Source organism: Amblyraja radiata, chromosome 1 (genome assembly GCF_010909765.2).
Source record: "Amblyraja radiata isolate CabotCenter1 chromosome 1, sAmbRad1.1.pri, whole genome shotgun sequence".
Lineage (NCBI taxonomy): Eukaryota > Metazoa > Chordata > Chondrichthyes > Rajiformes > Rajidae > Amblyraja > Amblyraja radiata.
This window is the reverse complement of record NC_045956.1, coordinates 169,979,991-170,047,628: the sequence shown is the minus strand read 5'-3', so window position 1 is coordinate 170,047,628 and position 67,638 is coordinate 169,979,991. Positions and strand designations below refer to the sequence as shown.

At 45.5% G+C, this 67,638-nt stretch overlaps 1 protein-coding gene across 3 annotated transcripts; it reads right to left on the bottom strand.

The window, feature by feature from the left end:
• Positions 1 to 15,271: 15,271 nt before the first annotated feature.
• On the bottom strand, positions 15,272 to 49,399 carry mavs (mitochondrial antiviral signaling protein). 3 transcript variants are annotated; one of them, XM_033035334.1, is made up of 5 exons: positions 49,010 to 49,342; positions 33,517 to 33,653; positions 24,565 to 24,742; positions 19,125 to 19,871; positions 15,272 to 16,840 (listed from the first exon to the last, which is right to left on the bottom strand). In XM_033035334.1, the coding sequence occupies exons 2-4, from the start codon at positions 33,631 to 33,633 to the stop codon at positions 19,240 to 19,242; spliced, it is 927 nt and encodes a 308-aa protein (XP_032891225.1). In that variant the 5' UTR covers positions 33,634 to 33,653; positions 49,010 to 49,342; the 3' UTR covers positions 15,272 to 16,840; positions 19,125 to 19,239. The 3 variants fall into 3 exon arrangements, with proteins under 3 accessions (XP_032891225.1, XP_032891230.1, XP_032891219.1); XM_033035339.1 differs by lacking the exon at positions 49,010 to 49,342 and adding an exon at positions 48,554 to 48,573 and having other exon boundaries at positions 33,517 to 33,651; XM_033035328.1 differs by having other exon boundaries at positions 15,887 to 16,840; positions 33,517 to 33,651; positions 48,998 to 49,399.
• Positions 49,400 to 67,638: the final 18,239 nt, after the last annotated feature.

Below are 67,638 nucleotides of genomic sequence, written 5' to 3'. Positions count from 1 at the left end.
TGCTCTCTCTCTCTCTCCCTCCGACTCCCCCCCCTCTCTCTTTCTCTCCCCTCTCGCTTTCTCTCCCCCTCTCTTTCTCTCTGCCCTCTCTCTCCCCCTCTATCTCTCTCCCACAACCGAATATTGAGGGGATGGGACCCAGGTCTCCCCTCCCTCCACCCCATCTCCCCCTAGCCAACTGCTTCTTCATGCCATTGCCAATTACGTGAAGTCCACTCATGCGTTGCATTTCGACAGTAGGGTCAATTTATCTGACTTACAGTAATTTAGTTTTGCCATTGATGTATTTTCTTACAGTTGATGTGCAGTCAGTGCTGAAACTCATTATGGTTTAGTTCAGAGATACAGCAAGGAAACAGGCCCTTCGGCCCACCGAGCCCGTGCCAACCAACGACCCTGTACACTAGCACTATTTTACACACTAGGGACAATTTAAAATGTTACCAAAGCTAATTATCCTACAAACCTGTCCATCTTTGGAATGTAGGCGGAAACCGGAGCATCCGAGGAATACCCACACGGTCACAAACGTACAAACGCCGTACAGACAGCACCCATAGTCAGGATCAACCCGGGTCTCTGGCGCTGTCAGGCAGCAACTCTACCGCGGTGCCACAGTGCCACCCATGGTTGCAGCACCATAAGGGCCTGAAGACTTAAGGTTCAAATATTCCCTGTCCGCTGGAATACACCTTTGTATACAGAAATGGCGCCCACGTTTGGTGAGAGTCACTGGACTGTGGTCTCTTCCTGCAGGGTTAGAGACCACAAGCAGGGCTGCCAACATTGGGTGAGAGTTGAGAGTGAGAAGTTGTGAGGGCGCGTAGCTCCCGAGGGGGTAGTCTCCCCTCCCACGGTAGGGAGCTTTTACATTTTTAAGCTTAAAATTGTGCAATCTGGTGCATACTGTAGCGAGTCTTTTAACTAACACTTGAATGCAACATTTATGCTTCAAATTGGATCAGGTTTGAATAAGTTAGGCTAAATTACATTCCTAATTACATTCCACATTAGAGCCAGGTTCTGAACAACCGGTGCAGCACATGAATGATCTTAGTATATTCATGTATGGAAATCAGATTATAATTCATGCTGTTATGCATATATATAGAGAAACAAAAACAGAAACAAGGCACGAGGAGTCAGACTTACATTACCCTTCTGCACAAATGAATCAATCAACCTTACTCTTTGACTATAGAAACAAGACAAAAATAATGCCACATATTCAATCGTATATTGTTCAATGAAATTAAGATATATATGTAAAACATATATATGGAAACAGGCCCTTCGGCCCACCAAGTCCACACCAACCTGCAATCTACCATACACCAGTTGTAACCTACACGCCATGGACAATTTACGGAAGCCAATTAACCTACAAACCTGCACTTCTTTCGGATGTGGGAGAAACTGGAATATCCAGAGAAAACCATGTGGTCATAAGGAGAATGTACAAATACTGTACAGAGAGCACCCGTAGTCAGGATCAAATCTGGGTCTGTGGTGCTGCAAGGCAGCAACTCTACCGCTGCGCCACCGTGCCACCCCAATAAATTATTTTTTCTGTAATATATTTATTATGGTGTCACGTCAATAAAGATGAACACATGATTCTGATTTCTGCCCTTAGTTGGATAACACATTGTTTTTGTCATTATGTTTTATGGCTGGTTTTCAACCTCTTCAGTCTGAAGGTCTCGACCCGAAACATCACCTATTCTTTCTCTCCAGAAAAGCTGCCTGTCCTGCTGAGTTATTCCAGCTTTTAGTGTGTATCCTCAGTTTTAACCACCATCTGCAGTTCCTTCCTACACTCTTTGTTAATCAAAACAGGTGCTATTCTCATATTATTCACCTCAACTAAGTTTTTTCTTCACGTCCGTTGCTGCAGAGAATATGCCAGTTATCAAATCTTTCTTCAAATTGAAAAAAAAATGCCAGCCCTGCCAATATGTTTATAACTCGCCCCTTGATCCCCTCTAGAGCAATTACACCCTTTCTACAATGTGTCATAGTCTTACAGCATGGAAATAGGCCCTTCATCCCAACTTGCCCATGCAGATCAAGATGTCCCATCTAAACTAGTCCCATTTGGCCCATATCCCTTTAAACCTTGTGTGTGCCAGTGTGTGTGTAAGGGTGTGTGTGAGAGTGTGTGTCAGTGAAGCGGCGACAACACCCGGAGTGAGCGGAGACTTGGCGATGTCCGGGCAGCATTCCCCTCTCTCCACCCCACCCCTCCCCGGGAATGTGGGCCGGCCCAGGTGCTCTGTGTCCAGCTGGCGTCCGGGGGAGGTGAGGGTCAGTGACCCGGGAGAGGTGAGGGACAGTGACCCGGGGGAGGTGAGGGACAGTGACCTGGGAGTCGGGCATCGGAGCGGAGCCTTAGCCCAAGATTCATCCCCGCGGCTCCGGAGGCGGCACTGACGCCCCCACTCACACGGTCCGCTCCTGGCTCTGGGCCGGGGTTAAAACTCCATGCGGTGTGGACAGAGCGGCTGCCGGACACAGAGAGAGCCGCCGGAGGTGAGGGTAGGAGGCAAAGATCCTATAGCGAGCAAGATAGATCATTCGATGAAAAAGATGTAGTACGGTCATGGGCAGATTCATGGGTAATTTTCGGCCCCATTTCCTTAACCGGCTTCCATCTCCGCACCAAAGATCCCATAGATACTAGTACAGAGACGGAAGCCGGTTACGAAAACATCCTCGCAAAAATAAAAGTTATTTGGTAAAAATCTTCTCCTCACTTTCAGAATTATAATTTATTAACACAAACTGTTCCCCCGCAACGTTGGTTCCACTGCGAGTCGGGTCGGGTTACTGAAATGGATGAAAAAAAGGCCCACATTCCGCTTCGTTGCGTGCTACACGTCAGCCCATTGCATTTAGAAGAAGTGGTCTATCTTGCTCCGCTATAGGATCTTTGATAGGAGGTGTGAGAGGTGCCTCAGGGGGGGGGGGGGGGGGGTCGGTTCTTGGACCACCTCCGTGTGTCACCTGTCACACCATCTGTACGGGAATATGAATGCGGGTGAGGCAGCATCTATAGAGCAGTAGACAAAAATACTGAAGAAATGCTTGAGTCTGAAGAAGGGTCAAACTCAAACATAGATGCTGCCTCATCCGCTGAGTTTCTCCAGCATTTTTGTCTACATTGCCATTTTAAATAGTGTACGATGGGTTTAAGTCAATTAAATTGTTCGTTCTTTACTGGAAACCCACCGACAGAAATCTATTCTCATTGGTGAGTGTGGAGGAGTGTGACTTTATTTATTTATTGGCATATAAAAAAAGAAAATTTGAGCGTGAGAACTTCTGTCATCAGCGTGAGAGCGTGAGAATTTCGTCAAATGTGTGAGTCTCATTTTTCATTGACATTGTCAAGGGTCTCAAGAATTTCATTGTCCTATCAGGGACACATGACAATATACTCTCTTGAATGCGTGAGAGTTGGCAGCCGTGCCACAAGCGAGTAAAAAAATCTGGAGCAGGGCTTGAACTCTTAAAAATAAAAAGTAACCCCAAAATTCAGCCATCTTCATAAGCAGCTTCAAGTAACTTAAGAATCATACAATACAAAAATAGGCCCTTCGGCCCAACTCGTCCATGCCAACCACGATGCTGCATTCCACGTTTGTCCCATTTACCTGCATTTGGTCCACATCCTCTGAAGCTTTCCTGTCCATGCACCTGTTCAAATATCTTTTAAGTGTTGTTATTGCACCCACCTCAACTACTTCCTCTGGAAATGTGTTCCTTACCACCCTCTGTGTGAAAATGTTGCCCCTCAAATTCCTATTAAATCTTTCTCCTCTCACTTTATATTTATGATCTCTAGTTCTTCACTCCCCTACCCTGGGTAAAAGATATCTACTTTCTGCTGGAGTTGGTTGATCAATTCACTTCCTATTTGGTTTTACGTCGAGTTCAATAGTTCAATGGCCCTGTTGTCACATTCTTTTTCTAGGTACAGTGCAGTAAAAATCTTGCTGTACAGAGACTGTCTGCAGCAGCCTGGGGCTTACCTGGATCAGGGGTGCTCCAGTACTTCCAACACATGGACCATACTTTGAACTGTTTTTCCCCCTTATAAACAGTGCCAAAATATGTCAACTGTGCACTTGTGATTGTGCAAATAAATGTCACTGTCCTGTGCATACGTGGCAATAAAGAAGCATTAAATAATCATAGCCAAGTGCAACAGTGTTGGAATAGTTGATTATACTGAGAAAGTATGCAAGAGTTGACACTTTTCCGGTGCCATTTTGTATGATTCAAGTCCAAAGTTGTTAGAAAATGTAGTTTTAACGTAGTAAAGGCCCTATTAGTCCCAATGCAGTAAAAATCATTCTTAACTTGGCCATAACGACCTGTTGCCCTGGCAATGCTCTGGATTCTAGCTACAAATCGCACCAGAACATTGTTAACAGCTCATATGTTACTATAAGAGAAGGGAAGCTCCCAATGCTGCAATATGTGTCTCAATTGTGCCAATATTTCCTTTGTGCAATACAGCTGTGAGAAAACTTTGAACAATTACTGACCAACATGTGTTTGTTCTCTACAAAACCGTGTATCACCACCATGTGAGCAGTTGAGTGGAATTCATGAAATTACTATCTTTAGAGATACAGCAAGGAAACAGGCCCTTCGGCCCACCAAGTCTGTGCCGACCAGCGATCACCTCACACACTAGCACTGTCCTACACACTAGGACAATTTACAGAAGCCAATTAACTTACGAATCTGCACGTCTTTGGAGTGTGGCCGGAAACTGGAGCACACGGAGAAAACCCATGTGGGCACAGGGAGAACGTAACAAACTTCACCCAGACAGCACCCGCAGTCAGGATCGAACCCGGGTATCTCAACAGTATAATAATAATAATAATATATTTTATTGTCATTGCACATAAGTGCAACGAGATTTGGTATGCAGCTTCCATCCGATGTCATAACTTAAATAACTAATAAAATTTAGATTTAGATATCTCGAGAACATGGTTTGTAAAAAGAACATTAAAACAGTAAAACAGTTAAAACAGACTAAAGTGCAAATGTGTCTGTGACGGGTCAATGTGCGACGTGACCATCCGAGGGAGACAGCCCAGGGGGGGTGGGGGGCACTCAGCAGGGCCGGTTCAGAGCCGCTATAGCTCTGGGAATGAAGCTGTTCCTGAGTCTGGAGCTGCGGGTGTAGAAGGCCTTGTAACGTCTGCCCGGAGGAAGTAGTTTGAACAGTCCATTACAAGGGTGTGAGGAGTCTTTATGGATGCTGACTGCCTTCCTGAGGCACCGTGTGTGGTAGATGCCCTCCAAGGCTGGTAGCGGTGTCCCAATAATCTTCTGCACTTTGTGGACGACGCGCTGAAGAGCTCTCCTCTCCGCCCCCGTGCAGCTGAGATACCACACAGAGATGCCATACGTTAATATGCTCTCTGTGGTGCAGCGGTAGAACGTTGTCAGCAGCTGTTGGGGCAGACCAGTCCTTTTCAATGTTCTCAGGAAGAACAGTCGTTGCTGTGCCTTCTTGACCAGCGCGGCGGTGTTGGTGGACCATGTGAGGTCCTCTGAGATGTGAGTGCCCAGAAACATAAAGCTGGACACTCTCTCCACACTGTCCCCGTAGATGGAGATTGGGGCGTATTCTCCATTATGTGACCTCCTGAAGTCGATAATCAGCTCCTTGGTCTTGGAGGTGTTTAGGGACAAGTTGTTACATGACCTCCGCTCTGTATTTTGTTTCATCACCGCTGGTGATCAGCCCGATCACCGTTGTGTCGTCTGCAAACTATCTCAACAGCCACACTCAGGGGGGGGGGGGGGGAGGGGGGAAATCTGCCAATCCTTCTCAGCAAGTAGTGAAACAAGCATTAAAGAACTAGGTACGGTAAATTAAAAATCATTTTAGAGTTGCAGTTATCGTTGAAAAGGGCAACATTTAAAGCCCAAAGTTGTCGGTTTATTTTTAAATACTTCAGGGCCGAGAATCTGCCACTTCTAAAATCCATACAAGTCCCTACTCGCACCCTGCTGGGATTAACATCACGGGTTAGCAATCAATGAGGTTGTGACATCGAGATCCACTGCTGGAATAAAGTGAAACTCCCATCAATCAGAGGCCTGAAACTGGAGCATCGGGCTGGCTTGAACATATTGTCAGCTGACTGAAACAGAAGTTATTTCAATGACTGAATTGTGCCAGTGCTCGATGGTGAACAAGGCAAAATGAGAAGCAACTAGTAATATTTGTGCATAGATCGTGATTTTATTCTTTTGCATGTTTGCAGCAGGCGATAGCTAACAAGTCGTTCCCTCCACAAATCCCTGGTTCACTCATCCCATTCCCACCCAAACCACCTCCTCCCCAGGTACTTTCCCCCACAACCGCAGAAGATGCAACACCTGTCCCTATACCTCCTCCCTCGACTCCGTCCAAAGACCCCGACAGTCCTTTCAGGTAAGGCAGTGGTTCACTTGCACCTCCTCCAATACCATCTATTGTATCCGCTGTTCCAGTTGTGGACAGTGATGTATCGGTGTGACTAAGCGCAGACAGGGTGATCGTTTCGCTGGACACCGACGTTCAGTCCGCCTTGGCTTACGCGATCTCCCGGTTGACAAACATTCTAACGCCTTCCCATTCTGCATGGGCCTCCTCCACTGTCAGAGCGAGGCCACACGTAAATTGGAGGAGCAGCACCTCATATTTTGCTTGGACAGCTCACAACCCAGTGGTATGAATATTGATTTCTCTAATTTCAACTAACTCTTGCATTCGCTTTCTCTCTCTCTCTGTCCCTCCCCCACCCTAGTCGTTATGCTAGTTTCACTGTTCATATCCCTGCATTATCACCTCTTCTACAGCCAACAACGGACCATTGTGGTCCATTAATTGTGTCCTCTCATCCTTCCAAATTCCAGTGACATCTCCAAGTTTGCAGATGACACAAATATCTCCAAGTTTGCGGATGACACAAAGCAGGATGGCAAAGTCAAAGTCAATTTTTATTTGTCACACACACCCGAAGGTGCAGTGAAATGACATAGAAACATAGAAAATAGGTGCAGGAGTAGGCCATTCGGCCCTTCGAGCCTGCACCGCCATTCAATATGATCATGGCTGATCATCCAACTCAGTATCCTGTACCTGCCTTCTCTCCATACCCCCTGATCCCTTTAGCCACAAGGGCCACATCTAACTCCCTCCTAAATATAGCCAATGAACTGGCCTCAACTACCTTCTGCGGGAGAGAATTCCACAGATTCACCACTCTCTGTGTGAAAAAGTTTTCCTCATCTCGGTCCTAAAAGGGGGAGGGGCGCCGTCCTATGGCTGCCTAGCCTGCAGCTGTCTGTTTTTTTGGTCTCTTTTTCTTATTTTTAGTTAGTTTAGTGTTTTGGTTTGAGGAGTTCTAGCTTTTTATGTGTGGGGGAGGGGGAAACTAATTTTCAGGGTCCCTACCTGGTCAGAGATGCAGCTTTTCTCCGGGCTGCGCTTCGACCCGTCCCAGCGGCCTACCAGCGGGCCTGGAGCGGCGTCTCCTGAGGGGACCGCCTGGAGCTTTGGCATCGGCAGCGGCGGCGGCACCGGCTCAGCAGCGGCAGCGGCACCAGCGGCAGCGGTGCCGGCTCGGCATCGGCGGCGGCGGAGCTGCGGGTCGGAGGACGGCGGTGCAGCGCTGGAGCGCCATTGCGGGGCTGGCGGTGACTTCGCTGAAACTCCGGTAACTGGAGCTGGGTCCGTTGCGGAGCTGCGGGCCTGTGGAGTGGCTGCGGGCGGCGGCGCTGAACTTTCCATCGGAAGCCAGGGATCTCTTGATGAGATCGCCAGTTGAGCTGCATTCGGCGCGGCCCTGTCGGCTCCGGAAGCCACGGTCTCGAGTAAGGAGGCCCGACTATGGGTGGACATGGGGATGGGACTGGACTTTGTGCCTTTCCCCACAATGGGAACCATTGTGGGGGGATGTTTTGATGTTGAAACTATCTATTACTGTTATGTTGTATTCTCTTTTTTTATGTGCTGCATGGCAAAAAGAATTTCACTACACCTAGGTGTATGTGATCAAATAAAGTTTGAACTTGAACTTGAACTTGAAAAGATTTCCCCCTTATCCTTAAACTGTGATCCCTTTTTCTGGACTTCCCCAACATCTGGAACAATCTTCCTGCATCTAGCCTGTCCAACCCCTTTAGAATTTTGTAAGTTTCTATAAGATCATCCCTCAATCTTCTAAATTCTAGCGAGTACAAACCGAGTCTATCCAGTCTTTCTTCATATGAAAGTCCTGACATCCCAGTAATCAGTCTGGTGAACCTTCTCTGTACTCCCTCCATGGCAAGAATGTCTTTCCTCAGATTAGGAGACGAAAACTGTACGCAATACTCCAGGTGTGTTTTCACCAAGACCCTGTACAACTGCAGTAGAACCTCCCTGCTCCTATACTCAAATCCTTTTGCTATGAATGCTAACATACCATTTGCCTTCTTCACTGCCAGCTGCACCTGCATGCCTACTTTTAATGACTGGTGTACCATGACACCCAGGTCTCGTTGCATCTCCCCCTTTCCTAATCGATAATAATCTACTTTCCTGTTTTTGCCACCAAAGTGGATAACCTCACATTTATCCACATTATACTGCATCTGCCATGCATTTGCCCACTCACCCAGCCTATCCAAGTCACCTTGCAGCCTCCTAGCATCCTCCTCACAGCTAACACTGCCCCCGAGCTTCGTGTCATCCGCAAACTTGGAGATGTTGCATTCAATTCCCTCGTCCAAATCATTAATATATATCGTAAATAGCTGGGGTCCCAGAACTGAGCCTTGCGGTACCCCACTAGTCACTGCCTGCCATTGTGAAAAGGACCCGTTTACTCCTACTCTTTGCTTCCTGTCTGCCAGCCAGTTCTCTATCCACATCAATACTGGACCCCCAATACCGTGTGCTTTAAGTTTGTATACTAATCTCTCATGTAGGACCTTGTCGAAAGCCTTCTGAAAGTCCAGATATAACACATCCACTGGTTCTCCCATATCCACTCTACTAGTTACATCCTCGAAAAATTCTATAAGATTCGTCAGGCATGATTTACCCTTCATAAATCCATGTTGACTTTGTCCAATGATTTCACCACTTTCCAAATGTGCTGCTATCCCATCTTTAATAACTGATTCTAGCAGTTTCCCCACTACCGACGTTAGACTAACTGGTCTGTAATTCCCCGTTTTCTCTCTCCCTCCCTTTTTAAAAAGTGGTGTTACATTAGCTACCCTCCAATCCTCAGGAACTACTCCAGAATCTAAAGAGTTTTGAAAAATTATCACTAATGCATCCACTATTTCTGGGGCTACTTCCTTAAGTACTCTGGGATGCAGCCTATCTGGCCCTGGGGATTTATCGGCCTTTAATCCATTCAATTTACCTAACACCACTTCCCGGCTAACCTGGATTTTACTCAGTTCCTCCATCTCATTCGACCCCCGGTCCCCTGCTATTTCTGGCAGATTATTTATGTCTTCCTTAGTGAAGACAGAACCAAAGTAGTTATTCAATTGGTCTGCCATGTCAGTGCAGTGTTAGCTGCGAGGAGGATGCCATGAGGCTGCAGGGTGACTTGCATAGATTGAGTGAGTGGGCAGATGCATGGCAGATGCAATACAATGTGGATAAAGGTGAGGTTATCCACTTGGCAAGAACAAGGCAGATTATTATTTGATCCTTTTCACAATGGCAGGCAGTGACTAGTGGGGTACCGCAAGGCTCAGTGCTGGGACCCCAGCTATTTACAATATATATTAATGATCTGGATGAGGGAATTTAAGGTAATATCTCCAAGTTTGCGGATGACACTAAGCTGGGGGGCAGTGTTAGCTGTGAGGAGGATGCTAGGAGACTGCAAGGTGACTTGGATAGGCTGGGTGAGTGGGCAAATGTTTGGCAGATGCAGTATAATGTGGATAAATGTGAGGTTATCCATTTTGGTGGCAAAAACAGGAAAGCAGACTATTATCTAAATGGTGGCCGACTAGGAAAAGGGGAGATGCAGCGAGACCTGGGTGTCATGGTACACCAGTCATTGAAAGTAGGCATGCAAGTGCAGCAGGCAGTGAAGAAAGCGAATGGTATGTTAGCTTTCATAGCAAAAGGATTTGAGTATAGGAGCAGGGAGGTTCTACTGCAGTTGTACAGGGTCTTGGTGAGACCACACCTGGAGTATTGCGTACAGTTTTGGTCTCCAAATCTGAGGAAGGACATTATTGCCATAGAGGGAGTGCAGAGAAGGTTCACCAGACTGATTCCTGGGATGTCAGGACTGTCTTATGAAGAAAGACTGGATAGACTTGGTTTATAATCTCTAGAATTTAGGAGATTGAGAGGGGATCTTATAGAAACATAAAATTCTTAAGGGGTTGGACAGGCTAGATGCAGGAAGATTGCTCCCGATGTTGGGGAAGTCCAGGACAAGGGGTCACAGCTTAAGGATAAGGGGGAAATCCTTTAAAACCGAGATGAGAAGAACTTTTTTCACACAGAGAGTGGTGAATCTCTGGAACTCTCTGCCACAGAGGGTAGTCGAGGCCAGTTCATTGGCTATATTTAAGAGGGAGTTAGATGTGGCCCTTGTGGCTAAGGGGATCAGAGGGTATGGAGAGAAGGCAGGTACGGGATACTGAGTTGGATGATCAGCCATGATCATATTGAATGGCGGTGCAGGCTCGAAGGGCCGAATGGCCTACTCCTGCACCTAATTTCTATGTTTCTATGAATGGTGTCACATTAGGAAAGTGGAGGTGCAACGAGACCGGGGTGTCCTTGTACATTAGTCACTGAAAGTAAACATGCAGGTGCAGCAGGCAGTGAAGAAAGCTAATGGCATGTTGGCCTTCATAGCAAGAGGGATTGAGTATAAGAGCTAGGAGGTCCTACTGCAGTTGTGCTGGGCCCGGGTGAGACCGCACCGGAAGTATTGTGTGCAATTTTGGTGTCCTAGTTTAAGGAAGGACATTCTTGCTATTGAGGCAGTGCAGCGTAGGTTTACCAGGTTAATTCCCGAGATGGCGGGACTGACATATGATGAAAGAATGGATCAACTGGGCTTATATTTACTGGAATTTAAAAGGATGAGAGGGGATCTTATAGAGACATATAACATTCTTAAGGGATTGGACAGGCTAGATGCAGGGACAATGTTCCCGATGTTGGGGGAGTCCAGAACCAGGGGTCACAGTTTAAGTATAAGGACTGAGATGAGGAAAAACGTTTTCACCCAGAGAGTTGTGAATCTGTGGAATTATCTGACACAGAAGGCAGTAGAAACCAATTCACTGGATGTTTTCAAGAGTGAGTTAGATTTAGCTCTTAGAGCTAACGCAATCAAGGGATATGGGGAGAAAGCAGGAACGGCCATGATCATATTGAAAGGCGGTGCTGGCTTGAAGGGCTGAATGGCCTACTCCTGCACCTATTTTCTATGTTTCTATGTCTCTATGTCATCGGTGCTGGCCCATTTCGTTCTGTACCTTTTCATACCTCTAGGTTCCCACTCCCCTGACTCTCAGTCTGAAGAAGGGTCTCGACCGGAAACGTCACCTATTTTGTTTCTCCAAATATGTTGCCCGACCCGCTGAGTTACTCCAGCATTTTGTGTCTATCTTCTACGTCACTTGCATCCCAGGAGTTCCTCAGACAGGTGACATTATCTTCAGTGTTCTCGTCTTTCCTGTCTTTCCACATGTTGTTTGTGCCTTTGCAAATCCTTCTTCCACATACTTAGCTCTGTTTGGCAAATCCTCAGACAAAATTGATCTCCATTCAATGGAGTTGTGCCGGGCAAGATCAACTCAAGGGTCAATAGAATCAATAGTGTTTAATTGTCATGGGCACTATTTACCTCATTGGATTCACTCTCGGACTCTCTTTGATCAGACTTTACTGCACTTCATCTTGGACTAAACATTAATCTCGTTATTCCCTTTATCCTGTATCTATACACTGTGGATGGCTCGATTGTAATCATGTGTTGTCTTTCCGCTGACTGGATAGCACGCGACTAAAGCTTTACACTGTACCTTGGTACACGTGACAATAAACTAAACTGAAAAAAAGAACAATAAAATTCTTATTTACAGCAGCTTAAATGCAATACACAATGTTATGCAATGGCCGCAAATGCAATGCACAATGTTATGACACAGAGGGTAAAACACGCTGCCAGGTGCTGAAAACAGACACAATCGTGGTATTTAGAGGCTGTTCGATCTACACATGAATATGTAGGGAATGGAAGGGTATGGATCATGTGCAGACAAAAGAGATTAATTTAATTTGGAATGCACTAGAGCTCTAAGCTCTAAGCAATACTGCAGTTGTACAGGGTCTTGGTGAGACCACACCTGGAGTATTGCGTACAGTTTTGGTCTCTTAATCTGAGGAAAGACATTCTTGCCATAGAGGGAGGACAGAGAAGGTTCACCAGACTAATTCCTGGGATGGCAGGACTTTCATATGAAGAAAGACTGGATAGACTCGGCTTGTACTCGCTAAAATTTAGAAGATTGAGGGGGGATCTTATAGAAACTTACAAAATTCTTAAGGGGTTGGACAGGCTAGATGCAGGAAGATTGTTCCCGATGTTGGGGGAAGTCCAGAACAAGGGGTCACAATTTAAGGATAAGGGGGAAATCTTTTAGGACCGAGATGAGAAAAACATTTTTCACACAGAGTGGTGAATCTCTGGAATTCTCTGCCACAGAAGGTAGTTGAGGCCAGTTCATTGGCTATATTTAAGAGGGAGTTAGATGTAGCTCTTGTGGCTAAAGGGATCAGGGGGTATGGAGAGAAGGCAGGTATGGGATACTGAGTTGGATGATCAGCCATGATCATATTGAATGGCGGTGCAGGCTCGAAGGGCCGAATGGCCTACTCCTGCACCTATTTTCTATGTTTCTAAGACTGTAAAGTACAACAGGAAATTACAGGGAAAGGAGCATACTCGTAGATGAAAATATGAAACAACAGTTAGCTTAGGTATAGTTTGGGATGTCTTCAATGGAGTGGGGAAGGACTATCAAGAGGAAATACGGTAAATCAATAAATTAAGGTGAAAGTTTAAAGGAGACGAGCAGGGCAAGTTTTTGTTTACACACAGAGTGCTGGGTGCCTGGGAGATTACCCGGGCTACTGCAGTGGCGTTTAAAATATTTTTTGATAGGCACATGAATATGCAGGGAATGGAGAGATATGGTTCATATGGGCGGCAAGGTAGCGCAGCGGTAGAGTTGCTGCCTCACAGCGCCTGAGGCCCGGGTTCGATTCTTACTACGGGTGCTATCTGTATGGAGTTTGTACGTTTTCTCTGTGACCATCTTTGGAGAGTGGGAGGAAATCAGAGCATCCAGAGAAAACCCGAGCGGTTACATGGAAAACATACAAGCTCTGTACAGTAGTCAGGATCGAACCCGGGCCTTCGGCACTGTGAGGCGGCAACTCTACCACTGCGCCACCGTGCGTGCCGCCCCTACTTTCAGTTTCCGGAGGAGGTAATGAATCAGATGCCTATGTTATCTTTTCTCCCAATATTCCTATCCCTGAAGATACTGGAAGTACTCAGGGCAAGCATTGAAAAGGACCTTTCCGCTGGGGTCAAAACTGGCCTCAGAAACAGGACCATCGCAGCTGTGCGAAAGGGTGGGTCTCACGTGGTTAGGCATCAAACAGGAAGGAGAGCTGGGGGATGAGGTCATTCATTTGTAGAGCCAGCTGTCCTGCAAGGCAGCAACAACCAGACTTTGGAAGCAACTTATTGGCTGCAATGTGGGAAAAGGGATTTCCTGAGGTCTTGAAAGTTGCCAAGAAAATGCAACTCTGATTTTTTTCAAAAAATTAGAATAGTTCATCGAGGGGATAACATGTTAAGCAGACTTCACAGAGTTTGCTGCAATGTAAGAAGGAACAAAATGGGCCAACTGAAAGGGAAAAGGGTTATCATTCAAAATAGACACAAGGTGCTGGAGTAAATCGGCAGGTCAGGCAGCATCTTTGGCAGAGGGTCAGGATGATTCTTCAGACTGCATTAGCTGTTCAAGTCAGGTCATTGCTGCAGCACGGTGGTGCAGTGGTAGAGTTGCCATCTTACAGTGTCAGAGACCCGGGTTTGATCCTGACCACAGGTGCTGTCTTTGGATTTTGTATGTTCGCCCCGTGAACGCGCGGGGTTTTCCTTCTGATTTCTGCCCACATTCCAAAGGCGTGCAGGTTTGTAGGTTAATTGGTTTCTGTAAATTGTCCCTAGTGTGTAGGATAATGTTAGTGTATAGAAACATAGAAAATAGGTGCAGGAGGAGGCCATCCGGCCCTTCGAGCCTGCACCGCCATTCGATATGATCACGGCTGATCATCCAACTCAGTATCCTGTACCTGCCTTTTCTCCATACCCCCTGATCCCTTTAGCCACAAGGGCCACATCTTACTCCCTCTTAAATATAGCCAATGAACTGGCCTCAACTACCTTCTGTGGCAGAGAATTCCACAGATTCACCACTCTCTGTGTGAAAAATGATTTTCTCATCTCGGTCCTAAAAGACTAAAAGAAAAGTATGGGGTGTGATCGCTGGTCGGCGCAGACTCGGTGGGCCGAAGGGCCTGCTTCCACGCTGTATCTCTAATGACTAGAGTCTAAGGTTAAAGTAAAGACAGCAGTCAGACTCAAGCCTTGAGGTGAGACTGTGCTGGCAGAGGAACAAGTTGGATTCAGAGGGAGGAATTACCACAGGGTAACGTTCAGTATCCAAATCACGGTGAAAAGAGCACCAAAATAAACCCCTTCACCAAAACTTCATGGATTCAAGCAACTTAAATGAGATTTGGAGAAAGAAAGCAGACTACTCTAAATTTTAATATCTGAATTGCCAAAAATGAATAACATCCCACAAAACTGCGGACTTGCATAAAGATATAACTGTGTAATGATACAATTGGATCAATATTTTCTTTAGAGTAAGATTTTTTTCACTGTTGTGAATTGAGCACCCTTTACTTAGGTGGAGACCTGACTGAAAGACACAACACAGGCATCTGCTTAACTAATTTAGCGTGCAAAATAGTTAGCACGCAACAAAAGTTTTTCACTGTACATGTGACAATAAACGAAACAGAATTATTTTGATGTGAATCATACTCAGATATCTTGAAAGAGATCCAACTGTGATTTTGCAGTGAAAATGCACTGAGCTACAAAATACAGCCAAACACACTTCATCGGGCAGAAAGCAATTTATTTTCACGACTTTAAGTTGAAATCTGGTTTTAAACTTGCCGTGATTTTCTCTTTTACTAACCTCTCAAGCATTACTTATGATAGTGTTTCCATACAAACCCAGCAACAATAGTGAATACCAAAACTATTGTGGAAACAAGTACATGATCTGGCTGCCTTGAATCCCCAGTCGGTTTTTCTGGCAGGTTGGTTTGTGACCTTTGCTGAGAGGTTAAAGGAACATGTTTGTTGGATAAAACATCAGTCGAGACTTCCTCCGCATAATCCCTCGCGTTCCCTGCTTCAAATTCACGAACATTGCCTGCTTCGTTTTCATAGCTTGGTTCCTGATGGATGTGCCCAGTGTACTCCTTGACATCTTGACTGCACGCACTCATGTGGCTGTCTTCAGTGTTAAAGTAATGTTTACCATGGCTCTCTTCATAGTTTGCATGGAATGAATTTACTCCCGCTGAAACATCAACATCTTGGCTCGACTCTTCACCTGAATCCGCCTCTGTAAATCTGCCTGGACGTGAGAGATGACGAGCAACTTCCCCGGTGTACTCCGGTTCATTATCATGCTCAAGAGTTGGATTCTGCCTTAGTCTATTTGCTCCTTCTGTCCACGCTGGGACTTGCACATCAGAGTACAGGAACTCTGGATGGTTCTTCTGCGGGCTGGCGTTCACCGAGTCTTGACTGGCAGCGGCACTTGTCTCGATGTCGGAGTCAGCAGAACTGTTTTGAAAAGAGCTATCGGCACTGGATCCTGAACTGAACATTAGCTCGCTGCTGGAAATTATAGAATTGCTGTCACTGGGCTGCACGTGCTCTATGAACTCAGGTGCAGAGGCAACCTCATTATCTCCAGGATGTGAGCTTGTAACTGCAGGACCCTGTGTGACTTCGCTGCTACTTATCGGATTAGGCTTATTCTTCTGACAAAACTCACCCTCGAGGTTTTGATTCAACATGTCCCCTTGAGCGAGGCCTACATCTTCATTCAAGGCAGCTGCTTTCTTCAGAGCATCAAAATTCCTCTGTATATTCAAGGGATTGTTAACATCGTAAAATTCTTCTTGCGGGTGATCATTCTGGTAACCTTGCAGGGCCCGAATCTTTTGTTCCTTGACGGAGTTTTCATCGTGCGGTTCTTCCGAAATCCGAGTAAGTGTGGAGGTGGGTCCTGGGTAACGGTTGATTGGTGCAGCACCGCCCATTCCATGGTTTCCGGCCGTGCCCATTGTACTGATCTGCAAATCACTTGAATTTATTGAACAGCTACCTTCGGGAAGATTCTCAACATCGCTCCTCAATGCACCAGGTCTGTCCATGGTTTGCAGGTCATCAGCGCTTGCCTCCGGTGGTGGCCAGGGTAGGTGCAATTGTATGCTTGGTGGAGGGACCATGGCAACGGCTTGTTCGGTTATTGTTTCTCCTTTAGCTCGGTCAGTACTGGGTACGTTGCATTTATCACCGGCGTTACCTTGATTTAAAGGCTTGGTCTGATTCAGTTGCAGATTGGAAATATCACTTGGATTTGATTGTGCCGAAGGAACCGTTTTCTCCTTTAAAAGCAAAGTACAGAAAATCTACCAGGCTAATCATACATTCCATTTATAACGAGCAATAAATGATAGAATATTTACATTATAACAGGTCATATCGATGCAATGGCCAAGATTGCACAGCAATGCCTCTGCTTCTCTAAGTTCGGCATGTCCCCAACAACTCTCACCAACTCCTACAGATGCACCAGAGAAAGCATTTTATCGGGATGTATCACCGCATAACGTTTGGGAACATCTACATCCAAGACCGCAAGAAATTGGGGATGATCAGCCATGATCACATTGAATGGTGGTGCTGGCTCGAAGGGCCGAGTGGCATCCATTGTCTATAAATTGAAAGGCATTGTGGAAATCATCACACACACCAACCTCCCTTCCATTGGCTCCATCTACACTTCGCGCTGCCTTGACAAGGCCACCAACATGATCAAGGACGAGTCTCACTCCCTCTTCTCCTCTTCTCCCCTCCCCTCCCCTCCCCTCCCCTCCCCTCCCCTCCCCTCCCCTCCCCCATCAGGCAAGAGCTACAGAGGTGTGAAATAGCACATGTCCAGAATCAGGGAGAGTTTTTTCTCAGCTGTTATCAGGCAACGGAACAATCAACTGCCATCAGCCAACTAGGGAGCGGTCCTGACCCACCATCTACCTCCTTGGAGACCTGGCATGGGGTGGGGGGCTACCGAGAACGAAGGGGAACCCAGCATGAGTTGGGGGGGGTGTGTGCAGAGAATAAAGTGGGCCCCCTCGTGTGTGGGGGGGGGGGGGGGTGGAATGAAGGAGGGATTAGTACTTTTTGTAACTTCACCGGCACCTTAGTGGCAACATGTATGTGTGCTTTGTGTGCAAAAACAAAGAATTTCACTGCACCTCAGTACTAGTGACTATAAAGTATCTTCATCACCTGGAAGAAAATCCCTGGCCATTTATCCTCTTTAGGGGTGAACCGGCATTGCGCGAGTACTTTTGCAAATGACCTACAGGGTTAAAGAATGCAATGGTACACCACCTCCTCTCAAGGGAAATTAGAGATAAGGTACGCCGGTGATGCCAGATTGTAAAAATAAATATATAAAACTAAATTTATTATATGTTTAGGATATTTTATGGCCTATGCGTAAACTTCCAAAGAACCTTATCTCAAAAAACATGCAGTGATAAATTCTACAACATAATTGTAACCCTGGACCTCATTCTATTTCCTTGAAAATTGATGGATATTTTTTATCTTACTTTACATGAACTGTTATCATAATATTTCTTGGCACAATATAGGAGGATCTGGTAGTGTTTAAAGACATCCAGCTGGATTTGGAAAGAGGTCACAAGGGATTATTTGACATTTGTATGCAATTTGGTATCATTTTGTTCGTAACTTACACTGGAATGTTTAATTTGGGGGTGGTTTCCGCATTTGCTTTGCATTCAAACAGAATCTCTGATGGACAAAGACAACACGAGAGCGTGGGGCTCCTGGTCAATCCAGATAGGGTAGTGAACCTCACTCAGGTAAATTGTTTATAAAGAGAGTCTCGACGATGCCCCACCATTTTACTCCTTCTCTCATTCCTGCTCTTCTGCTCCTTGCTTGTTTCCGTGCTGTATCTCTAAACTAAACTAAACAGAGGAGGTTTGTGAGAATGATCCCAGGAATGAACGGGTTAACATATGATGAACGTTTGATGGCGCTGGGCCTCTACTCGTGGAGTTTAGAAGGAGATGGGGGGACCTCATTGAAACGTAACAAATAGTGAAAGGCCAGGATAGAGTGGATGTGGAGAGGATGGTTCCACTAGTGAGATAGTCTCGGACCAGAGGTCAGAGAATAAAAGGATGTTTCTTTAGGAAGGAGATGAGGAAGAATTTATTTAACAGAGGGTGGCGAATCTGTGGAATTCATTGCCACAGAAGGCTGTGGGGGCCAAGTCAATGGATATTTTTAAGGCAGAGATAGATAGATTCTTGATTAGTACAGGTGTCAGGGGTTATGGGGAAAAGGGAGGAAAATGGGGTTGAGGGGGAGAGATAGATCAGTCGTGATTGAATGGCGGAGTGGACTTGATGGGCCGAATGGCCTAATTCTACTCCTGTCACATAAAGTAAACTAAACTGTGTGTTCATTGTGGAAGCGAACTTGGAGGCCATCTTGCCAGTGCAGCCCAGGTGGGAGAGGCTGGGCCACGATGGACTGCTGCTAAAGAAGCCTTGATGAATTACTCTGCTATATTGCCTCAATGCTGGATAACAATCTGTCAACATATTACACATCAAACTGGTACATTACCTGTACAGGCAGCTTGCAATCTGTGCTTTCTTCTCTGTCCAGGAGGTTTCCCAACTCTTGAACTGGCACTCTACACTCTATGGAACGAGAAAGGCGGGAGGACACAGAGGATGATTCACCACAAGCGTTTGAAACAGCAGCTGGCATGTCTGAGCGAGGTGGCGTGGTGGATGCCTGATACTGGGGTGCTGGGTGTGGACTGTGTCCCAGGTGAACGAAGACTGGATGTGCCTGGCACAGTCTGTGGGCAGGGTGTAGACTGTGCTGGTGTGTTAGGTACCTGCATGCCAACTACAGGGGTGGACTGCCCTGGTGTATTAGGCAAGAGTGTGGCAGGCACAGACAGTGGAACAGTGGTAGACTGCACTGGTGCATTCAGCATGGGTGTGCCAGACACAGTCTGCAGCACAACTGTGGATTGCACTGATGCATTCAGCATGGGTGTGTCGGACACTAGCTGCGGTGCAGGTGGGCTTTGTGCAGGTGGGCTTGGTGCAGGTGGGCTGGACACAGAGTACTGATCCTGCACAGTGGGCTGCAGCCCAGTGACATCGGGCTGAAGGTGGGCTGCTGGTGGAATAACATCAGGAAATGCCAGCTGATCGCCAGCGACAACCAGTGTGGGCGAGGGTCCACCTGGGACAACGGACTGAGATCTTGGAGGAGAAGAAACATGCGTCACTGAAGAGTTATCAGCGGTGGCCTGTGTAGGGAATCGTGCAGATGGGCCTCCAGGTGCTGACGGCCCTGCAAAACCACAAGAAAGATGATTAATACAGTTTTTAAAAATAGTCTATTTTGATTACACGTCATCTTGGGTTTTATATAATTGCAGCATTTTGCTCAACATATTAAACTTGTACCACCTCTTTAAATACCGCTGGAGTACAATGGGAGCAGCATTAATCATTTCAATTTGATATTTCGAGACACTGTATGGCATCTCAGAGAGAGGTAGCATTAGGCGCTGGATTTGACTAGGTTTGGGTGTGACCTTTAGCGCTACAGACATTCAGCCACTGAAGTTGGGTCCACTGTCAGAGCGACTTCTGGTCCCTTTAGATTTTAAACTTAGAGACACAGTGTGGGAATAGGCCCTTCAGCCCACAAAGTCCGTGCCGACCCACGATCATCCCACATACTAGCACTCTCCTACACGCCAGGGACAATTTACAATTTACAGAAGCCTACAAACCTGCACGTCTTTGGAATGTGGGAGGAAACTGGAGCACCCGGAGAAAACCCACGTGGTCATGGGGAGAATGTACAAACTCCGTACAGACAGGAGCCGTGGTCAGGATCAAACCCGGGTCTCTGGCGCTGCGCCACACGAAAGGTTTTGTCCGGTGTTACATGAACCTGTATTCAGTATAGACATTGTGGCAGCCATATTGCTCAGGCTTGATGGTGAATTAGAGACACTCTGTTGGGGGTAGTCTGTCACTGATCTTACCCCACAGATGAATCCCATCAGATGTAGCAACTTAACACACAACAACAGCTCAGAAAGCCTGTGTGCGGGCCTGTGCATACCAAACAAGTTGTGGGCAGGTGTTAGGACTTGAATCTGAGTTTGAGTTTAGTTTATTGTCAGACGTACCAAAGTACAGTGGAAATTTTTTGTTGCGTCAACAGGTACATGATCAAGGGAATAACGTGAATAATGTTTAGCGCAAGATAAAGTCCAGTAAAGCCCAATCAAAGTTAGTCCGAGGGTCTCCAATGAGGTAGATAGCCGTTCAGGACTGTTGTTGGTCCATTTAGACTTTAGAGATACAGCGTGGGAACAGGCCATTCGGCCCACCGAGTCCGTGCCGACCAGGGATCACCCCGTGCACCAGAACCATCCCATACATTAGGAACAACCTCACAATTTTTTACCAAAGCCAGTTAATCTACAAACCTGTAACCTGGGCCCTCCCTCAAGACCACGACTGAACCTGGCCTCAAAGTTCAGCAGTAATGCAAGAATTTGATCACTGTTTTTCTTGGGGGCGAATTATCTGTTTGTGCTTCAGGGAGTAAGGGATTGATGCTTTGTAAAACAAGCCCATCCACAAACTGAGAGGAAACTGATACTGGACATGTCAGGTGAATGCTCAGTCTCACTGGCTTTAAAGTGATGATGGCCTTTGCCTCTTGTCTAATGTATGTATTGTTCATAAGTCATAGGAGCAGAGTTAGGCTATTCGATCCATCTACTCCACCATTCAATTATGGTTGATCTATTTTTCCCTCTCAGCCCCATTCTCCTGCCTTCTCCCCGTAATCTTTGACACCCTTACTAATCAAGAACCTGTCAATCTCCGCTTTAAAAATACCCAATGACTTGGCTACCACAGCATTCTATGGCAATGAATTCCACTGATTCACCACCAGTGGGTTAATGAAATTCCTCCACACCCCCTTTCTAAAGGTACATCCTTCTATTCTGAGACTCTGCCCTCTAATCCGAGGGAGTACAGAGAAGGTTCACCAGACTGATTCCTGGGATGTCAGGACTTTCATATGAAGAAAGACTGGATAGACTCGGCTTGTACTCGCTAGAATTTAGAAGATTGAGGGGGGATCTTATAGAAACTTACAACATTCTTAAGGGGTTGGACAGGCTAGATGCAGGAAGATTGTTCCCGATGTTGGGGAAGTCCAGAACAAGGGGTCACAGTTTAAGGATAAGGGGGAAATCTTTTAAGACCGAGATGAGGAAAACATTTTTCACACAGAATCTGTGGAATTCTTTGCCACAGAAGGTAGTTGAGGCCAGTTCATTGGCTACATTTAAGAGGGAGTTAAATGTGGCCCTTGTGGCTAAAGGGATCAGGGGGTATGGAGAGAAGGCAGGTACAGGATACTGAGTTGGATGATCAGCCATGATCATATTGAATGGCGGTGCAGGCTCGAAGGGCCGAATGACCTACTCCTGCACCTATTTTCTATGTTTCTATGGTAGTCCTAGACTCTCCCACTAGTGGAAACATCCTCTCCACATCCATTTTATCCAGGCCTTTCACTATTTGGTAAGTTTCAATGAGTCCCACCTCATCCTGGTCACATTGAGTCCCTAACACCTTGAGAAGAATGAGATGGGTGGAAACGCAGCCCTCTTCTCCCAGCACACCCCAATGAAACACCACTATCAATGGCCAATGTCATCAAAAACTATGTGAAGTAAAAGTACCTCAGTGCTGACATTTCAACCTGCACTGACATCTGAATTTTCTCAGTTACTTCATTGCACGTGGCATGACATGGTTAGAATAAAGCAGTTGCACATCAACTCTTGGTATTTAGCTCACTAACATTTTGGCGAAGGATAGAGGAGGTAAAACAGGAAAGATGTGGTTGACGAACACCACACGGTTAGGGGACAAATGTGTGGAAACATTGAAAATAGCAGGAGTAGGTCATTTGACCTTTCACACCTATTCTGCCATTCAATCTGATCATCCACATTTCATATCTGCTTCATCTTCCTCCCCGTATTTCTCTAGTCATAACAAATCTAAATCCTTCCTGAATATATTTCAGGATTTGACTTCCATGCTTTGGATGGTAGAAAATCATAAGTTCCCCAATCTCTTCAACCCACTCTTAAGAAGAAATATATTTTCATTTTAGTTTTCAGGACAGGGAAAAAAGAATGTTTAAGAGGATGCACACACAGGAGAGATAGAGAGAGAGAGAGGGGGGGAGAGGGAGAGGGAGAGAGAGAGAGAGAGAGAGGGAGAGGGAGAGAGAGAGAGAAGGGGAGAGAGAGAGAGAGAGAGATAGAGAGAAAGAGAGAGAGAGAGAGAGAGAGAGAGAGAGAGAGAGAAAAAGAAAGAAAAAGAGAGAAAGAAAAAGAGTGAGAAAAAGAGAGAGAAAAAGAGAGAGAAAAAGAGAGAGAAAAGAGAAAGAAAGAAAGAGAGAGAAATGGGGTGTAGAGAGTGAACAAGAACACATTTTCAAGAGAGTTAGATTTAGCTCATAGGGCTAAAGGAATCAAGGGATCATATTGAATGGCGGTGTTGGCTCGAAGTGCCGAATGGCCTACTCCTGAATCTATTTTTCCATGTTTCTAAGTAGGCAGAGAGTTTATCAGCAACAGTACGAGCAGGAGATGGAACAGATCGGGTAGATGCACAGACTCTCTTGTCCAGAGTAGGTGAATCGAGGACCAGAGGACATAGGTTTATGGTGAAGGGAAAAGATTTAATAGGAATCTGAGGGATAACCTTTTCACACAAAGGGTGGTGGATGTATGGAAAATGCTGCCAGAGGAGGTAGTTGAGGCTGGGACTATCCCAACGTTTAAAAAACCGTTAGACAGATATATGGATAGGGCAGGTTTGGAAGGATAGGGACCAAATGCAGGCAGGTGGGACTAGTGTAGCTGGGAAATGTTGGTCAGTGTGTGCAAGTTGGGCCGAAGGGCCTGTTTCCACATCGCATCACTCTATGACTCGCTGAGATAGGGTGCTATCACATAGAAATGAAGACTGAGCAAGAGAGAACAAGATACAGTGAGTTCATGGCAGCGAGAGATCACAGCACACAAGCAAACAAAACAATATGTATCTAGTCATTTGGAATTTCTGAAATGGAGATTTAAAATCATAAACAATGCATCAATACTCCAGGTTGTGATCGGAGCTCATCGTGGTGTTACCTACACTAATACTTTGAATTGTAACAACCAAGCATCAGTGGAGGGTAATGGATAGACAAAAGTTTTGTGGTGGAACCCGTCTTCAGACTCTGAAGAACGGTCTTAACCCAAAACATCATCTGTCTATTTCATTCCATGGATGCTCCCTGACCAGCAGTTTATTCCCCCAGCAGGTTATTGTTTGTTTAACAACCAGGCATGATCAATAGAAAGTCATTTAGAGCCAAATATAACTGTGAATGGCTGAATCAATGGCTTTCTGTGTGGCTGGGACAGAATACCTTCCCCCTTGACAGATGTCGCTCCCCCCTCCCCCTACCCCAAAGAATAATGTTGTCGTGCAATAGTTTCTCCGTCGCTCTTTATTAATATAAGGAGGTAACAACTAGAACGTCACGAGAGTCTAGTATGTCTTTAAATATTTTATAAATCAGGCAGGTTCAGTCTAATCCAACCAAGGTATACCTGTGAATCAAAGCCCAGAAGATGTGCCACGTGTCTGAACCTTGTCAGGACTTGTATTTTGTGGAGCTCTGCTCCAACAATATGTATAACACCAAGACTGGGGAACAGAGGGAGCTGGAGACTGATGCCTAATGTTTACTTTAAATTCTTGCCCTGCCCTCCTTGTGGCTATTAAATGGATTGTGTAACTCTGTGAGTTCTCCTCATGCGAATGAAAACCGTGCTTCTTACTTGGTGGGTATCCTTTCTTCAAACCTTTCTGAAAAGGAGATAGATGGCTGCGATTGAAGTAGAAATTTTGATGTAACAAAAAACCGCAATACTTACTCCGTGGAGCGAGAGAGTGAAATTTATTTTCTAAACCAACTGCAAGGTCCTCGTACTCATTCCTGCGCAGTGCGTTTATCAGCTGCCTTTCCCAATTCCGCCTCCGTCTCACAAGATCCAGCAATATGGGGACAGCAGCCTCATTGCCTTCCATTCTGTCTACAGCTCGAACTCGTTCCTGCATTGTTAAAAGAATAGTGAAAGGTCTGAATAGAGAGGATGTTGCCTCCCTGGTGCCAGGGACCGGGACGTCTCGGAGCGGCTGCAGGACATCCTCAAGAGTGAGGAGGAGCAGCAGGAGGTTGTTGTGCATGTTGGCACGAATGATATAGGTCGGAAGAGGAAGGAGGTTCTGCAAGATTTTATGGAACTGAAAAGCAGGACCTGCAGGGTAGTGATCTCAGGATTGCTTCCAGTGCTAGTGAAGGTAAGAATAGGACGATAGAGGATATGAATGTATAGCTGAGGAGTTGGTGCACGGGGCAGGGACTCAGATTTCTGGATCATTGGGATCTCTTCCGGGGCAGGGGTGACCTATAAAAGGGACAGGTTGCACCTAAACTGGAGGGGGACCAACATCCTAGCGGGAAGGTTTGCTAAGGCTACACGGGACGGTTTAAACTAGATTGGCAGGGGGGTGGGATCTAGTGCAGGACAGAGGCACGTGAGAGGCTAGAAGTTGATATGGAGGGTGGTGTGGGGAAGGTTAGTGGACAGAGTAGGCTGGTGAAAGGTGGAGAGCGAGGAAGGAGGGTTGGTTTAAACGACGCGTATTTTAATGCAAGGGGCTTGATGGGTAAGGCAGATGAGCGTAGGGCGTGGATAGGTATGAGCGACTGGGACGTTGTAACCATGACTAAAACCTAGTTGAGGGAGGGGCAGGACTGGCAGCTCAATGTTACGGAAGGTTCGTCTAGTGAGGCTATATGGGTGGAGCTGAGGAACAAGAGAGTGATGATCACCTTGTTGGGGGTCTCCTTGGTGACCCCCAAATAGTCAACGGGAATTAGAAGAACAAATGTGTCGGGAGATTGCAGACAGCTGCAGATCAAATAAGGTTGTTGTAGTAGAGGATTTCAACTTTCCCAATATAGACTGGGAAAATCATAATGTGAAGAGTTTAGATGAGGTGTAATTCCTCAAAAATGTTCAGGAGGGTGGAGGCCCCCACACGTGAGAGGGCAACGCTGGATCAAGTATTTGATAAATTGGGAAGGGCACGTTAATGAAGTGTGCGTGGAGGAGCCTTTTGGGACAAGTGACCACAGTTCGATTAGTTATGGATCCGGATATGGATGGGTACGGAGTGGGTCCACGTTAAAATGCTCAACTGGGGTAAGGCCAACTTTGAGGGTATGAGAGAAGGTCTCGCTCAAGTTGACTGGAGCAGGTTATTTGACGGGAAAGGAACATCGGCAAAGTGGGATGTTTTTAAAAGTGTACTGAAGAAAGCTCTGGATGTGTACGTCCCCGTTAGAGTGAAAGGCACAGCAGGCAAACGTAAGGAAGCTTGGCTGACGAGGGATATAGAGGCATTGGTTAAGAATAAAAAGGATGCATGGGACAGGTACAGAGAGCTGGGATCAAGTGCATCCCTGGAGGAGTTTTGGGAACTAAGGACCAAACTAAATAAGATCAGAAGGGCAAAAAGGGGCCAGGAGATAGCTCTGGCGGGTAGCATAAAAGACAATCCCAAAAGATTTTATAAATACATTGGGGGGGGAAAAGGGTAACTAGAGAGAGAGGAATAAAATCAGTCACCTCTCTGTGGAGCCACAGGAGATGGGCAAAGTCCTCAATGAGTATTTCTCCTCTGTATTTACCGAGGAGAAAGATAGTAGGATGGAGGAAATTGGAGAAGTCACTGGAAGTGTCTTGAGAGCCGTCAGGGTTACTGTCGAAGAAGTACTGAAGGTACTGTCATGTTCGATGGTAGACAACTCTCCGGGGCTTGATCAGATATATCCGAGGACATTGTGGGAAACTAGAGAGGAAATTGCGGGAGCCCTGGTTGAAATTTATGAATCATCCTTAAATACAGAAGAGGTGCCGGAGGATAAGACGGTGGCAAATGTTGTGATTCTTTTCAAGAAGGGCTGCAGGGAAAAGCTGGGAACTAGAGGTCGGTGAGCTTAACATCTGTAGTTGGTCATTTACTGGAGAGTATTCTGAGGGATAGGATATACAGGCATTTGGATGGGCAAGGGCTGATTAGGGATAGACAGCATGGTTTTGTACGTGGGATGTCGTGTCTCACAAATCTGATTGATTTTTTTGAAGACGTGACCAAAAAGATTGATGAGGGCAGAGCTGTAGATGTTGTGTACATGGACTTCAATAAGGCGTTCGACAAGGTGCCGCATGGTAGGCTGCTCTGGAAGGTTAGATCGCATGGGATCCAAGGAAATATAGCTGAATGGATAACAAATTGGCTCCATGGAAGCAGAGGGTACTGGTGGATGTTGCTTCTCAGAGTGGAGGCCTGTGACTGGTGGTGTGCCTCAGGGTTCGGTGCTCGGCCCTTTACTCTTTGTCATCTACTTCAATGATTTGGATGAGAGCATACAGGCCAAGATTAGCAAGTTTGCTGATGATACAAAAGTTAGTGGTTTTGCAGATAGTGAAGATGGTTGTGAAAGATTGCAGCTGGATCTGGATCGATTGGCCAGGTGGGCGGAGGAATGGTTGATGGAATTTAATACAGAGAAATGTGAGGTGTTGCATTTTGGGACGTCGAACAAGGGCAGGACCTACACAGTAAATGGTAGGATTCTGGGTAGTGTTGTAGAGCAGAGGGATCTAGGAGTACAAGTGTATGGTTCCTTGAAGTTCGAGTCGCAGGTAGATAAGGTGATCAAAAAGGCTTTTGGCACTTTGGCCTTCATCAGTCAGAGTATTGAGTAGAGAAGTTGGGAGGTCATGTTGCAGTTGTATAAGACGTTGGTGAGACCGCATTTAGAATATTGTGTTCAGTTCTGGGCACCATGTTATAGGAAATACTAGACCAAGTGCAGACCCGTTGGGTCTGTTCCCCCAACGTGCGGTTGTGGGGGGTGGGGGAGGCGGCATGCAGCGTCACACACACTAACTATCCCCCCCCCCCCCGCACTCATGCTAATTACCCCCCTTGATATTATATTAATATTATTAATTTGCTCCTTTTACCCCATAACCACCCTATCTACTGACGCATAGCCCCCAACTTGCAGTCACATCTAGAGAGGGGGTGGGGGGGGGGGGGGGGGCAGGGGTAGAGAGTGAGGGCAGAGAAAGAAGGGGCAGAGACACAGAGAGAGGGGAGGAGAGAGAGAGGGGGTGCTGAGAGGGGGGTGAGGGGGAGAGGTGGGGAGCAGGGAGGGCGAGGGAGGGGGGAGGGTGGAGGGAAGAGGGTAGGGGGTGTGGAGGGGAGGGAGTTTAGGGGAGGGAGGGTGGGGGAGGGGATGGAGGAGAGGAGGGGAGGAGGGGAGAGAGAGGAGGAGAGGAGAGGAGAGGGGGTGGAGAGGAGAGGGGTGAGGGGAGGGGGTGTGAGGAGAGGGGGGGAAGAGGAGAGGGGGGAAGAGGAGAGGGGGGGAAGAGGAGGGGGAAGTGGAGGGGGGGAAGAGGAGGGGGGGAGAGAGGAGAGGGGGGGAGAGGAGAGGGGGGGAGAGGAGAGGGGGGGGAGAGAGGAGGGGGGGGGAGAGGAGAGAGGGGGAGAGGAGAGAGGGGGGAGAGGAGAGAGGGGGGAAGAGAGGAGAGGGGAGAGAGGAGAGGGGGGGAGAGAGGAGAGGGGGGGAGAGGAGGGGGGGGGAGAGAGGAGGGGGGGGGGGAGAGAGGAGAGGGGGGGGAGGAGAGAGAGAGAACCCAAACCCCCCAAACAACCATTTGCAGGCAGTGCTTTTTTCCTTCAAACTAACCATAACCATATTTTCATTTTCAAACCAAATTAAGGGTACTTACTCACAGCTGTGTAGACATTTGTTCAGTCATTCAGAGCTCAGACCTCCATGTTGTAGAGACTGATTGGGGCACACCATTTCCTGGTTTTATAGTCCCTCCCCCATCCCACCAGCAGGAGCAGCAGAGAGAATGGGGTATTTTGTAAAAACATTAATATCTCTGTCATATTTCATCGACGGGAAAAATCCTCCACACACATGCGGCGGAGGGGGGCTCTGAGCGAGATGGCCAAAAATGACAGCCGTAGGTGGTGGCGTTCTCTCGGAAATCGCAGCACAGATCGCCAAAAGCGGTCAAGAACAGAGTTTTAGTAATATAGATATTGTCAAGCTTGAAAGTGTTCAGAAAAGATTTACGAGGATGTTGCCAGGACTAGAGGGTGTGAGCTATAGGGAGAGGTTGAGTCGGCTGGGTCTCTATTCCATGGAGCGTAGGAGGATGAGGGGAGATCTTATAGAAGTGTATAAAAGCATGAGAGGAATAGATCCGGTAGATGTACAGAGTCTTATACCCAGAGTAGGGGAATCGAGGACCAGAGGACATAGGTTCAAGGTGAAGGGGAAAAGAGTTAATAGGAATCCGAGGGGTAACTGTTTCACACAGAGGGTGGTGGGTGTATGGAACAAGCTGCCATAGGAGGTAGTTGAGGCTGGGACTGTACCATCGTTTGAGAATCAGTTGGACAGGTACATGGATAGGACAGGTTTGGAGGGTTATGGACCAAGCACAGGCAGGTGGGACTAGGGTAACTAGGACATTGTTGGCCGGTCTGTTGGCTGGTTGCATCGTGGCTTGGTTCAGCAACTTGAGCATCCAGGAGCAGAAAAGGATGCAGAAAGTTGCAACCACTGCCCAGTCCATCATCGACTCTGACCCCCCCCACCATCGAGGGGATCTATCGCAGTCGCTGCTTCAGAAAAGCAGCCAACATCATCAAGGACCCACACCATCCTGGCCACGCACTCATCTCTCCGCTACCATTGGGCAGAAGGTACAGGAGCCTGAGATCTGTTACATCCAGGTTCAGGAACAGCTTTTTCCCCACAGCCATCAGGCTATTAAACACGCCAACAAACAGACTCTGAACTGTAACAGCCTATTTCACTTTATCTGCTTATTTATGTGTATATTGAACTGAACTGTTCAATATACTTTTGCTTATAATATTCTGTTGTGCTGCAGCAAGCAAGAATTTCATTGACCTATCTGGGACACATGACAATAAACTCTCTTGACTTGACTTGGTATGGGCGACTTAGACCAAAGGTCCTGTTTCCACACTGCATTAATCAATGACTCTATGACTCTAGTGATAAAGTCTAGGGCCAGCGGTCATAGCCTCAGAATAATATGACGTACCTTTAGGAAGGAGATGAGGAGGAATTTCTTTAGTTAGAGGGTGGTGAATCTGTGGAATTCATTGCCACAGAAGGCTGTGGAGGCCATCTTTGGGATTTATATGGCAGAGTTTGATGGATTCTTGATTAGTACGGTTGTCAGAGGTTATGGGGAGAAGGCAGGAGAATGAGGTTGAGGGGAAAAGATAGATAGATCAGCAATGATTGAAAGGTGGAGTAGACTTGATGGGTCAAATGGCCTAATTTTGCTCCTAGAACTTATGAAGAAGAGCATTTTTGTGTAAATACCTTTCTCAGGGAAAGGAACAGAATTGTTTTTTTCCCATGAAGATAGACACAAAATGCTGCAGTGATTCTGCGGGACAGGCAGCATCTCTGGAGAGAAGGGATGGGTGATGTATCGGATCGAGACCCTTCTTCAGACCGACAGTCAGGGGAGAGGAAGTCTAGAGACGTGGAAGGGTAAAGTATGGAAAACAACAGATCAAAGTAGACGATGATAAGGAAATATAGAATGGAGAAGGGTCTCGACCCGGGACATCACCCATTCCTTCTCTCCAGAGATGCTGCCAGTCCCGCTGAGTTACTCCAGCTTTTTGTGTCTATCTCTGGTTCATTGTTAGTTGAGGGGAAGGTGACAAGGAGGCAAACAATCAGTAAAATTAATCAGAAGGACAGTGAAACGAGTCAGAGAACTAGGGTGGGAGAGGGACAGAGAGAGAGGGAAAGCAAGGGTTACGTGAAGTTAATGAAATCAAAATTAATACTGCTGGGTTGTAAGTTGCCCAAGCAAAATATGAGGTGCTGTTCCTCCAATTTGTGTTGGGCCTCATTCTGACAATGGAGGAGGCACAGGACAGAAAAGTCAGTATGGGAATGGGAGGGAGGAGTTAATATGTTTAACATCTAGAGGTCGTGTACACCTAGGCGCACTGTGCGGACGTGTTCAGCGAAACGATCGTCGAGCCTGCGCTTGGTGTGCGGGGATCACTGGTCGGTGCAGACTCGGTGGATCGAGGGGCCTGTTTCCACGCTGCATCTCTAAACTAAACTGGTCTCGCCGATATATAGTCCACACCTGGAACAGTGGATACAGTCAATGAGGTTGGAGGAGGTGCAAGTGAACCTCTGCCTCGCCTGCAAAGACTGTCGGAGTAATTATTTGAGGCAGGTACCATAACAACATTTAAAACACATTTGGGCAGGTACATGGATAAGAAATGTTTGGAGGGATGAGGGACAAATGGGATGAACATTGATGGGGCACCTTGGTCAGTCTAAACAGGTTGAGCCGAAAGACCTGTTCCCTTGCTGTATATATCTCCGTGACCTGCTTTACACCTCAGCCCTAGATGAGCTACACCTCTACTACGAGCGCAACCACCTACACGCAAACCCTGCGAAGACCCAAGCCTGCTCGTTCCATCTCAGGAACCGGGAAGCAAACAGACCCCTTAACATCACATGGTCTGGAACACCTCTTGAGCACTGCACCAACCCTGCCTACCTCGGTGTAACACTGGATCACACTCTCTCCTATAAGGAACACGTCAAAAACACCAAATTGAAAGTTAACTCCCGAAATAACATCCTCCGGAAGCTGACCAACTCCAAATGGGGAGCCACAGCACACACATTAAGATCTACTGCTCTGGCCCTGTGCTACTCCTCTGCGGAGTATGCGTGTCCTGTTTGGGAGAGATCATCCCATGCCAAGAAACTAGACCCAGCGTTGAATAACACCTGCCGCTCAATCACTGGCTGCTTGAAGCCCACCAACATAAACAACCTGCACCTCCTCGCTGGCATTGCCCCTGCTGATGTGAGACGGGAAGTCGCCAGCCGAGTAGAGATGACCAAGGCCACCAGTGATGAACGCCACCTCCACTACGGAAGTCCAGGAGAAGCTTTCTACAATTCAATTTATTGTCATTTGGACCCCTTGAGGTCCAAACGAAATGCCGTTTCTGCAGCCATACATTACAACAAATAGACCCAAGACACAACACAGTTTACATAAACATCCATCACATTGCTGTGATGGAAGGCAAAAAAACTTCTCTCTCCACTGCACTCTCCCCCCCGATGTCAAAGTCAAAGCCCCCGGCGGGCGATGGCGATTGTCCCGTGGCCATTAAAACCACGCCGGGTGATGCAAGGCCGCGCACCGGGTCTTGGTGTTAGAGCCCCCGGCGTGCGCTCGCAGCCCGCAGCCATTCCCAGCCGCGCGGGGCGGTGCTGTAAGGCCCCGCTCCAGGTGCTCTTCAACCCCGCAACTCGGGCGGGAGAAGTCGCCGCTGCGGAAGCCCCGAAAAGCGGTCTCCCTCCAGGGACCCGCGGGCTCCCGGTGCCGTCCGCCAAACCCGCAGTTGCAGCCACCGAATCTCCGGGGGTCGGGTCGCAGCAGCGTCCACCACAGCTCCACCCGCTCTGGACTCGGCCAGCTCCGCGACGGTGAGTAGTCGGCACCAGAGCCCCCGGTCTTCCTGTTGGAGGCCGCTCCTCGTTGCAGCCCCAACGACAACGGAGACCCGACAAAGAAAAGGTCGGGTCTCCCGTGCAGGGAGAGATTTAAAAGTTACCCCCAACCCCCCCCACCCCCCCACACACATACCCCAACAAAAATAACAAAAACTACATAAAAACATAGACATAAAATAATAAAAACGCAGACGGACTGCAGAGGCCGCAGCTGACGAGAGTCGCGCCGCCTACCGGATATATTCTCAGCCATGTCCAGCCCCTAATAGCATCACGGGAAGAAACCAGACTCCAACTATGGACAAAAAGGCTTGAGAACGACCCCCCTCCTACTGACATGGGTATCCCTCCTTCTGAAGCCCTCCCTCCGGGCTCAGAAGTACCATGGGTCCAGTGGAAGACGCTCAACCGCCTGAGAACAGGAACAGGGCGATCAAAAGCTGCCATGGCCAGATGGGGCTATGAAACTGGCCAAACCACCTGTGAATGTGGAGAAGAGGACCATACAATGCAGCACTGCCTTGTCTGCCCCCTACTACCCAACCAGTGCAGCTCAAAGGATCTTGCAGTGTTCAATAAAAACGCAAAGGACTGTGTAAAGGAATGGGAAACTGTCATATAACCAACCAGCTTCAAAGACACGAAAAGAAGAAGAAGAAGACCTGCTTTACAAACAATGCCTATGAAACTACTAGTCTTTTGTAATTTCCATCTGATTAATTGATGCCTATTGTTTCCAATCTGCTGGTCTATAAATGAGTCCAGACCGATAACAGTGCTCGAGACTTAACAGTCTTCTAGAATTGGAGTTGAGTCTGTCAGAGTTTGTTAGGCATGGGCAACAAATGTCAAATCCACATCTCCAATAGCTGCTATATAAACTCAAGTCGCTCATTGAAGACCTTCACTGCAACTAGCAAATATACAAAGTTCAGGTCCGTTTAGTTTATTGTCACGTGTACCAAGGTACAGTGAAATTTTTTGTTGTTGCGTGCTAACCAGCCAGCAGAAAGACAATACATGATTACAATCGAGCCATTGTGGTATGTCGATACATGATAGGGGAATAACGTTTAGTGCAAAGTTAAGCCAGTATACTTCATGCACTTCCTAAATAACTTGGAAATATTATTCATGTTATAAATGCAACTTTCTGTAATGATAGAAGTGTACTGACCTCGTCCATCTGTGTGAGGCAGTGCAGATGTGGTATCAATTCTGTTACATTTATCCGGAGAAAACTTTGCATCTCCACCCTCACGTACTTATATAACTCGTCACCCACGAATGGCATCGTGCTTTGTTTTTAAACCTTTGAAAAAAAATGTTAGATTTATTATTTTTATGAATGCAACAGCAATAATATTCCCAAAGACTTATCACAGAACATCACTGGTAAAGTCAAATATAACAGCCTCAAAAAGATGCAAAACATAATAGTGTTAATAAATTACCACATACGTCAATAGCACATGTAATGGGTGAGTGGCTGCTACCCTCGTGATCAGGTCACCAGAAGACTTGGACTAATGTCCTTGGGATAAGTACAACAAATCTCACCAACAATGTAATTTAAATTCACATAATTTAATATTGTAAAACTAAAAAGTTAGTATCATGTATATCGTTAGTATATGACCATGTTGTAAAAAACGATCTGGTTTATAGGTGGATAAACAAGAAACTGCAGATGCTGGAACATTGTTTAAAACACAAAGTGCTGGAGGAACTCAGCGGGCCAGGCAGCATCTGTGGAGCAACTGGTTTGGTGACATTTTGGGTCAGGGCCTTTCGTCAGACTTTGGGTCAATGGATGGGTGGTGTTAAGTGTGAGTGCCATTAGAGCTGTTGTCATCCAGGCAAGTGAAGGGTATCAACATACTCTGTCATGTGTCTTGTAGATCATTGAATGGTCTGAGGATATCAGAAGGTGAATCATTCTCTGCAATATACTGCATATACATGCACAGGACAGGTTTAGAGATATGACATATTTGTATAATATCATTCTAAATATAGAAATACCATCGTCAGATGCAATTAGAAGAGAGTGGGAACAAGAACTATCTATAAAAATTTCGAAAGACAGATGGGATAAATATTTGCTATATGTACACAAATGCTCGATTAATGTAAGCCATAACTTAATTCAATTTAAAATTTTACATAGACTATATTACTCGAAAACTAAACTGAATAAATTTTTTCCAAATGTTTCTCCCATCTGTGATAAATGCGTATCTCAAGATGCAACTATAGCGCACTCCTTTGTCTCCTGCATAAAACTCCATAAATTTTTGAAATACATTTTTGAAATCTTCACAAAATTATTTTAAATAAAATTGGACCCCAACACAGAATTGATCATTTTTGGAACAATGGAAGCCGGCTCTGAGCTAACTTCGTTCCAAAATTGTCTCCTTAACTATGGCTTGATAACGGCAAAAAAATGTATACTCAAATTCTGGAAAAATGCACCCACCTCAACGCTTAAAATGTGGATCACAAACATGTCTGAAACGTTACATCTCGAAGATATGAGATTCATCCTAGCAGGTAAATCAGACCAATTCTTAAAGATTTGGTCTCCTTTTATCGACTTATTACAAGTATATGGTGCAACATAACCCTGGAAATTAACTTTCAGAACTGGGTGAGGGGTGTGGAAAGATATTTTTTTTTCTGTATATCTTTATGGGTTATTTCTCTCTATTCTTTCACGACTATCAATATCACTACTTTACTTAACTTTCTCTTTCCCTCTTTTTCTTGCTTCTGTTACTTCTCTATTATTAAATTTAAAACAAGAAGTTGTACACAAAATGTATTATGTAATAGACGGTTTATACTACTGTACATTGCTTCTGATAAATATATTAATTTTAAAAAAAAAAGTTTAGAGATATGGGCCAAATGTGGGCAGGTGGGACTAGTGTAGTTGGGACATGTTGGCCGGTGTGGGCAAGTTGCATCAAAGGGCCTGTTTCCACACAGTATCACACTATGTGCATCCTCTGACCTTTGCTTGCAATCACTTTACTTATATTTATTTTTATCTCCAACTGAATTTCTGTTCAAAATTGACCACTCAATATTGGTGGTCTTAGACTCAGGTCATACTTCCAGAGTAGGTGGCCTGAAGTAATCAGTCTGGCATTTTTGTGTCACCCATCAAGGTTCAACAGTATTTATTTGTCATTTGCACCGGATATGAACCGGAGCAATGAAATTCATACTTGCTGCAGCTTTCCAGGCTTGTCTGAAGAAGGGTCCCGACATGAAACATCCCCTCTCCTTATTCTCCAGAGATGCTGCCTGACCCGCTGAGTTACTCCAGGACTTTGTAACCTCTTGCATATTAAATAGCATCTGCGGTTATTTGTTTCTTCAGCTGATCTTTTAATGTTGTCTATGTCTTGTAGCGATGTTACAAAACCTACCTTCAGCGGCGCTGCAGATCTGCCACTGGCTGTGTGTGCGACCATGGCGCCTTTGAGGGGGGGGGGGGTGGGATTAAAATGCAGGTTTGTATCGCTTGTCGGAGAGGGATTTCCTCGGGCTGCTAGTTGATGAAGAAAAATCGATCGGACTTCCGTTCCCGTTTTCTTTTTTTAAATCGCTGGACAATTTAATAGCTGTAAAAAGCGACTTCAAATGCCCTCAACGCCTTCAACGTGACGGATCGCAATATCAGGACAAAACAAAGGGTAAGTCGTTTATTTCACATATAATCTTGCTTCTTGGGGTGGCTTTAGTCTAATTTTACGACGCTATTGTTATGTTATTTAGTCCCCAAACGAATCGGCCTGCCGTTGGGGTTAAAATTTACGGCAACGGCAACGTTCCAATCGATCGCATTCCAGAAACACCCACTCGCAAGATAATTAAAATTCTCTTTTTTTTTTTGGACAATCATGTCATAAATCGTCTATATTTTGTGTAATTGTCTATCCATAATCAATATTTTTATACTAAATATCCACAATATTTTTAGTCACATGTATTGTGCAATAAATAATAATTTTTATTATATTGAGTGTGGATGTTTCTAGATTAATTTATGGGAATTAAACATTAAATTCCTTCCATTTGGCATATAAATTCATGACAGTGAGATTAAAAAATCATGTTATATTGTAAATTCTTGTGTGAATGGGATTGGTTTGTTATTTGTTTACTTTGGCTATTTAAAAAAATTAGCCTATTCTTAAGAAATGGATAGATGTTTAGATCTAGTAATTGAATTTAGATGAATGTAATTGATTTGATGAAACTGATGAATATGAATTTTTTGTTGGGTATTTACTATTTGTTTTAGCGTTTAACTTTATCATTTCTACCTTTTTTCTAAAACTGCAAATAACATATATAATATATAATATATATAATATAATATAATATATCTTTTATTGTCATTGCACATAAGTGCAACGAGATTTGGTATGCCGCTTCCATCCGATGTCATAACTTAAATAACTAATAAAATTTAGATTTAGATACCCCGAGAACATGGTTTGTAAAAAGAACATTAAAACAGTAAAACAGTCAAAACAGACTAAAGTGCAGATGTGTCTGTGCGACGTGACCATCCGAGGGAGACAGTCGATGGGGGTGGGGGGGCACTCAGCATGGCCGGTTCAGAGCCGCTATAGCTCTGGGAATGAAGCTGCTCCTGAGTCTGGAGGTTCGTGCGTAGAAGGCCTTGTAACGTCTGCCGGAGGGAAGTGGTTTGTTTCTGTTAATAACTTGTTTCTGTTAATGCTGTTCAGTGTTTTTTTTCCTTTACATTTTAAACAATGTCTCCAAAGAAGAAATGCAAAATTGTCAATCCAAATGCCCAGCAAAAGAGACTGATTTAGACAGCATTCACAGAGAATATCCAAATTTGGACTACTCCAAATGTGATGATCTACAGGACATTCTTAATGGGAAAGTAGTGGGCAGAAAGGCATGTCATGTCGGGTTTTAAGAGCAAAAACTTGTAGTTTACAATGCCAAAATTGAAAAGTTGAGGAAAAACAAGGTGTACAGAGTTGCTTATTGGTTACAATCTGAGGAGTATGATGATGCTACTGATTATGATATGTCAATGTACCAGCTAGCAACTGATCTTCTCCATAAAGACTTGGTCTATTGCTAGAAATTTTAATTTATTTACCTATCTGTTACGGACTTACAGTATACAATACAATAATATTAAAGTTCTGATCTTGAGAATTCACATTTTTGAATTTTCAAGGCAGTCTGGGTGTTTATTACTATTTCTGTCACAACGGTCAATTTTGTAATTAGCTACAAATAGGCAATTAACTAATTATATGCTTTAATTTCAGGTCATCCAAGTAAGATGTTTCATATTTGTTTCAGAATGCTTCAATCTATAATAACTGAAAATCTCATTCAGTTCTCTTAATGTTTAAGAAAGTTATGGACTGTCCTCGATCACAGCTTTTGTGTTAAGTCAATGGAAAAGCAATAGGGAACAAGATGCTAATTTCCGAGTGTGAAAATGGCCATACGTTTTTTAATATTGAAGATATGAAAGTGAATTAGGTGTCAAATTGAACTTTTTTTAATGCTTTATCTGATGGGATAAATTGCAGTCTTGATTTTTTAAATCTCAACATTTTGTAACATTGCTACTTGTTGCATGCAGGCACAGACTACTTTATTTGCTGAGCAATTGTGAATGGAATTCAACATTTGGAAATCATTAATGAACATCTCCAGCTCTGACTTTAACATGGGCGGATGGTCTTTGATGAGCAGCCGAGGAGCTCGTGCCTTGACGCCCTTGAAGCTTGGAAGATTTATCTCTGACAACCTCAACTATATTCCCCTGTGCAAGACTGGCTCCAACCATCAGAGTATTCTCTTTTTGACTTCATGTTTTACAGCACTGTAAGGAGAATGAGAAGGGGGCTCGACGACTACCAACCACCGCCAATCTCCACTGCCCACGTTGCACCAAGGTGTGTGGATCGCGGATCAGCCTCTACAGACATCTGCAGACCCACAAGGAGACGACCCTATGGGGAGGAGAGGACAGTCATACGCGTTTCGAGTGACCGCCGATGATGATTTGATGCCATACTCAGTCAAATGAGACTTCAATACTCAGCCTCTCACCTCACCTCTCGAGTACTGCTTCTTGGTCCATGGTTGGGCCAAGGCTATGATGACGACTGGAGCTGAGAGCTCTTGGTGAAAGTTTTGTGGAGCAGAGGAATGTACTGAGTTTGGAAGTTGAGAGGTCTTGTTACAGGTGTATAAAACGTTGGTCAGGCCACATTTGGAGTATTGTATTCAGTTTTGGGAACCATTTTATAGGAAAATTGGCGTCAAGCTTGAAAGGGTTCAGAGACGATTTACCAGGACGTTGCCAGAACCCGAGGGAATGAGCTACAGGGAGATGTTGAGCAGGCCAGGACTTTATTTCTTGGAGCACAGGAGAGTTTTATAGAGGTGTACAAAATCATGAGGAATAGATCGGGCAAATGCACGGAGACAGGGGAATCAAAAACCAGGTCACAGGTTTAAGGTGAGGGGGGGGGGGGGAAAGATTTAATGTGAGCCTGAGGGGTGACGTTTATACACAAAGGGTGGTGAGTGTATGGAATAAGCTACTGCAGGAGGTAGTTGATACAGGTACTATCACAACGTTTAAGAAACATGGATAGGGTAGGTTTAGAGAGATATGGGCCAAATTAATTTAGTTGGGGCATGTTGGTCGGCAGGGGCAAGTTGGGCCGAAGGGCCTGTTTTCATGCTGTATGACTCCATGACTCTAAATCGAAACTTTGAATCTGAGAGGTTATTGGTGAGTAAAGTGCTGCTTGATGTCATTCTTTTAGTTTAGTTTAGTTTACTTTAGACATACAGCGCGGAAACAGGCCATTCGGCCCACAAGTCCGCTTCAACCAGCGATCCCTTTACACTATCATCCCTCTACACTATCCTAAACACTGGGGACAATTTACCAAAGCCAATTAACTTACAAACCTGTACATCTTTGGATGTTGAAGGTACACAAAATTGCTGGAGGAACTCAGCGGGTGCAGCAGCATCTATGGAGCGAAGGAAATAGGCGACGTTTCGGGCCGAAACCCTTCTTCAGACTCCTTTGGATGTTGTTGGAAATTGGAGGACCTGGAGAAAACCCACGCGGTTACGGGGAGAACATACAAAGTCCCTACAGATAACACCCGTAGTCAGGATTGAACCCGGGTCTCTGACGCTGTAAGGCAGCAACTCTATCTAGCACTGCACCACCATGCCACTGTGTCCTGATGACACCTTCCATCACTTTGTTGGTGTTTGACCAGTAATCAACCAGAGAGGATTTGTCCTCCTTTATGTGAACAAGAAATACCTTGGAAATAACCTACACTGACGGATAGATGCCAGTGTTGTATCGACTGGGATAGCTGGAGTGCAGGCCTCAATAGTGCAACTAGAATGGTCATAAGATCATAAGTGTTAGGAGTAGAATTAGGCCATTCAGTTCATCATTTCTACTCCACCTTTCAATCATGGCTGATCTATATCTCCCTCCTAACCCCATTCTACTGCCTTCTCCCCATAACCTCTGACACACGTACTAATCAAGAATCTATCTATCTCTGCCTTAAATATACCCACTGGCTTTGCCTCCACAGCCTTCTGTGGCAAAGAATTCCACAGATTCACCACCCTCTGGCTAAAACAATTCCTCTTCATCTCCTTTCTAAAAGAACGTCCTTTAATTCTGAGGCTGTGATCTCTATTCTAGACTCTCCCACGAGTGGAAACATCCTCTCCACATCCACTCTATCCAAGCCTTTCACTATTCTGTATGCTTCTATGAGGTCCCCCCTCATTCTTCTAAACTCCAGCAAATGTCAGCCCAGTGCTGTCAAACGCTCATCATATTTTGAATGTTCTCTTGTCCCAAAGCCTTTGCTGTAGAGTGAATTGAATTGGCCTTTGCGATGGTGGGGTCACTGTGTGGAGCCATGATGGGTCATCTATTCCCTACTTCTGGCTTGTCAATATTTCAGCCTTGGCGTTAGCACTCTCATGATTGCCTCTGTCATCACTGAGAATGAGGATACTCTTATAGACAATGGACAATAGGTGCAGGAATAGGCCATTCGGCCCTTTGAGCCAGCACCGCCATTCAATGTGATCATGGCTGATCATCCACGTACCCCGTTCCTGCCTTCGCTTCGGTGGGCGGCGCGACTCTCGTCAGCAGCGGCCTCTGCAGTCCGTTTGCGTTTTTATTATTTTATGTCTATGTTTTTATGTAGTTTTTGTTAATTTTTGTTGGGGTATGTGTGTGGGGGGGTGGGGGTGGGGTGGGAGGGAGGGGGTAACTTTTAAATCTCTCCCTGCACGGGAGACCCGACCTTTTCTTTGTCGGGTCTCCGTTGTCGTTGGGGCTGCAACGAGGAGCGGCCTCCAACAGGAAGACCGGGGCCTCTGTTGCCGACTACTCACCTCACCGTCGCGGAGCTGGCCGAGTCCAGAGCGGGTGGAGCTGTGGTGGAGCGCTGCTGCGGCCCGACCTCCGGAGCTTCGGAGGCTGCAGCTGCGGGTCTGGCGGACGGCGGCACCTGCGGGTCCCTGGAGGGAGACCGCTTTTCAGGGCTCCCGCAACGGCGACTTCTCCCGCCCGAGTTGCGGGGTTGAAGAGCTCCTGGAGCGGGGCCTTACATCATCGCCCCGCGCGGCTTGGAATGGCCGCGGGACTCTGCGAGCGCACGCCGGGGGCTCTAACATCAAGAACCCGGGGTGCGACCTTGCATCACCCGGCGTGGCTTTAATGGCCGCGGGACAATTCGCCATCGCCCGCCGGGGGCTTTGACTTTGACATCGGGGGGGAAAGTGCAGTGGAGAGATAAGTTTTTTTGGCCTTCCATCACAGCAATGTGATGGATGTTTATGTAAATTATGTTGTGTCTTGGGTCTATTTGTTTGTAATGTATGGCTGCAGAAACGTCATTTTGTTTGGACCTCAAGGGGTCCAAATGACAAATAAATTGTATCATATCGTATCGTATCGTATATCCCCTGACTCCGCTGTCTTTAAGAACCCTATCTAGCTCTCTTGAAAGCATCCAGAGAACTGGCCTCCACCGCCATCTGAGGCAGTGAATTCCACAGACTCACAACTCTGTGTGAAAAAGTGTTTCCTCATCTCCGTTCTAAATGCTTTACCCTTTATACCCTTGGAGCTTCATGATTACCCATATACCCATTAGCTGCTTCATTGTCATCAATCATTCATGATTAGATGTGGGAGGCTGCAGAGTTTTCTGTTGGTTGTGAGATCACTTGGCTCTGTTGATTGCCTGCAGTTTTAGCTGGTTCGCTTGTAGCTTCAACACATTGGCACCTTTCAGGTTTCTAGCTCTGCCTGATGCTGCTCAGGGCCTGCCATTCTGCACTTCTCTTAATCGCCCGGCATGATACTAATGGTGCAGGGGAGGATAGGCCAGACCACGAGTCCTAGTCGTAGAGTTATCCAGCACAGAAACAGGCACTTTGACCCAACTTGCCATGCTGACCAAGCTGGCCCATCTGCAACATTCCCACCTGCCCGAGCTTGGCCCATGGTTTCAGCAACTAAGTTACAGAGAAAGGCTGAACAAGTTAGGTCTTTATTCTTTGGAGCGCAGAAGGTTAAGGGGGGGACTTGATAGAGGTCTTTAAAATGATGAGAGGGATAGACAGAGTTGACGTGGATAAGCTTTCCCACTGAGAGTAGGGAAGATTCAAACAAGAGAACATGACGAGAATTAAGGGACAGAAGTTTAGGGGTAACATGAGGGGGAACTTCTTTACTCAGAGAGTGGTAGCTGTGTGGAATGAGCTTCCAGTGGAAGTGGTGGAGGCAGGTTCGATTTTATCATTTAAAAATAAATTGGATAGGTATATGGACGGGAAAGGAATGGAGGGTTATGGTCTGAGTGCAGGTAGATGGGACGGGGGAGAAAAAAAAAAGTTTTCGGCACGGACTTGATGGGCCGAGATGGTCTGTTTCCGTGCTGTTATTGTTATATGGTTATATGGTTATATCCCTCTCAACCTTTCCTATTCATAAAACCGTTCCTGCCCAGGAGGATACTGACGGTGTTGATGCATATCAATAGATCAACAGTGCACAACTGGGCCACTGATGGTCCCAGCACCTCAGATGCCCACCTCTCAGCTGTCAGATCTATTCTCCGCGTGATTCTGGTACGGGATCACACAGTGCAGGTGTCTCTGGTGTGAAGATAGGAATCTGTCCCCATAGTGGGCGTGAGGCTTGGGAAAATCCACAAATTCCAGAGAATTTCACAGAGGCAATTTGCTGATTTATGGTCTCATGTTGGACTTCCGTGTGGAGGCCAGGGGTGAACTGTAAATCTCCCATGTTTGCCAGCAGGGAGAGCACAAGAACATTGATGCAGGAGTAGGTGACACAACTCCTCATGGCTGCCTCACCCTTCAATATGAAAATGACTAACCTGTCACAGCTCCTGTTCCTGTTCCCCATATTCATTATCTTTCAAAAATGCACCAACTACATGTAATTTGCTCCAATGATCCAGCTTCCACAACCCTCAGGAATAGAGAATTTCAACAAATGACCACCCTCTGTGAGAAGAAATTCAGGCCCACCTCAGTGTTAAATAGCCACCTGATTATCTTGTATCTAAACCCCTTCATTCAAGTGTCTCCTACAAGTGGAAACATCTCAATATCTAGGCTGACATGCCACAAGTCAAGTCAAGTTTATTGTTATATAACCATATAACCATATAACAATTACAGCACGGAAACAGGCCATCTCGACCCTTCTAGTCCGTGCCGAACACGTATTCTCCCCTAGTCCCATATACCTGCGCTCAGACCATAACCCTCCATTCCTTTCCCGTCCATATAACTATCCAATTTATTTTTAAATGATAAAAACGAACCTGCCTCCACCACCTTCACTGGAAGCTCATTCCACACAGCCACCACTCTCTGAGTAAATGCACAATCAGGGAGGAGAGGTGACAAATCATCCTCTACGACAATCCTCAACACTGGTGCCCCACAAGGATGCATCCTCAGCTCCCTTCTTTATTCCTTGTACACTCATGACTGTGCAGCCAAAGACAAATCCAACTCAATTAACAAATATGCAGACGGCCACGCCGTAGTGGGCCGGAAATCAAATAATGATGAGACTGGGAACAGGAAGGAGACTAAGAACCTCGTAAACTGGTGCCAAGACAATGTCAGCAAGACAAAGGAGATTGATTGACTTCAGGAAGTGAAGCAGTACACACCCTCTGGTATACATAAATGGTGCCGAAGTATAGATGGTTAAAAGCTCCAAGTTCTTAGGAGTAAATATCACCTGTAACATGTCCTGGACCAGGCATATCAAAGCAGTGGACAACAAAGCACACCAACGCCTCTACTTGGTTAGAAGGCTTAAGAATTTCGGCATATCCTCCACAACTCTCACCAACAGATGTGCTGTAGAAAGTATTTTATCGGGATGTATCACAGCTTGGTTTGGGAACAGCACCATCCAAGGCCGCAAGAAATTGCAGACATTTACTCAAACCAAGCTCCCTACCATTGAATCCATTGACACTTCAAGTTACCTTAGCAAGAGCATCAGCATAATCCAGAACCAATCTCACCGCTGTCTCTCCCTCTTCTCCCTTCTTCTCCCCTCTCCCATCTGGGAAGAAGTACAGAAGTGTGAAATCTCACACCTCCAGAAACAGCGACAGTTTCTTCCCACCAGTCATCAGGCAACTGAACCATCCTTATTACCAACTAGAGAGCGGTCCTGACCAAAGATCCTATAGCGAGCAAGATAGATCACTCGACGAAAAAGACGTAGTACGGTCATGGGCAGATTCATGGGTAATTTTAGACCCCATTTCCGGTTTCCGTCTCCGCACCAAAGATCCCGTAGCAGAGCAAAGATAACTAGTGCGGAGACGGAAGCCGGTTACGGAAACATCCTCGTAAAAATAAAAGTTATTTGGTAAAAATCTTCTCCTCATTTTCAAAATTTAAATTTATTAACACAAACTGTTCCCCCGCAACGTTGATTACACTGCGAGTCGTGTCGGGTCGGGTCGGGTTACGGAAATGGATGAAAAAAAGGCCCACGTTCCGTTCCGTTGCGTACTACATGTCAGCCCATTGCATTTAGCAGGAGTGGTCTATCTTGCTCCGCTATAGGATCTTTGGTCCTACCATCTACCTCATTGGAGACCCTTGGACTATCTTTTATTGGACTTTAACGAGCACTAAACGTTATCCCCTTATCCTGTATATGTACACTATGGAAGGCTTGATTGTAATCATATATGGTCTTTTCGCTAACTGGTTAGCAGGCAAACAAAAAAGCTTTTCACCGTATCTCGGTGCATGTGACTATAATAAAATTAAACTAAAGTAAACTAAATTAAACTGTCTTGCTTGCAATAGCATGACAGGCACATTGACTCAAACAAACACACTAAAATTATCTATTCCAGAGGACATTGGAAGCTGCATCATTGGGGCCATTTATAGTACAGGTGAGACCTTTTTGAAAGATACGGAATATGAGGCAGCAATAGAAGAGTTGAGGCAGGTTAGCCATCTTCACATGTAAATTACACCTAACATTTCTAAAAGAAAAGAGTCAATGCAAAACAAAAGACATAATTACAAAAACATAATTAATAAAAAACAAGTTCATGGCAGTGCAAGGTGGGCATTCCATTGTCGATGTAAGATTGGATTGTGTAGATTGGTTCAAGAAACTGATAGTTGAAGAATGATAGCTGTTTCTGAACCTTGTGGTGTGAGACTTCAGGCTTCTGTTTCTCATTTCTGATGGTAGCAGTGAGAAGACAACATGGTATTAGATGTCTTAGCAAACTTAAAACACGGACAAATTTGCAGGCCTGATGAAATGTATCCCAGGCATCTATGGGAGGCAATGGGGGAGATTGCTAATGTCCTGACACATTTTTATATCTTCACTCACCACAGATACTTGACTGAGGACAGTAAATGTGGGACCTTTGTTCAGGAATGGCAACAGGATAAGTCAGGTAATTACAGGCCTGTGAATCTAACTGCAGTGGTAGGGAAGTTACTGCAAAAAAGTGAAGGGGTGGCATGGTGACGCTGCAGTAGAGCTGCTGCCTCACAGAGCCAGAGACCTGGGTTCAAACCTGACTAAAGATGCTCCGCTGTGTGGAGTTTGTATGTTCCCCTTGTGACTGCGTGGATTTCCTCTGGGTGCTGTGGTTTCCTCCCACATCCCTATGACGTTTATTGTTATGACTAATTATGGTAGGACATACACAATGTATGGTAGGGCCCCAGTGTGTATTGAGGAACAGAGGATCCTTGGTGTTCAAGTGCATGGGATCCCTGATGGTGCAACACAGGAGGAGAAATAATTAGGAAGTCCTTAATTAACTGGGACACAGAACATCAGACTCAGGAGATTAGGAGACAACTTTATAAATCACTGATGAGGTTGCAGCGGGAGTACTGTTTGGGGAGGATGCAATTACACTGGGAAGAGTACACATAAGATTAATCAAAATGTTGCCAAATGTGGAGCATTCCAGTCATGCAAAGTGACTGTGCAGGCTGGATTTCTTTCTCCTTGGAATGCAGGAGGCTAGGGAAGAACTTGAAAGAGCTGTGCAAAGTGAGGGTCATAGACAGGACAAAGTAATAATCTTTTCCGGAGGTGTCTAAAACAGGCGGGGGTTAGGTTTAGAGTGAGGGGGTAGCAAGTTTAATGGGAAACTGAGGAAGATGAGGGTACAGAAGAGAGGAAAAGACGAGTGTAACGAGGGTGGGAAATAGTTGAAGTGCACAGCAATCTGTGGTTTTTGTAGGGGTGTTACTTGAAATTTGAGAATTCAGTGTTCAAACCGTTGGGTTGTAAGCTACTCAAGAGGAATATGAGGAGGTGCTGTTCTTCCAATTTGCGTGCAGCTTCACTCTGGCAATGGATGTGGGCAAGGACAGAAAGGTTGGTGTGGGAATGGGAAGAGGAGTTAAAATAGTTAGAAAATGGTAAGAAATCTCATCTCCATATTTTTTGGATATTCTGAGTCATTTGCTCTGCAAATCTCTGCAATGCTGACAATTCTCAGTTCCCTGTCTATATAGGTTAGAAAGCTACTCCGGGAGTTGGATTTCACAGAGCATAGCAGTTGAGCAAACTTATGTGACAGAGTAAAAGACACAGGGAATTTTTAGTTCATCTTCAGATGTGACATTCCTATGCAAAGTTAAACTGTGATTGTCCATTTATAACGGCTAAATTAACTGGTTAACTTGGATTCTGAAAATTGGGATACTGTCAATGCAAAAATTAACCTAGATTAGATTAGATTATTCCTTTAATAATCCTTTTCAGGAAATTACAGTGCCACGACAGCTTCAAGACAAACATAACACCACGCTTTCATTCATAACAAGTTAAAATATGTTAAAATACAGGTTAAAATACAATTAATTTTAAAAAAGTGCAGTTATTTATGCTCATTATAAAGTCTTATAGCAGCTGGTAAACAGGACTTCCTGTATCTCTCCGTTTTGCACATTGGTGCAATCAGCCTCTGGCTGAAGATGCTGCTCTTGATCACCTTCAGGGCATGGAGTGGGTGAGTGGGGTTTGTCATTATGGAACCTAGTTTATTTAGAGTTCTGGCCTCTGCCACCTGCTGGACCGTTCGTTGCTCAGCCCCGACCACTGAGCCGGCCTTCCTGATTAGTTTGTCCAATCTGTTTTTATCCGCTATACGGGCGCCATCTCCCCAACAGGCCACAGCAAAGAACAGAGCACTGGCCACCACTGAATGGTAGACACTGCACAGTAGGGGTTGGCAGATATTAAAAGACCTCAGCCTCCTTAAAAAATACAGTCGGCTTTGTCCCCTCCTGTACACCGCCTCCATATGACACTTCCAGTTCAGCTCACTGTCAAGCTGCACCCCAAGGTACCTGTGATTAGCAACCACCTCCACCTCAGTGCCCTTAATGGTGATCGGCGTTGCTTGAGTCCTCCTCCTCCCCCTCCTAAAGTCCACCACTATCTCCTTTGTTTTTTTGGTGTTGAGATGGAGATTATTGTGTGCGCTCCACTCCACAAACCTAGCAGTTAATGCTGTCAGGAATGCCATTTCTTGCATGAACTGCATGTGATCTGACTTGCCATGAATAAGACATACATTGGCCAAGGTCATAAGATCATAAGATGTAGGAGTTGAATTAAGCCATTCGGCCCATCGAGTCTGCCCTGCGCATTCAATCGTGGCTGATTATTTTTCCCTCTCAACGCCATTCCCCTGCCTTCTCCCCATAACCTTTGACGCCCTTACCTATCAAGAACCTGCCAATCACCGCTTTAAAAATACCCATTGACATGGGCTCCACCTTTGTCTGCTGCAATGAATTCCACAGATTCACGGCCTTCTGGCTGAAGAAATTCCTCCTCATCACCTTTCTAAAGGTACCTACATTTATTCTGAGGCTGTGCCCTCTGGCCCTGGACTCGCTCACAACCGGACACATCCTCTCCAGAGGTACAGCTGCTGCACTGTAAACATTTGCTCCCAGACAAAAGTTTCCAAAGCATGATGGCAGTAATACAGTTTACCCAGGACCTGTCTGCCCTCTGACCGGGGGTACAAAGAGCAAACTCTGTCCAACAGTTGGCACTGCGGCAACCACTATGGTGAAGCACTCTGATTGTCTCTTGAGAATCTCACAGAAATGCTTCAACAATGTCCTCTTTCTGAAATCATGCCGTAAGCAGGGCTGGAAGGCAAGGTGTATGCCCATCGAGGTTGGCTGCAGAGGTTTTGCAGGGCAATCGCTCTACAAAGCCTTGAATGCACTGAGCATCAACGGAGTGGCAAGGAGAAGGGCCATCAAGAACACCACAGAGGCAGCGGAGAAGGCATCAAGATGGCTCTGGATCAGGAGAGGAGGTCCATGGGGAGGAGCGAATGCCACCTGAACACAAGTCGTGGTCTGATCAACCGCGGCTGGGTCGCCTGGGTGAGGGTGTCTGATGTTGAAAGACCCGAAACACCCAATGACCCTAGGTTACATCACTGATGATGTGTTCAGGAGCATCTATCGATGTATTTGTACCAATCAATCATTATTCAAGGTTGTTACATTAGACCACCCGATTTTCCACAACTGACCTGAAACACACCCTGACTCCCTTCAACGTGGTCTCGACCCGAAATCTCACCTATCCCTTTTCTCCAGAGATGCTGCCTGACCTGCCTGAGTCACTCCAGCACTTTGTGTACGTCTTCCTTTAAAAGATCAGAACTCAGATCACAACAGCTTGTTTATTCCACGAGGCAAAAGACAAATCGAAACCAGGAAGTTGAGTGACAATTAGTTAATACAAAAAAATGCTTTCGATTTCCACCCAGACGGAGCTTATATAACCTTCCGGCATTTCATTAAAAATAAAATAAGTGAGTTCCAACTTCAGCACAGCATCCAGATGGCTGGTAACATGTTGCAGAAGCAGGGACTCGCTTGAGCTGGAGGGAACAATGTCTGCTCGTTCTCAGCTTTGTAAACAAGCCGGCGTCTGGGCAATGTGACATTCTCTGCGTAGATCATGCACTCACCTGATGTTTTTCGATGTTCCTCAAACAAATTAGAATTGCATGAGGAAGTCGATCTTGCTCTGAACCGCCAACTCCCGCCGTTGAAGGACACAGTGAGAATGTACAGATAAGGGAGCAAAGTCTGAGTGTGGGCCTCAGTCGCTGGTGTTCAGCACCCAGCCCACTTGGTCGGATCCGAGAGTCCCCCCCCCCCCCCCCCCCCCCCCTTCTGGACCTCAGCCCAACGCCCCAGGGATAGAGCGGGGGCGCAATGCCTCGTTCGCCCCGGCTGCAGTCCCCAGCCCGGCCCGGCGCGGCTAGTGCACCCTCCCCGACCGCTCGCCAGTCTATCACATCACATCACATCACATCACATCACACAGACCGACGGGTGCGTTCACCGCCACCGCCAGTGGCAACCCGCGGAACCCAGCCAGCCGGAATCCTCATCCATATATGGTAGTCAGGACAGTAGGTCGGCGAAACTAGCGCTCATCTGCACGGCACGCTTCATAAATTCACAAATTATAGGAGCAGAATTAGGGCATTCGGTCGATCAAGTGGTTAAAAACGTTGTTGGCACATTGGCCTTCATCAGTCAGAGTATTGAGTATAATTGGGTCATGTTGCAGTTGTATAAGATGTTGGCGAGGCTGCATTTATTGTGTTGTGTTCAGTTCTAGACACCAAGTTATAGGAAATATGTTGTAACTTGGAAATGATGTAGAGAAGATTCAAGAGGAGGTTGTCAGGACATAAGGTCTGAGAGAAAGGAAGTGATTGAGCAGGCTGGGACTGTACTTTGCAGCGCAGGAGGATGAGAGATGATGTTATGGAGGTGTCTATAGTCATAACAGGAATAGATCAGGTAGAGGTAGAGTCTCTTGCCCAGAGTCGGGGAATTGACAACCAGAGGACATAGGTTTAGGGTGAAAGATTTAATAGGAATCTGAGGGTTAACCTTTTTACACATAAGGTGGTGGGTGTATGGAACGAGCTGCCGGGGAGGTAGTTGAGGTTGGGGGATTATTGCACCATTTAAGAAACAATTAGACAGGTACATGGATGGGGCATGTTTAGAGGAATATGGGCCAAACGAAGCAGGTGGGACTAGTGTAGATGGGACATGTTGGTCGGTGTGGGCAAGTTGGGTTGAAGGGCCTGTTTCCACACTCTATGACTATGACAACGTCTACTCCGCCATTCAATCATGGCTGATGTGTCTTTCCCTCTCAACTCCATTCTCGTGCCTTCGCCCCATAACCCCTGACACCCTGACTAATCAAGAATCTGTAAATCTGCGCCTTAAAAATATCCATTGATTTGGCCTCCACAACCGTCTGTGGCAATGAGTTCCACAAATTCACCACCCTCTGAAATTGCTCTTCATCGTTTATTCTGAGGCTATGCCCTCTGGTCCTAGACTCTCCTAGGACACATTGCACATCCATCACTGTTTGGAATTTTGCTGAAAAAATATTAGGCAGAAAGTAATTATTTAGGCTATTTAGTATATTATGCATTTCCTCAGCCAAAGGGCCTGTTTCCATGCTATATGACGATGTCAGGCTCACCTGCCTACAGTTTCCAGGCTTATTCCTTCTGCCCATTTTGAACAAGGGACAACATTAGTCATCATCCAGTCTTCTGATGCCTCACCCATGGCTCAAGATGATGCAAGAATTTCCGTCAGTCCCAGCAATCTTCTCCCTTGTTTTCCTTAGTATCAGGGAATAGATATAGTCTGGCCTTGGGGTTTTATCCAACCAAACGTACAGTTCAGTTCAGTTTAGTTTACACAATAGACAATATGTGCAGAAGTAGGCCATTTGGCCCTTCGAGCCAGCACCGCCATTCAATGTGATCATGGCTGATCATCCCCAATCAGTACCCTGTTCCTGCCTTCTCCCCATATCCCCTGACTCTGCTATTTTTAAGAGCCCTATCTAGCTCCCTCTTGAAAACATCCAGAGAACCTGCCTCCACCGCCCTCTGTGGCAGAGAATTCCACAGACTCACCACTCTCTGTGAGAAAAAGTGTTTCCTCGTCTCCATTCTAAATGGCTTACTCTTTATTCTTAAACTGTGGCCCCTGGTTCTGGACTCCCCCAACATCGAGAACATGTTTCCTGCCTCTAGCATATCCAAGCCCTTAACATTCTTATATGTTTCAATGAGATCCCCTCTCATCCATCTAAACTCCAGAGTGTACAAGCCCAGCTGCTCCATTCTCTCAGCATATGACAGTCCCGCCATCCCAGGATTTAACCTTGTAAACCTATGCTGCACTCCCTCAATAGCAAGAATGTCCTTCCTCAAATTAGGGGACCAAAACTGCACGCAATACTCCAGGTGTGGTCTCACTAGGGCTCTGTACAACTGCAGAAGGACCTCTTTGCTCATATATTTGATTCCTGCCGCCCTGTTTTTGCTACCAAAGTGGATAACCTCACATTTATCCGCATTAAACTTCATCTGCCATGCTTCTGCCCACTCCCCCAACCTGTCCAAGTCACCCTGCATTCTCATAGCATCCTCCTCACAGTTCACACTGCCACCCAGCTTTGTGTCATCTGAAAATTTGCCAATGTTACTTTGAATCCCTTCATCCAAATCATTGAAGTATATTGTAAATAGCTGTGGTCCCAGCACCGTGCCTTGCGGTACCCCACTAGTCACTGCCTGCCATTCTGAAAGGGACCCGTTAATCCCTACTCTTTGTTTCCTGTCTGCCAACCACTTCTCTATCCATGTCAGCACTCTACCCCCAATACCATGTGCCCTAATTTTGCCCACTAATTTCCTATGTGGGCCCTTATCAAATGCTTTCTGAAAGTCCAGGTACACTACATCCACTGGGTCTCCCTTGTCCATTTCCCTAGTTACATCTTCAAAAAATTCCAGAAGATTAGTCAAGCATGATTTCCCCTTCGTAAATCCATGCTGACTCGGGCCGATCCTGTTACTTCTATCCAAATGTGCGGCTATCTCATCTTTTATAATTGACATCAGGCCCTGGGGATTTATCAGCCTTCAATCCCATCAGTCTATCCAACACCATTTCCTGCCTAATGTGGATTTCCTTCAGTTCCTCTGTCATCCCAGGTCCTCTGGCCACTCCTATATCATGAAGATTGTTTGTGTCCTCCTTAGTGAAGACAGATTCAAAGTACCTGTTCAACATCTGCCAATTCCTTGTTTCCCCATAATAAATTCACCTTTTTGGGTCTTCAGGGGTCCAACAGTTTATTGTCATGTGTACCGAGGTCGAGTGAAATGTTTTTGTTGCGTGCTATCCAGTCAGCAGAAAGTCAATACATGATTGCAATCGAGCCATTTACATGACAAGGGAATAACGTTTAGTGCAAGGTAAAGTCAGCAAAGTCGAATCAAGGATAGTCCGAGTGCCACCAAAGGTAGATAGTAGTTCAGCAGTTGGTTGTGGTAGGATGATTCAGTTGCCTGATAAAAGCTGGGTAGAAACTGTCCCCAAATCTGGTGGTGTACATTTTCACACATCTATACCTTTTGCCTGATGGGAGAGGGGAGAAGAGGGAGTGGCCAGGGTGTGACTTGTCCTTGATTATGCTGGTGGCCTTGCCGAGGCAGCGTGAGGTATAAATGGGGTCAATAGCAGGGAGGTTGGTTTGTGTGATGGTCTGAGCTGTGTTCACAACTTTTTGCTGTTTTTTCCGCTCCCGGGCGTTCAAGTTGCTGAATCTGACATACCAAATCTCCGTAATCTTCTCAGGAAGTAGAGGCGTTGATGTGCTTTATTTATAATTGCATCAGTGTGCTGGGTCCAGGAAAGATCTTCGAATATGACGTTTTTGATTCTCTTCCCCATCATCCTGTTGATATAAACAGGATTGTGGGTCCTCATTTCAAAGTCCACAATCAGTTCATTGGTTTTGCTGGTGTTGAGAGCCAGGTTGTTGTGCTGGCACCATTTGGTCAATTGGTCAATCTCACTTCTGTACTCTGACTCATCGTCACCATCTGTAATTTGTCCAACAATGGCGGTGTCGTTGGTGAACTTGACGATGGAGTTCGCACTGTGTCCGGCTATACAGTCATGAGTATAGAGTGAGTAGAGCAGGGGGCTGAGCACGTAGCCTTGAGGTGCTCCATTACTGATTGTTAATGAGGAAGAAGTATTTCTGTCAATTCGAACAGGCTGATCTGTGGATGAGGAAGTCGAGGATCCAATTGCAGAGGGATGTTCAGAGACCCAGTTCCATGAGCTTGGTAACCAGCTTTTTTTTAAATCAAAAATATTTATTAAAATATTAAAATAATATATGCAGTACAGTAAAAAACAAAACAGAACCCACCACCATTATACACGGCAAACGATAAACTATTATACAACTATTTTACATTCCTTGTCAAGGATGCATTCAACCCCCCATCATGCCCAGCTGTCCCGGAAATCCCCCAGGGCGCCCATGGACAGCGCATAGTCCCTCTCTAACACCACCCGGGCATGGATGTAACCTTGGAAAAGGGGCAGGCAGCCGGCTCGGGCAGAGCCCTCTTTCACCTGGTGCTGTGTCTCGCGGATGGCCAGCTTGGCCAGGCCCAGGAGCAACCCAACCAGAACATCCTCTGCCCTAACCTTTCCCCTACGCCCAGGAGCCTGACGTAAGTGTTTTTGTTGTCCAAGTGCTTCAGTGCGGAGGGGAGAGCCAGTGAGATCACATCCTCCGTTGACCTGTTGTAGGCGAACTGTAGTGGGTCGAGGTTCTTGTTGAGGTTGGAGTTGATGTGAACCATAACCAACCTCTCAAATCACTTCATCACCACAGACGTTAGTGCCACTGGTCGATGGTCTGCCTCCTCCACCACCAGAGCAGCACATTCCAGACACTCACTATCATATGTGTAAAAAATAATTGCCCCTCTCACGTTAAAGCTATTCCCTCAAGTGTTCTATATATCCATCATGGGGGAAAGATTCTGAATGTCTACCTTAGCTATGTCTCTCATCTATATTACTAAAAGTCTGATCTTGACCGCTTTTGGCCCACTGTGGTGCGATATCCAAGATAACGCCACCACCTACGGTTGTCATTTTTGGCCACCTCGCTCTGGGACCCCCTCCACTTTCCAGGACCAGAGGATTTTTCCCATCGATGAAAAATCAGAGAGATATTAATATATTTTTTAAATTCCCCATTCTCTCTGCTGCCCCCGCTGGTGGCAGGGGGAGGGATTATAAAACCCGGAAGTGTAGTGCCTCACTCAGTCTCTGCCAGACCCAGGAAGCGAGAGGGTCACGGCTCCCTGAGCTGTGAATAACACTGAATGCACGTCTACTCCACGGTGAGTCCGCTTAATGTGGCTGTAAAGTGGCTGCAGCCCAATTGCTTGCCTCGCCTTTTTTTAAAGTTTGTGTTCACAAAATGAATTTTGATTGTCAGGTGGCTGCAGCCCAATTGTTTGCCTCGCCTTTTTAACAAGTTTGTGTTCACAAAATGAATTTCGGTTGTCAGGTGGCTGCAGCTCGATTGTTTGCCTCACCTTTTTAACAAGTTTGTGTTCACAAAATGAATTTTGGTTGTCAGGTGGCTGCAGCCCAATTGTTTGCCTTGGCTTTTAAAATCGTTGCAGCAGTTGGATGCCAGCCCAAGAATCCATTCGGCCCACAATGTCTATACTAGCCCTCTGGAAACCAGTACCTTCAGCCCGCAACACCCATAGTAGCGCAACAAACAGCCCCCCGCCACTGGCGAGCAATATTGGAATTAATGGAGAGGCGGAATATTGCGTTAGTGACTAGCCCTCCCGTATGATGCTGGGACCCAACGGGTCCCACTTAGTCTAGTGATTTGATATACTTCTGTCAAGTATTACTGATGGGGATGAGTCAGAGTATAGAAGAGAGATCGAGCAACTGTCCAAATGGTGCCAGCACAATAACCTGGCTCTCAACACCAGCAAAACCAAGGAACTGATTGGGGACTTTGGAAGGAGTAGGATGGGGACCCACAGTCCTGTTTATATCAAAAATGGTTGAAAGGGTCAAGAGCTTCAAATTCCTGGGCGTGCACATCTCTGAAGATCTTTCCTGGTCCGAGAACACTGAGAGTCGGTTTGTCAAGGAAGACTCTCTCTAACTTCAACAGGTGCACAGTAGAGAGCATGCTGACCGGTTGCATCATGGCTTGGTTCGGCAACTTGAACGCCCTGGAGAGGAAAAGAGTACAAAAAGTAGTAAACATTGCCCAGTCCATCATCGGCTCTGACCTTCCTTCCATCGAGGGGATCTATCGCAGTCGCTGCCTCAAAAAGGCTGGCAGTATCATCAAGGACCCACACCATCCTGGCCACACACTCATCTCCCTGCTACCTTCAGGTAGAAGGTACAGGAGCCTGAAGACTGCAACGACCAGGTTCAGGAATAGCTACTTCCCCACAGCCATCAGGCTTTTGAACTTGGCTCGGACAAAACTCTGAACATTAATAGCCCATTATCTGTTATTTGCACTTTATCAGTTTATTTATTCATGTGTGTATATATTTATATAATGGTATATGGACAGACTGATCTGTTTTGTAGTCAATGCCTACTATGTTCTGTTGTGCTGAAGCAAAACAAGAATTTCATTGTCCTATACAGGGACACATGACCATAAACTCTCTTGAACTTGAACTTGAAGTCGCCCCTCATGCTTCAGCGTTCCTGAGAAAACAATCCAAGTCTGTCCAACCTCTCCTTGTAGCTAATATCCATAATCCAAGTATTATTCTGGTAAACCTCCTCTGCACCCTCTCCAAAGCCTCCACATGCTTCCTGTAATAGGGCGACCAGAACTGCTAGCAATACTCCAAATGCAGCCTTACCAAAATCCTATAAAGCTGCAGCATGACCTCCTGAATCTTCAAGGTTTCAAGGTCAATGAATGAATGAACAGGTTTATTGGCCAAGTATTCACATACAAGGAATTTGCCTTGGTGCTCCGCCCTCAAGGGACAACATGACATACAGTGGCAGTTAGAATGATAAGTAAAAAGCAACAAGACACATAACCACATAAAATAAAAGTTAACATAAACATCCACCACAGAGACTCCCCAAATTCCTCACTGGGATGGAAGATAATAAAGTCCAATCTTAACCCTATTTATTCTCGGGGCTGTCGAACCATCTGCAGTCGGGGTGATCAAAGCTCCCGCAGCCGGTGATCCGAAGGCCTCTCTTTCAGGTGATCGAAACTCCTGCGTTGGGACAGTTGAAACTCTCCTCAGCTTGGAGCTCCCGAAACGGTCTCTAGCCAAGAACCGCGGGCTCCACCATGTTAAAGTCCACAGGCCCTCCACAGCTCTCCACAGTCGATCCCAACAAAGAGATCGCAAGCTTCACGATGACAAGTCCACGCCCGCGCCGGGTCAGTCTCCAGGAAAAGCCGAGCCACTCCACGATGTTAGGCTCGCTGTTGAGTTTCAAAAAAGCCTTAAAATGTAAAATAATGAAGGATTATAATGTAAAATGATTAAAATGTAAAATAAGTAAGGATTACAATTTAGAGTAAATTTTGTTTATTTTTCTTTCCTTTGTAATGCTGATATTCTGGGTTATTTTATGATTTGGATAGGATAGGCAAAAATAAGCTTTGTGGCTTCAGCCTATTCCTTTTTCGGTCATTGATTATGTGAACGTTGTGTGGAATGGATACAGTGTTGGTTCATATTCACACAGATTGTAAAGTTTTGTTCTTTTTAATGTATGACCAAAATAAACTATTCATTCATTCATTCATTCATTCATTCATTCATTCATTCATTCAGTGGGGACGGAGATACAATACGGAAAAAACATTGCATCTCCACCGAGGTAAGAGATTGAAGAAAGTTTCCCCCAGCCCCACCCTCTCACATAAAACAAACCAAGGAACGCTAAAACATGCTCTTTAACAAGTACTTAAAATAACAAAAGCAGAAGAAAGGACAGACAGACTATTATACTCAATGCCCCAACCAATGAAGGCAAGCATACCACATGCCTCCTTAACGACTAAATGTACTTGTGTTTCTACTTCTGGGAGTATTGGACTTGGAATCCATGATCCCTCTGTTCATACACTCTCTTTGCCTTCCTCCAAACGTTTGCTAAGTACCCCCGGCATTTTCTATACTCCTGTTGCCCTTTCACTTTTTTCAATTCTCCACACCTGCCATGAGCTCCTTTTGTTAACAAACTCTTGATAATCACGTCTAGTCAAGTCTAGTTTATTGTCATATTCACAAATAGGGTGCGGTACAGACAATGAAAATCTTGCTTGCAGCAGCATCACAGGCTCTTGGACAAATCGAAACACACAAAAACAAAGTCTACATAAATTACATGTAGAATTTTGGAAAGATGGAAGACCTGCCAAAAAAAAGCCATTAGTGCAAAAACATAATAAAACAACGTCCAAGGTAGTGCAAGAGCTGGGACCCCAGCTATTTACAATATATATTAATGATCTGGATGAGGGAATTGAAGGCAATATCTCCAAGTTTGCGGATGACACTAAGCTGGGGGGCAGTGTTAGCTGTGAGGAGGATGCTAGGAGACTGCAAGGTGACTTGGATAGGCTGGGTGAGTGGGCAAATGTTTGGCAGATGCAGTATAATGTGGATAAATGTGAGGTTATCCATTTTGGTGGCAAAAACAGGAAAGCAGACTATTATCTAAATGGTGGCCGGCTAGGAAAAGGGGAGATGCAGCGAGACCTGGGTGTCATGTTACACCAGTCATTGAAAGTAGGCATGCAGGTGCAGCAGGCAGTGAAGAAAGCGAATGGTATGTTAGCTTTCATAGCAAAAGGATTTGAGTATAGGAGCAGGGAGGTTCTACTGCAGTTGTACAGGGTCTTGGTGAGACCACACCTGGAGTATTACGTACAGTTTTGGTCTCCAAATCTGAGGAAGGACATTATTGCCCTAGAGGGAGTGCAGAGAAGGTTCACCAGACTGATTCCTGGGATGTCAGGACTGTCTTATGAAGAAAGACTGGATAGACTTGGTTTATACTCTCTAGAATTTAGGAGATTGCGAGGGGATCTTATAGAAACTTATAAAATTCTTAAGGGGTTGGACAGGCTAGATGCAGGAAGATTGCTCCCGATGTTGGGGAAGTCCAGGACAAGGGGTCACAGCTTAAGGATAAGGGGGAAATCCTTTAAAACCGAGATGAGAAGAACTTTTTTCACACAGAGAGTGGTGAATCTCTGGAACTCTCTGCCACAGAGGGTAGTCGAGGCCAGTTCATTGGCTATATTTAAGAGGGAGTTAGATGTGGCCCTTGTGGCTAAGGGGATCAGAGGGTATGGAGAGAAGGCAGGTACGGGATACTGAGTTGGATGATCAGCCATGATCATATTGAATGGAGGTGCAGGCTCGAAGGGCCAAATGGCCTACTCCTGCACCTAATTTCTATGTTTCTATGTTTCTAAGAGTAGAATTAGGATTGTGCAAGTATATTCAAGAACCAGAAAGTTGGGAGAAAGCAGCTGTTCCTGAACCTGGTCATGTGCAACTTCAAGCTTCTGTACCTCCCACCTGATGGTACAGCCCAGATAGTGGGGATCCTTGATGATGGATGGCACCTTCTTGAGGCAGCACCTGATGCAGATGCTTTCAGTAGCAACAGACGGCTGTGGAGGCCAAGTCAATGGTTATTTTTAAGGCAGAGATTGACAGATTGTTTTATTAGTACGGGTGTCAGGGGTTATGGGACGAATACAGGAGGGAAAGATAGATCAGCCCTGATTGAATGGTGGAGTAGACTTGATGTGCCTAATGGCTAATTGTGCATCTAGTGAGATGTGCCTGTGATGGATTGGACTGAGTACACCTCTCTCTGCAGCCTCTTGTGGTCCTGAGCACGGGTGGAAATCCTGGGGGGGATGGGCGGCAGGTTCCCCCCCCCCCATGCTTTGAGAGGTGGGGGACAATTCCTCCCCCCATGTTTTGTAATCCGGACTTTATCAGATGCTTTCCAAGGGCTGAATCGGCCCGTTCGCGGGACCTTTCAGCGCCCTGCGCGGCTTAAAATCAAACTGCTGCATCAAGGCGATCGAGGCTCCCGATGTTGAAGCCCCCGCCGGCCAATGAAAGGCCCCACGAACGGGCCGATTCAAGCCCCACGATTCGGGCGGACGAAGATACTGTTGCTGGAGTTCGGAGTCGGTCGCCAACCAGGTCAGCTCCTGATGTTACCGTCTACAGGGCCCACGGCCGAAGCCTCGCGTGTGTGCGCATGCGCGTGCGTGGCCGCCAAGAAATCGTGTCCCCCTCCATGTTTTGATAGCGATTTCCGTGCCTGGTCCTGCGCATTGGAAAGACTATTTTTGTTAGTCGAAGTTTGTTCGTGTATTTGGTGGCATACCCTATCTATTTACATATCCAAGGAAGCAGTGATGCATGTGGTCCTTCCTCAAGATTCGATCTACTTGCAGGCCCCAAGACTGCTCATCCGAGATGTTAACTCCCAGGAATTTCAAGCTGCTAACTCTCTCCACAACTGACACACCAATGAAAAAGGTGCGTGATCTCCTGACATCCCCTTTCTGAAAAGCACACCAACACTTCTACTTCCTTGGAAGGATTAGGAAGTTTGGCACTGGGAATAACTCCATTCAAGACCGCAATAAATTGCAGAGAATAGTGGACCATCACACGAACCAACTTCCCTTCCACTGACTCCATTTATACCTCATGTTGCCTCAGCAAGGCCACCAGCATTATCAAGGATGTGTCGCACCCTGGCTACCTCTTCTCCCCTCTCCCATCAGGCTAAAGACATAGAAGTGTGAAAACGCACACCTCCAGATATGAAGAAGGGTCTCGACCCGAAACATTGCCTACTCCATTTCTCCATAGATGCTGTCTCACCCGCTGAGTTTCTCCAGCATTTTTTGTCTTCCTCCAGATCCAGAGACAGTTTCTTCCCAGCTGTTAACAGGCAACTGAACCACCCTACCACAAATAGAGAGCAGTCCTGAACTACTATTTACCTCATTGGAGATTTGATCGGACTTTACTGGCTTTATCTTGCACTGAACATTATTATTGTCATTCCCTCGTTTATGTATCTGTACACTGTGAATGGCTCGATTGTAATCATGTATTGTCTTTCCACTGACTCGTTAGCATGCAACAAAAGCTTTTCACTGTACCTCGGTACACGTGACAATAAACTAAACTAAACTGAAATTAAATATTAGTTCTTTGGTCTAGTTGACATGAAGTGAGAAGATGCCAGTTTGGCGCCACTCAATCTGCATACAATACGTTTTTAGGCTTTAGAGATGCACCGTGGAAACAGGCCCTTTGGCTCATAAAGTCCGACCACTCGCAATATACTATCCTTCACTACGCTAGCACTATCCGACACTAGGGAAAATTTACGTCTTTGGAGAGTGGGAGGAAACCTGAGCCCCCAGAGAAAACCCACAAGGTTACAGGGAGAACATACAAACTCCATACAGACAGCACGCATAGTCAGGATCAAACTCAGGTCTCTGATGCTGTAAGGCCGAAACTCTACCACTGCACCACTATGCCGGCCAAACACAAAACCAATAACATTTTGTTAGCTTTCCTGATTATTTGCTGTGCATACAAATTTGTTTTTTTGCTGAATCATGCACCACGACACCAGAACCGGAGCCTTGGGTTCTGGGAGCTCTGCAATCTCTCACTATTTAGACAATACATTTATTTTTATTTAAATTCCTGCTAAAGTGGACCATTTCATTTGTTCCCACATTATACTCCACTTGCTAGTTCTTTGCTACTATTCAATCTATCATAGTTCACAAGTTACGGGAGCAGAATTAGGCCATTTGGCCCATTTAAGTCTATTCTGCCATTCAACCATTCTATCTTTCCATCTCAACCCCATTCTCCTGCCTTCTCCCCATAGCCCCTGACACTCAGACTAATCACGAATTTATCAATCTCCACCTTAAAATTGACGGCCTCCACAGCCATCTGTGGCAATGAACTCCACAGATTCATCATCCTCTGACTAAATAAATTCCTCCTCATCTCCTTTCTAAAGATACCGTCCTTTTATTGAGACTACGGCCTCTGGTCCTAGACTCGCCCACTAGTGGAAACATCCTCTCCACATCCACTCTATCCAGGGCTCATTATTCCTGATAGTATCACTATTCCTCACAGGCAGCAGTTCAAGTCCTCCCACAACATTCTTTCCTATCTATCTTTGTGGCATCGGTAAAATTAGCAACCAAACCTTCCGTCTTTTCATTCAGGCTGTTAAATAAACGGTGACAAGTTGAGCGCGTAGCAACAACTACAATGGCAAAACCCACGTTACATCTTGACAACCAGAAAATTTATGCCCACTTTCTGTTTCCTGTTATACAATTTCTCTGCACACCAGTGTGTTCCCTCCTACACCAAGAGCTTTTATCTTATGCAGTAACCTTTCATGTGGCAACTTATCAAATGCATTTTGTACATCTTAGTACATCCCCTGGTTCCCTTTTATCCACAACACATGTCACTTCTTCAAAGAACTCAAAAAAATTGGTCAAACATGATTTCCCTTTCACAAGACCTTGTGCCCTTTTATAACAGTTTTAATAATAGCGTGTGATGTTCTCCCAGTCACAGATATTAAGCTATTCAGCTCGTTGCCTCCTGCTTTCCATCACCTTTATAAAATACATTTTAATCTTTCACACTCAAAATAAATCTTCACTGAATTGAGATAATTTGGGGAAAATTAAAACCAACACATCACCTATATTGCTCATCACCTCTTTTAAGATCCTGGGATTGTTATTCAGGACAAATAAATTTGGCAGTCCACAACTCCAACAACTGCCTCAATACCACTTCACTGTGAATATAATTTTCCTGGCTTCCTCCTCCTCCCTTTCCAATTCCTAATTTACAGCAATTTCTGGGATGTATCCAGATCTTCTATAAAGAGCTCGTATCTTTTCTACCCCATAGAAGCTACTCTAATTTGCCTGTGTTTAGCTCTTATCCCTCTAAACATTTTTCTATTCATGTACATGTCCAAGTGTCTTTTAAATGCTTTTTAGTGCCTGTTTGAACTACCTCCTCTGGCAGCTCATTCTATATATCCACTATCCTCTGAGTGAAAAAGTTGCCCCTCAGATTTGTATTAAACCATTCTGCTCTTCCTTTAGCCTATGCCCTCCAGTTTCTGATTCCCTTGCCCTGGGTTAAACAGTCTTTGCAGTCACTGTGCATTTTCTTTATGTTCTATGTGTTTTGTCTTCTTCTTTCTGTGTCCATCTTGTTACAAATGTTGACCTCGCTGTCATCGTCCGTCCTGAAAATGACACAAACGTCCGGCGACAATCAGTGGAAGCCATCGCTTGTCGCAATAGATGATGATGGTGGCAGAATTAGCTCGGGATACTTCAAGTTTCCAGCCCCGTGACGTGGACACTTCTGCTATGGGGCCTGTGTTTTGTCTTAAAGTTGATACAATCTTTAATTAATGTAATTCACCATGGACAGTCGAAGTTGTCCTTGGAATTTATCCTTTTTTGGTGGAATTTATCTCTTCTGTGTGTTCTGAATGATTTCATTAAATGCCATCACATTGACTGAACTAAATTGACCAGTTCCTTAGCTAAAACTGCCAGTTCACTTTTATGTGACTAGACTGGGATCAGCTTTGGTCATCCTTCTATGGGGAGGATGATGCTGGAAAGATTGCAGAGGTTCAGATGGATATTACTAGGACTTGAGCACCTGAGCTAGAGGGAGAGATTAGGCAGGTTAGAATTTAGAACACAGGAACAATAGGAACTTGGAGGCTATGGGGTGATCTCATAAAAGTGTATAAAACCATATGGGAAATGGATAGGTTACATACATTGATAATAGGTGGGAACATGTATCCTCCATCGAGCGTGTCCAATCCCTTCACAATTTTATATGTTTCTATAAGATCACCTCTCAGCCTTCTAAATTCCAGTGAATACAAGCCCAGTCGCTCCATTCTTTTATCATACGACAGTCCCGCCATCCCGGAAATTAACCTCATGAACCTACACTGCACTCCCTCAATAGCAAGAATGTCCTTCCTCAAATTAGGGTGAATGCACAGAGTGTTTTACCCAAAAGAGGAGCATCAAGAACTAGAGGGTATAGGTTTAAGTTGAGAGGGGAAAGATTTAATAGCAGTCAAATGGGCAACATTTCACTCAGAGGGTGATAGGTATATGGAATGAGCTGCCAGAGGCAGATATCATAACAGCATTTAAAAGACACGCAGACAGTTACATAGATAGAAAAGGATTAGAGGGATATGGACAAAATGTGGGTAAATTAGAATAAAAATGAATGGTGAAATGAATGATTTCAATAGCTAGGTTCAACTCCAATTTAATTAGTTGAAATTGGCAATAAAAGAGTCCATGACCAGTCACATACAATGTTTAAGAAACTTTACAGAAAGTCAAAATGGTCACTAATTCTGGTGAATGGGATAGAATCAAATGGCAATGGATGGCAAAGTACCTTGTTACAATGTACACATTTGAAAAGAAACTTGCATATCATATCAAAATCAAACAGCTAAAGTCAAAGGTCATTGGGACTGAGAGTTTATTGACTGTTTTCTAAAACAAGTCATGGACCTGACGCTCTCATCCTCTGCTTTTTTCTCTCCACAATCCCACCTGACAGAGTCAAGAGGCGTCTTGCCAACATTCTTCTATGGGCAAGTACTTAAACAGGTAGGTTTAGGTTTATTATTCTCACGTGTATCTACATAAGTACAGTGAAAAGCTTTGTTTGGCATGCTATCCAATCAGATCAGATAATACTACACATCGATACATTCAAGTCAAATTTGATTACAATAGGTAGAGCAAAGGGGAAGAAACGGAGTGCAGAATATAGTTCTCAGCATTGTTATGCATCAGTTTCAAAAAGTACAATGTCAACAATAGGGTAGAGGTGAATGGGACAGTACCCTCACTTATGGAAGGACTGTTCAGAAGCATGATAACAAAGGGGCAGGCGTTGTTCCTGAGTCTGGAGGTATGTGCTTTCAAGCTTCTACACCTTTTGCCAATGGGAGCTGGGAGAAGGAATGATCAGGGTGGGACAAGTCTTTGATTATGTTGGCTGCTTTCCTGAGGCAGCATGAAGTGTAGATGGACTCAATGGTAGGGAGTCTGGCCTGTGTGATAGACTGCACTACATCTACAACATCCTGCAATTTCTTGCGGCCTTGGGCAGAGATGTTCCCAAATCAAGCAGTGTTACAACCAAACAATATGATTTCTATGGTGCATCTGCAGAAGTTTATAATAGTCATTGGAGACATGCTGAATTTCTCAGCCCCCAAAGGAAGTACTGATGGCGTGCCTTCTTTGCTATTGAATCGGTGTGGTTGGTAGAAATATAGAAACATAGAAAATAGGTGCAGGAGTAGGCCATTCGGCCCTTCGAGCCTGCACCGCCATTCAATATGATCATGGCTGATCATCCAACTCAGTATCCTGTACCTGCCTTCTCTCCATACCCCCTGATCCCTTTAGCCACAAGGGCCACATCTAACTCCCTCTTAAATATAGCCAATGAACTGGCCTCAACTACCTTCTGTGGCAGAGAATTCCAGAGATTCACCATTCCCTGTGTGAAATGTTTTTTCCTCATCTCAGTCCTAAAAGATTTCCCCCTTATCCTTAAACTGTGACCCCTTGTTCTGGACTTCCCCAACATCGGGAACAATCTTCCTGCATCTAGCCTGTCCAACCCCTTAAGAATTTTGTAAGTTTCTATAAGATCTCCCCTCAATCTTCTAAATTCTAGCGAGTACAAACCGAGTCTATCCAGTCTTTCTTCATATGAAAGTCCTGACATCCCAGGAATCAGTCTGGTGAACCTTCTCTGTACTCCCTCTATGGCAAGAATGTCTTTCCTCAGATTAGGAGACCAAAACTGTACGCAATACTCCAGGTGTGGTTTCACCAAGACCCTGTACAACTGCAAGAAGACAGATTGTTGGTAATATTTACACCTAGGATGTAACTGCTATTGTCCAGTGACTGGTTTGAACCACAACTATTCTCTGTATTTTTAAATGAATTGGAACGGAAAGACATGGTGAAATTTGTCAGAAAACTGCAATATAACCATTGTGGGCAGATGTATAGAGTTTCAAAGAAAGGTAACAAGGTTAAGCAAATTGGCAAAACTGTGGCAAATGGAATTCAGCGGGGAAATATGAGATAATCCAATTTGGACCTAAGGAAGAATAGAACAATATCCTTCTAAATGTTAGTAGTCCAATTAGAGATTACAGAAAAAAAATTAAGGTGGAATTATATGAATGGAAACGGCTTGTACAATTGCCAGAAAAAGCAGTAATGGTGAGGATTGAGTGTTTTAGAATTTAGCAATAGCCAATAAATTGGTCAGGTTAAATAGAATAAACAGTGAGTAACATGGAACAAAATGCAAGAATGTATCTGGTTATAGGATAGGACTTGTCAGGGGAAGTTTGAACCCTTGCAGATAGAAATAGGAGCGTTTATAATAAAATGAATAGTCAAGAGTATTTTTATAGTCTAATATACTGAAAGAGAACAATGAAATTCTTACTTGGAGCACAACAGGTTTGTAAACACAGTACTCAATAGATAATATAATAAACAAACATAAAAAATGTTCTATAAATTAAAAAATCTAACACAGTAAACCCTCATTTTAATGGACCTTTTTATAATGGATTTTGATTGTAACAGGCTGACCTACCAACTGCGGCCCATGCCACCCCAGCTAGTGCCACCTCCCCCAGCCGTCTCCAGCTCATGCCGCTTGCAGGTCAGACCTACTGCTGCCACTGTCAGCCCAACTTCCTTAGCCACTTCCAAGCCTCCGCTGCCACCGCCAGCATCGACTCTTACCTGCACTCCGTCCCGCAACCATTGAATCTGCTAATCCTCAACTCTCCCCAGCCGCCAGCAGGCCGGGACCATCAACTCACCTGGATTCCAGGCCCAGTTCCCCATCGAGATTCCGAAGAAGGGTCTCGACCCGAAAAGTCACCTATCCATGATCTCGAGAGATGCTACCTGGTTGGTTGGGGGCACTGCGAGTCGGCTGCCCAGCCAGCAGTGTGTTCGTTATTTCCACTTTTTTGTTTTTTTTAGTTTGTTTTAGTGTCTCTCGGTTTGTCGTGTGTGGGGGGTGGTGGGGTGGAACGGGGGAATCCTTTCTTCAGTCACTTCCTCGACGGAGAGGCTATTTATTCATGTCGCTTCTCCTCCTCCCTCGCGGGCCTAACAGCTTGGATTGGAGCGGCCTTTTCCGGTGTCTGGCCCAGAGCTTCAGTAGCGGGCGCAGCGTGGGCTTTTCCATCACGGAGCGGGTCGGGCCCTTGCCGGGGGTTGCCAGAAAGCAGTGCTCCGATCGCTGGCCTGGTGACTTTGGCATCATGGGGCTGTGGTCTGCGGAGCTTCTAGCCGCGGGCGTGGCATGGACTTACCATCCGTAGTCTGGGATCTCTTGCCGGGGATCGCCGGAGAAGAGCTCCGACCGCCGGCCTGCGGCCTATAACATCCTGAAGCCGCGGTCTCCGGTAGGAAAGTGGCCGATTCGGGCGCCCCAAGCCATGGAGTGTGTTCGACCGTCCCGACGTCGGAGTTTTGATCATCCCGACCAGAGGGCCTGTACATCCGGCCGTCCGCAGCGGGGACTACGGAGGGTTCATGGCCCCGACCACGGATGAACGGGGGAGGAGGACTGACTGAACTTTGTTGCCTTCCAGCACAGTGAAGAATTCTGTGGTGGATGTTTGTGTTGATTTCTATTGTGTATTGTGCGTTTTTTTTAAATGTATCGCTGCTGGCAAATTCATTTCACTGCACCTTCGTTGGTGCATGTGACGAATAAATTTGACTTTGACTTTGACCGGCTGGGTTACTCCAGCACTTGTAGCTTTTTTGTGTATTTACCAGCAACTCCAACTGTTTGACAGAGTTTTTTTCAGTATACACATATTGATACCTTATTTGGTTATTGTGGAGAATTGGCAATACTGGACAACATCCATATACCAGACCTCAGCTGAATTTTGAAATAACACAACAACATTTGATCACAACCTACATGTAATTGTCAATCTCTTTAAGTAACATTGTAGCAGATACATCTGCATAGTTCTACAGATGTGTGAGCTTAGCATATGGCAATATCTGCATCTTTGTACTTTTGTGTGACAATGTATATATCACGTCAGTCTTGCACGAAGATCAAAATATTCTGCATACCTTTGAGGAGTTCTCGTGTCACACAGACTAATTTATTTTCTAATATGAAAGCTGGAATCAGTTGGACTAGAAAAAAGCCCTGAAATAATCACCATATTGGAAACAAATTTGGCATTCACTAAAACAACAGACACTGGACAGCTTGATTTTGTGTTGTGAAATTTCCTTCCATAAATGTCATTTGATTCTAGGTCAATGGATTAATTTAAAACTGAGAATAATTGTTTTTTTAAACAAGAACCATGAGTGATGTGGGGCAAAGATAGATATGGTGAGTTCGCTCAAGAACATGCACCATATGGATTGGTGAACCAGTCTCGGGGGTAACTGGATTATTGTTCCCATTGCTTCATTGCATATCTTTAAGAATGAGTA

What these genes read in the sequence shown, in the direction of transcription:
- mavs (XM_033035328.1), bottom strand. Translation starts at nt 33,633, where the DNA reads ATGCCATTCGTGGGTGACGAGTTATATAAGTACGTGAGGGTGGAGATG. An exon ending in GCCTCACACAGATGGACGAG is followed by an intron (nt 24,743 to 33,516) that starts GTCAGTACACTT and finishes TTAACAATGCAG; the next exon opens with GAACGAGTTCGAGCTGTAGA. An exon ending in TCACTCTCTCGCTCCACGGA is followed by an intron (nt 19,872 to 24,564) that starts GTAAGTATTGCG and finishes GTGGTTTTGCAG; the next exon opens with GGCCGTCAGCACCTGGAGGC.